Consider the following 72,089-nt stretch of genomic DNA (forward strand, 5'->3'; position numbering starts at 1 on the left):
GATTGTCATACATTTTGTTACATATCAATTTTAATTAGTACAAACAAACAGAGCACTTAAAAAGTGTTTTAATTAGACGGACTTAATCTAATAAGATGCTAACGTATCTCATCTCAGATCTAATGGGCCAGCTTAACTGTCCATTCCACTTGTGAAGCGAACTATACACGTACTAACTTGGATCTCGAGTTACGAAGCTTTCGAGATGGGCAACGAAGATATAAAACTTTTTATTTATTGACGTTTTCTAATACACGTCCAGTACCATTCATCATTCTAGTTCGATACGAGGCCCCACGATAAGATAGTTCATTGTTTGAAGTACGCCTAATGGATTATTGATAACACACGTGGGTGTCCTTAATCTCCGTACTGAGGGAAATTTTAAGACGTCAAATGAAATGTATTAAAGTAACCACTGAACGCGACTCGGTGTTAAGTTGGCTCTATTTATCGGTCACGTTTAGTTTTCGAGTTTTCTGATCGTACAGCAATCGAGTTAAGCGGCACAACAATCTTGAAACGCATACAAGAACATTAGTCAACGTAACGATAAAGTTTCTCTTAGATTAGTCCACTGACGGTTCAACGTATTTTTTTTCGTAAATAAATTTATAAGTTAAGGTCATAGTTTACGATTTGTCTCTTAAAAAAATATATATACATTTTAGATAAGAACAGAATAAATAATCATTGGAATTGATTATCATCCTTATCTGACTGAGAGTTCGGCAATTTATAGATTCAGCTGTAAACTTAATTCTTATTTGTATGAAAATAATACTAGTTACGTATTATGAATGGTTTGTCATAAAATATTTGATTTTCTGTTATGTCATCCCTCATCAGCTGTATTTATGAAACTAAAACATGACTTGAAATATTTAGGAATCACTGAATAGAATTCGGTGAGACGTTATCCAGATATTGAAAGAGCTTCATTCCGAAACCTTATCACTGGAATTGTCGAGGAACTTAAGTCATTCTATTTTATTTAAATTAGCGTACATAATCTATAATCCGTTTGGCGCTAAACAATTTTCATAGCCCAGAGACAATGACATAAATACCTCCATCAATTCCTTGAGACTAAATTTCAGACCGAATCAAATTTGCTGTTCACTTTAGGCAGAGGATAGTCATACATACAACCATAACATTAACCATTAATTTCACTTTGAAACAAAATTGGGTTAAAACTCAAAAGATACGATCCAATAAATTACATTTTAATTAAAAACTTGTTCGTAATAATACAGTCAGCTCGATTCAAAGACAAAGTTCAAGAGGAATCGATTGAGCGAATTTCCCTCGAGCAATTATTGAAACAATAAACGTAAAATTGGTGCAGTCTCTGAAACGCGCCGCGGTCACCGATCCTGACTTTCCGCCAATTACTTCTCTTCCCGTCCACGACCGAATTCGTATAATAGAAATTCATTAAGACCTATTCAAGCTATCACAATACGAGTACTTTTGACTTTTTAATTAATCGCAAGCGGCAAATCGAACTAAAAAACAGTGACGTTTGTGAAACTAAGTTTCAGTAGGTCCAACTGGAACGCGTCTTTGATGTTTTCATTTTATTAGTGGAACCGCAGACTATTCGTGTCTCGATTTACAGGAATTCATGTTTCATGATGACGACAAGGCTTGTAACACTTTGAAGTAGTGAAGAGAATAAATGTTTGATTATCCGTGTGTTTCTTAAATACAGTCGATCAATAATAGTTAACATAACTTGTTCAGAAATTTGAATGAGAAAGTTATAAGTGTTTTTATATTCAATCCAGACATGTTATATTGAACAGTGACGTCAATATGCGCATCTGCCATAAAAAAATATAGAAATATACGGAAAAGAGGAGCGGGAGATGCCTTCTTAACCCACTAAAAACTTCAAAGGCCTACACCTGTGAAATTTATGACCCGATTTGTAATATTTCTTCAAAACACGTCTTATACTTAATTATAATATCTGCTAAGCCTATTTAATTTTAACAAACACAACATCATTCATCGAACCAATTATGTGAAACTGGTTTTTGTGTTGAAAAGTCGATTATGTAAATATTTATTTGTTAATTATAACATAGCTTAATGTTAATGTGAAATATACGATTTAAAATACACAAAAATACAAATGACAAATGTAGTTTGCGAACCAGGAAACTACGACACCTAATTTTTGCGGAAAAAACTCAAGTTTCCAATTCGGTGCAGGAGTAACTAAATTTAAATCTAAAACGGTGCAGCCCAGATGTTCTTGAGTGAATAACTCACGGCCACTAAAATGAACCCTAAATCTTCGTTGGATAGTACCCGAGCCAAGAATTTGCTTCGGGATCGCGTGTGAGCGTCGTGAGAATTTAGCCTCTTACATCACGTGAAATAAGAGCTCAGCGCACGGTCTCAGACTTAATGAAACAATTTGTTCGTTACTGTTACCATTCATCTATTATCCGCTTTAAAACTATACAGATTACAACTTTAACGGTAGGCAGCGGCTTGGCTCTGCCCCTGGCATTGCTGAAGTCCATGGGCGACGGTAACCACTCACCATCAGGTGGGCCGTATGCTCGTCTGCCTACAAGGGCAATAAAAAAAAAAAAAACTACACCTACAGGTAGTACTCATAAAATCTAAGAAAAAATGATATTTCGATTGAGAATTTGAATTTGAATTTTAATTTGACAATCCCAAAAGACGGCGATGCCCAGACCAGATTCGCCTGAAGCGAGAACGGATCGTGAAAGCAGTGGACTATCTGTTGGAATATGAGAATCACTGTATTCCAGTGGAGAAGGACTTAAAAGAAATTAAATACAAGATTGGTCCTTTCGAGATACTAAAGATATTTCTATCCGAGTCCCGCCGATCCTTTCTTGTATAGTAAGAAGACGTATCGTGACCCTTTAGCGATTGGTACGGATTTTTATATTAGTGACATTTAGGCGAACTCACTACTCAGCTGAACTGAAGAAACTGAATACTAGAAAGCCAGTTTGAGTCATCAGATTGAAGTCTAGAATCTAAATATATCTAACCCATCAAATTGGATTGAATGATGCACAACTATATAATTTAGTAGAACTTACGGTTTTATTCCACAAATGGATAACATTGACTGCTCAATATAAGAAATAGGATTAGAGATGCAACTAACTTATGGATTCAGAAAAGTAATTGCACTTGTGGATTAGGATTTAATTTAAGTCTAATTTAAAATATTTCGTTAAAAACCAAATTTTTCGCCCAATCTTTTCAGGCAATTAACTATATAAAGTAATTCCGCTATAACATAATGGCAAATCGTTTTAACACCAGACTTCACATACACCGGCTCTTGCTCGAATTACGTACCCTCGCTATTCGATAAAGTAGATGTTAATTAAGCCTCTGAAAGCATTAGTAAAAAGCTGGAAGCCTTTGAAGCGAGCCCCGCTGCAATATGAGGCGCTGCTTAAAATTGATGAAGCGTACACCCAGCTAGGAAGCTGCGACGTGCAATTAAAAGTTATTGTAGTGAAATTTGCGGCACTTCACTGAAAGGCTGAATTTTCCGACTATTGATTTTTTGTTAGTCAATTTTCTTTTGTTAGTGATTTGAAAGGAATTTTTAGAGAGTGAGAGAGAGAGAGAGAATACACTTTGTTGCACACCAAAACACAATTTACATTCAAAAAAACAGTCAAAAAGCAAATACATTTGTACAATAGGCGGTCTTATCGCTAAAAGCGACCTCTTCCAGACAACCGTTTAATTTACAGAAATTCTGGAAAATATAAAAATATAGCAGGTATGTTGCGGTGTACCATAGAAATTTTAATTGAGATTTTACCTCTTCCTAACAATAGTGCTGTGCACGCCTATTAGTTAATAATTTCAATTGGCGAATATTTCAGTTATGTTACAAAACTTATCGTTTGGAACGTGTTGTTAATAAACGCATCAGTATAGCATAGTCTTAAAATGTGATGCAAAAAAAAAAAAGAAATAATTTTAAACAATACATAAATTACTAAAAACAATAAGGTCCCTAGAAAACACAATATCACAATGAACAATATCACACAACGGGATCCTAACATCTCAGAGGAAAGGCGGAAATATAACGCCGCTTCCAGGTCCTACAAGAAGGTTATTGCCAGGGCGAAATCGGAGTACGTTGCTAGAATTGGCGAGCGACTGAAGAGCTATCCCTCTGGGAGCCGTGCTTTTTGGTCGCTCGCCAAAGCTGTAGAAGGTAACTTTTGCAGGTCTAGTCTCCCACCACTACGCAAGTCCGATGACAGTCTGGCCCATAGTGCGAAAGAGAAGGCTGACCTTCTGGTCAAACTCTTCGCCTCGAACTCGACTGTGGACGACGGGGGTGCCACACCACCGAACATCCTCCGGTGTGATAGTTCCCTGCCGGAGATCTGCTTTACACAGTGTGCAGTCAGGCGGGAACTCCGACTCCTGGACGTCCATAAGTCGAGCGGGCCAGACGGCATCCCTGCAGTGGTTCTGAAAACGTGCGCCCCTGAGCTGACACCTGCGCTAACGCGTTTGTATCGCCTCTCTTATTGCACTAACAGGGTTCCGTCTTCATGGAAGACTGCCCACGTCCACCCTATCCCCAAGAAGGGTGACCGGTCGGACCCATCGAGCTATAGGCCTATCGCGATAACTTCCTTGCTTTCCAAGGTGATGGAGCGAATAATTAATATACAACTCCTGAAGTATCTGGAGGATCGCCAGCTGATCAGTGACCGACAGTACGGTTTCCGTCACGGTCGCTCAGCTGGCGATCTTCTTGTATACCTTACTCACAGGTGGGCTGAAGCCTTGGAGAGCAAGGGCGAGGCTCTTGCTGTGAGCCTTGATATCGCAAAGGCCTTCGACAGGGTCTGGCATAGGGCACTTCTGTCGAAGCTACCATCTTACGGAATCCCCGAGGGTCTCTGCAAGTGGATCGCTAGCTTTTTGGATGGGCGAAGCATCACGGTCGTTGTAGACGGTGACTGTTCTGATACCATGACCATTAACGCTGGCGTTCCACAAGGTTCGGTGCTCTCCCCCACGCTTTTCATCCTGTATATCAATGACATGCTGTCTATTGATGGCATGCATTGCTATGCGGATGACAGCACGGGGGATGCGCGATATATCGGCCATCAGAGTCTCTCTCGGAGCGTGGTGCAAGAGAGACGATCAAAACTTGTGTCTGAAGTGGAGAACTCTCTGGGGCGAGTCTCCAAATGGGGTGAATTGAACTTGGTTCAATTCAACCCGTTAAAGACACAAGTTTGCGCGTTCACTGCGAAGAAGGACCCCTTTGTCGTGGCGCCGCAATTCCAAGGAGTATCCCTGCAACCTTCCGAGAGTATTGGGATACTTGGGGTCGATATTTCGAGCGATGTCCAGTTTCGGAGTCATTTGGAAGGCAAAGCCAAGTTGGCGTCCAAAATGCTGGGAGTCCTCAACAGAGCGAAGCGGTACTTCACGCCTGGACAAAGGCTTTTGCTTTATAAAGCACAAGTCCGGCCTCGCGTGGAGTACTGCTCCCATCTCTGGGCCGGGGCTCCCAAATACCAGCTTCTTCCATTTGAATCCATACAGAGAAGGGCCGTTCGGATTGTCGATAATCCCGGTCTCACGGATCGTTTGGAACCTCTGGGTCTGCGGAGGGACTTCGGTTCCCTCTGTATTTTGTACCGTATGTTCCATGGGGAGTGCTCTGAGGAATTGTTCGAGATGATACCGGCATCTCGTTTTTACCATCGCACCGCCCGCTACCGGAGTAGAGTTCATCCATACTACCTGGAGCCACTGCGGTCATCCACAGTGCGTTTCCAGAGGTCTTTTTTGCCACGTACCATCCGGCTATGGAATGAGCTCCCCTCCACGGTGTTTCCCGAGCGCTATGACATGTCCTTCTTCAAACGAGGCTTGTGGAGAGTATTAAGCGGTAGGCAGCGGCTTGGCTCTGCCCCTGGCATTGCTGAAGTCCATGGGCGACGGTAACCACTCACCATCAGGTGGGCCGTATGCTCGTCTGCCTACAAGGGCAATAAAAAAAAAAAAAAAAAAAAGAACAGAAACAATATCAACTCAGTTATATTGTACTAAAAGATGTCGAAGCAGACGATGCTCAATGTTGCGTTCAAGGAAAACACGTGGAAGTGTCGTTCTGAAGGAAAAACGAGATGCGAACGTAGATACATATCTCTTAGGATAGATGACGTCGGCTCTCACACCGGCGGTGATAAATCGGTCGGAAGCCGCCGCGGTACATTGCCTTCTTTAACGACCTTTCTACGGAATCAGTTTACGGTTAAAGGTGATTTTCTTCGGGCGTACGTGTGTGTGTGTGTGTGTGTGTGTGTGCGGAAGCTATCAAAAATGTATGAAAAATATCTTTCTCGTACCGCTCTATGCCAAACACGAAATGTGACACCAATATTTGTAGTCGGATTATTTGGTTAAGAATATCTAAGGCATTTTTATAGACTTCGATGACTGTTTCTTTTAAAATCTGATACCAATGGTTTGATAGAAAAGCAGCTAGTTCATCTTATCACGAATCGAATTTTTAGTAGTTTAATTTTAAGGGCACTTCTACAATAAGGTATTCACAACTTTACTGCATATATTTTGTCATAGTATTTTATTTTTATAAAATTGATAGGAATATGAAAAATATCTATACTAATAATATTATAAAGAGGAAAGATTTGTTTGTTTGTTTGTATTGAATAGGCTCCGAAGTTACTGAACCGATTTGAAAAATTATTTCACTGTTTGGAAGCTGCACTATTCCCGAGTGACATAGGTTATATGCCGCAATAGGTGTTCTTTTATTAAAAAAAATAAAACAACATCAAGTATCGTTGAAATTTTTGTTAAAGACCCGAGCGGAGCCGGAGCGGGCCGCTAGTTAGTAAATAAAGAGACTAAAACAGTACCGTCCTACGATGTAAAATGTCATGAAAGTAAGTATGTACATATATTAAATCACAAAAAAATTACAATCGGAAACGTTTTAAATATATTAACAGCTCGAGGTCAAAACTCAGGTTGTAATGACGGCATATAAATAAATGATTATTATAAAAAGACTATAAAGATGTCAGGCAACATTATGTATTGAGATGCAACAATAGGCGTAGAACATGTGAAGGCGTTGGTACATGATGTTAGACCGTTACCTAGATTAATGTGCGTGCCATCGAATGTGAAGAAAGATCTTTGTGAGAACTCGCTTTGGAAATGGAGTGAAATTTGTGACACACTTACTATTAGTTCGTTTAGCAGTTTGGTCTTTGATATAATTTTTCAGTTTGGGATAATCTACATAATCAATGGAATGTGGTTAATAAAAACGGTTGAAAAATCTAGAATTAAAAGATAGTATTAAATGGGGCGGGCGTTGGTTTTCAAGGCACTAATTAGTGCAATGGAGAAGGATCTTAAAAATACATACTCTATGATTTAGAGAAAAATAACAATTGACAAGTACACAATTATCTAAGTATAAAGGCACAATTCCACTATATCGCTATTCTTAAAAATAGGTGCTTATTACATACATCTTTCTTTTCAGTATATTGAATATGAATTCTTCTAACTTTGGGCCCGTGTGTAGTTTCAGAGCGGTATGCTATCGTCCTTTTGTCTTTGACACTCCCTCACTATTTGATTTATAGATCCCCGCGTTGACTGCTTGTCTCTTGCGAGGCTTATTAATGAATTTATTTAAACGTTAATGAACAAGTTACGTTCGGGACAAGCAAAACCAATTTATCTAGATCCGAATGAAGAGTTATTCTCGGAAAAGTCTTGCTGTTGCGTCATTGTTTTAATAAACGAATTCGTGATGTAGCAACAATTGTAAGCCTTTTCTTGAAATAACATGACGATCAAGATTAGTTATTAAGTACATAAGTAATGGCTGTTTTTGTAAAATTCTGGAATTCAAATAATGAAGTTAGGCCCTTTTGTATCCTCAGTAATTTTCAAAATTAGTTTTAGATTTCCAATAAGTATGAATATTCGTTCAAGAATACCACTGGATGCGAGCGATATAGGATAAGTCATTGTGATGAATCTAGTTAGAGTCCTACATAAAGCTGTAAACAACAACGGCTAACGATTATGATGATTCAATAGGAAAAGAAGTGTGAAAAAAAATTTTTTTTTGTTCTCTCCTAAAAAAAATATTGTCAGAATTATTTTTTTATTTTTATTACAGCAATAAACGATCACAAATATTGGTGGTCACTAAAATATTTGGTCCGTGGCCAAAGAAGTTACTAATAAGAATAATTATAATAATAATATATTAATATCACAGTAAGCAGCAGCTTGGCTAGAAGGTCGGTGAATACTTACCACTAGGAAATCAAAGAAAAATTTGTAAGAAAATCGATTTTTTGTATCAAGTATATGCTCTCGAGTATTAATTACCTCTATTGTATCGTTCAAACCCACGATTAATTTTAATAATACATTTTTAAGATGATCTTCATGAAATAACTTCGTGATATATGAATAACATTATTTTATAAAATCTACAAGCACTTATTAATTTGCCTAATAACTTACATTAGAGAATATTGAAAGGTCGTATGGTTTGCCAATATCTACTTATTTCTGCCGCGAATAAATCAAGCGCTTTGATTGAAAAAGTCCAAAGCAGTATATTACAATTGAGTCATCATTATCGCAGTTTACGCTATGCCGTTCATATTGTGCTGTGATAACAGTCTAAAAACAGTATGCAATCAAAGTTTTTGTACTTCTAAAAATCTTTTTATGACTAGTCCCGGTTTTAGAAAAGCAAATACCAGACAAAAACCACCCAAAAACTGGGCATAACTAATTTAATCCGTGTCCAGTTTTGCAATGAAAACTAAACGTCCATCAGATCAAGGAACACAAAATAAGTTTACGACAAAAAAAAAAACAAAAATGCGACGCTCGTTTTGTTGTAATAACAAGACTGTTTTTAGGCACTTCTATTGTGACTTGTTTTTTGTATTGAACGGCGTTAAACTAGAGTGAATCATGAAAGCATTATAGGAATGCATTTTTGTTTGTTGTAAACAAAAAGCAAATTGTCAACAATCGAAGGAAGTGTTGTACGAAATTATGTAAAGTTCAGTGTGCAAATGTGAATTTCTCAATTTGACTTATGGTATTTGAAGACGGTCGAGCACACCACTTAGTGGTGAATATAGTTTTTCCAATCAACTAGGTGTGGTAATTAATACTTCGCCTTTCATTAGATTCTGTAAAATTTTAAATATTTGGTGAAATGGCAAGTAAATGTTTCGTAAGACATTAATTTACATAATTAATCAGTGGCTTCAAATTTAGTAATTTGCCATTTATTGTATATTCCTAAACTCCACTTTGATATCAGTAGCATACTTAAATAAATAATAAACATAACCTATTTTCACTAGGCCGCATTTTGGGTCCTTCCCGAATAAAAGCGTCCAATCGGTGTTATAAAACGAGTAACTTATCATGATTTATCTTGTCATGAACCTAACAAGGGGGCCTGTGTCTGGGAAAGTATCAAATTCATTTGTTCTACAAATACTTGTACATTTACGAATGCAGCTTATTTTCCATGCGATGCCCATTTACAACTATCTTTTATTCGGTTAATAGTCTTAATGGAATATTTAGGAGAATTATAATGTGACACACAATATTTAAGGTTTGATTTAGTTTGATTTGACGGACTTCTTTGCGATTTCCTTACTGTGCCAACATCCTCATTGACATGACATTTTAAAATAGATCTTTGATGTTTCCGCAACTAATCATTCCACTGTAGCCTTTAGACAGAAACGTGACGTAGAAAGTGAGTTAATAGATTGAAAAATATCTCGTCCGATCTTCGACTTTAAACCGAGAGCAATCTACAAAAAGAAACCGAGAGTCAATGAAGCCGTTTGTGGTCAAAACTGGGATAAACAATTTCATGTCGTCCGATGCGTAGTGAAAGTAGCATTACGATTTATACGATTTGATTTGAGATTGAAATCATTGCATAGTATAAAATCGATTGTTTTGTTATACGTTTCATTGTTAGCCGTTATAGTGCAATTAATGAAAAAGGTTCTAAAGTTTGACAGGTTAATAATGGTTTTTTTTATATATAGCTAAACAAGCTCGTCTGTGTTTTGAGTGCTGCTGATACAGATGTTCTGATATGACTTAATTAAATAGGTTCACATTGTTCTTTTTTTATGCCTTTAAAGGGAGACGGGCGCGCGATGCGCCTGACGGCAAGTGGTTACCGTCGCCAATGGACATCAGCAATGCCGGGACATCAGCAATGCAGTCAAACTACTACCTACAAAATCACTCCTAGATCGTTTTTATTTAAAACTCGCTGACCCGGCAGACTTCGTAGTGCCTCAATCGATAAATAAAAGACTTAAACTTTTGTATAAAATAAATTTAAAAGAAACAAAAGGAATCCTTCCGATATCAAAGGAAAAACAAAATTGTTATTTTTATTTAATTCCGTGGACTTCCACAAATAATTCAAGACCAAAATTAGTCAAATCGGTCCATCCGTTCTCGAGTTTTAGCGAGACTAACAAACAGTAATTCATTTTTATATATATAGATAATTATATCAATTTTTAATTATCAATTACACAGATAACATACCTACATAAATGTCAATCTTATCTCAAAAAACCTTCGCCTGTAGAATTAAGAATATGTAATTTAAAAAATCTAGATAATCAAAGGCCATAACATATTATTAGATATTGTGCAGAAGAGGATCTTGAACAACTTTTTAAAATTTATATTCATTTATTTATATTCACAATATTATACCTATATGTTTGTTAAATCTGAAAGATTTCGTGTTTTTGTTTTGGAATTGATTGTACGCCGCATGTCCTCGGGGCTCTGTTGCTTGCATCCAAGGTCTCTTTACGCCTCCATGATTTATAATGTGAACTCGAAAGAGGTTCCGCCATCCCGTTTAATATCTTTGATTTACGATAGAAACTACTCGCATAAGTGCCAGTTCCTACGATGATATGTGGCGGCAATGTTGCTTTTTTTACTCGTTTAGGTCTACTGACTATGCGGAGTGAACGAAATAGAATTTATTTAAAACAACTAATACAAATAGCTGAGAACAAATCACGCACGGTCATTCCACCCCAATTTAGGATTCCCTGTGTTATGGGCACCAGAGATAGACATACTTTTTTTATTTATTGCTTAGACGGGTGGACGAGCTCACAGCCCACCTGGTGTTAAGTCGTTACTCGAGCCCATAGACATCTACAACATAAATGCGCCACCCACCTTGAGATATAAGTTCTAAGCTCTCAAGTATAGTTACAATGGCTGCCCCACCCTTCAAACCGAAACGCGTTACATACGATACATACCATAGCTATGTACGTTTAAATATATACACGTGTGTATATACATAATGAACACCAAGATAAGCAAAAAAGAAACCTGTCCATAACACGAATGTTTGCCCGATGTGGGAATCGAACCCACGAACCTCGACGCAATAGCCAGGCGCGCTAACTACTGGACCATTGAGTCACCGATTTATGAAGTAGAGGTTCGCGGAAAGTCCTCAAAAGTCAGCACTGAAAGTGAACGTTTGTTAAGTACCTACGTGTGTATTTCCTTAGAATAATTACACATATTCTAAGTGTATTTCATCTTAGAAATTGGTACGTGCCTGCAGGATTTTAACACCGTTGCATTGCTTGATACGAATGCACTGGGTGTCTTATCCTTCAAGGCACGACGACTTATCTACGTTACAAGTTTCTGTCGTAAACTAATCTTATCCGGTTTCCAAGGTATGACAACCTATCCCCCAATCAAATGGAGATTTTATTTGCAACTAAAATCTTAATTTGGACATCCATAGTCAAGACGTTGTGTCCGTGCACTCCGACCCACGTGAGATTTGATGAGCCGTGATTCGTCCGCAGCAATAAAAGTTGAATTAAAAAGCTTTCTAAAATAAACTTCAAATGTTGGTTTATGACTTAAAACGCACTAGCACGCAAAACATTTTTATTTTGATAATATTTTTTTATGGATAATTATGTCAAGCGTATGCTAAATCGTTGCGTACCAAAATTTTAAAAAGTAAATTGCACAATAAAATGTAGCTATTATTTTAACATGCCTCTCACCGCCGAGCCAAGATTGACTGCTAACGTTGAAGCCAAATGCTGTAATTACACGGTTTCTAATTGTCGGCCGTTTTCAACGTATGACCGCGGATTTTTTTGCCCGTCGTATATAATAAATACGTAGTGGACATTAAGTTTATTACCCAGTTTTATTGTTGAACCTAAGATTGTGGATCCCACGATCGCTTAATTTGAACAAAAAAAAATGATGACCGAAGCTCCAGGAATTTAATACACTTATTTCTTCCTAAATTTATGCAATATTTCAAGGGCTTGGAATTCTACCTGCCACAAAGTGAGGGAGGGAGTGAATGAGTGCAATTGAGTTCAGGTTCAGTGTTCAATAATGCAAAGCAGCGGAATCTAAGTTACAATTTTTATGTGTTACTACACCTCAGTGAATTTTTTTTTTTTTCTACCTATGCTGATAGCCTTTAGAGGCTATTTCAGCTTCGCCCTAACGTTAGTAGGTGAGCTCGCAGGGCTCAACCGGAGAGTTGCTGACACTGACCCTAGCAAGAGCAGTGCTTCGCAGAATCTACCACCGGATCGGAAACGCGACCCACTGAGAAGATCCGGCGAGAAACTCAGTGGGCTGTGTCTATGGGTTAGTTCGCGCGTCGAGCCCTTCGTCGCAAGTGACGGGTTCGACGAGGACGGTGACCGGTGCTTGTGGTGCTTAAAAGCACCGTTAATGGATCAGGAGGATCCGTAATGACTTGCTTTGGGCGACGTCGACGGTTTACCATTCGGTCTACTGGGTCGGGTATGTAATTTCCAGCGGCTACGATGAGAGGGTTCTCATGTCGTGCCGCCTTCTCAAAATGGCGCAGCGATGCCGACTGCAGATACTTACTAACATTCGAATCGAGCTCCAGGTCATCGTGGAGATCCACGTTCCTAAGGAACCAAGGCGCTCCGACGGCTATCCTGCAGAATCGGGATTGAATAACCTGAAGGGATTTCAAGTGGGTGCGGACTACGTGAGCGAACACTACGCTTGCATACGTCATGACGGGGCGTATACAAGTTTTGTAGAGAGTCCTCAGTGAATAAAAAAGGAACAAATTTTTATATCTCGTACTTTCCGACTCTGAGTTTGCATCTCTTGATATTTCTTGACTGCTATGACATGTACTTCTTTATATTAACTGCTTAAGAGTCCTCAGTATCAATAAGCCTCCTAGCGAGCTGTTAGGTACGTTATTAACACGACCGCTTTCGGAGACAACTAATTATAAAGGCCTTAATTATTTAATTAAAACTACAAACATTCGTTGCTGTCGAATAAATATGTTGTGATTGGAATCAGCTGTGAAGTCATCATTTCACATAATCCTATTTTTAATTAATTGATGGAAAAGCGCAGTCTCGGTTAAGCGGCTGTCTGGGCAAAGTGGATTGATTACATACATAGCTACTGCTATTCCAGACATAGGTAGAACATACCAACTTGTCTTTTTTTTATTGCTTGGATGGGTTGCCGAGCTCACAGCCCACCTAGTGTTAAGAGGTTACTGGAGTCCAAAGACATCTACAACGTAAATGGGCATCCACCTTGAGATATAAGTTCTAAGGCTCAAGTATAGTTACAACGGCTGCCCCACCCTTCAAACCGAAACGCAAAATAGGCAGAGTGGTGGTACCTACCCATACGGACTCACAAGAGATCCTACCACCAGTAAGTCTGGACTTAGAATACACACTATCGCCAGTCCAAATCCTAATCCTACGTGCACTAGAGGTCATACTTAATGAGCTACGAGTACTATAAATAAAGATTTACATATATCGATTGACTGACTCGATGGTACAGTAGTGAGCATACGGCCCACCTGATGGTGAGTGGTTACAGTCGCTCATGGACGTCAGCAATGCCAGGGGCAGAGCCAAGCCGCTGCCTACCGTTTAATACTCTCCACAAGCCTCGTTTGAACAAGGACATGTCATAGCATGTCATAGATCCCTGGAAACCCACTGTGGACAAAGGCAATGGCTCCAGGTACTATGGATGAACTCTACTCCGGTGACGGGCGGTGCGATGGTAAAACCGAGATGATGGTATCATCTCAATCGATTCCTCAGAGCACTACCCATGGTACAAAATACAGAGGGAGCCGAAGTCCCTCCGCAGACCCAGAGGTTCCATTTGAGAGGTTGTGTGATGAACACGTTTGTTTGGTCTTTGTCTGGGTGATTACTATCTATATGTGTATATATTTAAATGTATACATATGTATGTTTGTCAGCCTCTGGTACCCATAACACATGGAATCCTAAATTGGACCCGGATGACCGTGCGTGATTTATTCCCTGTTATTTATTTATTATTTAATTATTGGTAAACTAAAAATAAAGTTACACTGCGAAAACCGGTAGTGAAACGTATTTACATATATAATATTTAATACTTAACTGATACAAACGTTTGAAATTACTCATGTTTTAAAACAATTACCAATATAATTACAGTAAAAGCGTGCAATAACGGTTGTTGGATTGTAATAATTGTTTTTCACGGGAGAATACTTGTTTCGCGCGGCTTTAAAAACAAACTATTAACAAAAATGACAAGTAAAAACCTGTTTTGATGTTTACACTATGTAATTATTCATATACGATTTTACGTTTTAGCCACTATCTTTAATTACTAGTGTATGGTTTGTGAACCCATTTGATTATCTGGGTTTCTAAGTCATTCATGATTTACGATGAAATGTTTTATTAATTCTTTTAGATAGGCAATTTATCTTACAAACTATTTGGTGTTTCGCCAATTAGAGGTTTTTTTTTTTTCTCTCACTGGTAGCCTATGGGGCTATTCCAGCTACGCCCGGACGGGTAGGTGAGCTCACGGGCTCAACCTGAGAGAATTTGCTAACACTAGCCCTAGCAAGTGTAGTGCTTCGCAGAATCTAAATAAAGTCAACTGGAATCCATGATTACTTCGTAGTGACGCGATATGTTTTGATGGTTGAACTTCTTCCTGAAAAATAAAGTACGTTTTTTTTTTTAATAAATTGGTACTTGCCCCCGAGCCTTAAGCACCTATTTTTTTTTCCTCCCTATGCTGATAGCCTTGAGACGCTATTTCAGCTTCTCCTTGACGTGTAGGTAAGCTCACGGGGCTCAAACCGGGATTATTGCTAACACTGGCCCTAGCAAGAGCAGTGCTTTGCAAAATCTACCACCGGATCGGAAACGCGACCCACTGAGAAGACCCGGCGAGAAACTTAGTGGGCTGTGTCTATGGGTTAATTTACTCTTCGAGCCATTCGGTTCGACGAGGACGGTGACCGGCGCTTGAGGTGATGTTGTATCTTCACTGAATATTAATATGCCGGGAGTCTTACCCATTAAACAACGAACGTTTACATGAAACTAATCGATTACGGTCACCGCTAACGCTTTATGCACAGGTCGTAGTTAGTTTGTGAACAATAATTGTACCTACATGTCAATTTCCTAGTTCATAATTCAAAATAAACATGAACATCGTGACTTGCAGACGGGAACCGGTGTTTGAGGGGGTAACGCAATAACTCATTTCACACGAGAGTCTTGAAGAAAGTCGCGAAGTTATTTCAAAGACAAATAGTTTTGATGTCACCATGATGAGTGGAAAGCTCACCACGTAAGGAGAACAGTAAAGCAACCTGTTATTGTTATGCCGGATTTACATTACGAAATTAGTGTCATGCATGTTGAGCTCAGTTTCACGAAAGTAGTTTCGATATATGCGAAAGTAATTTCGTTAAAAAATTAGTGTCGCGAAATCCACAGTATCGCAGTAACCATGTCGCCATCACCATCAAAGCTAAATTCTATGCTATATGCTATATTCAATGTAGCTAAAGAAATGCTTATATACCTATAAACTTAAAGAAAAGACTATCAAGAAAAAAAAGGTTGGTAGATTCGAGGATGGTCAACAAGAAGGCATTTAGGTGCAATGAAGTTAGTCTCTGAATTAGCAGATGAAGATCCTGAGAGTTATAAAAACTATTATCGAATGAGTGAATATAATTTTGCTTTTTTACTGTAGGTGTTTCGGGTCCCAGAGACACCGTTGTCGCTGATATTCATTAATAAGATCTATATTTTTATCTGTACTCCATCGTTGGTTTGCCATTTTCAACGTTTGAAGCGCGTCCGAACTAACAATACACACGTCCGCACAGCGCAGGCCCTTTCGCGACATTAGTTTCACGTCGCGTTTACACTATGAAATTAGTTGCATGACATTAATTTCACCAAAAAATCGCGCAGGGCACGAAACTAATTTCCATGCATGAAACTAATGCATGCATTACGAAAGTATTAAATTACACGTGAAACTGTTAGTAAAACTAATGTCACGAAATTAATTTCACGCCATTAATTTCGTAATGTAAACTAGGCATTACCGACGGTACAGTACTACAATTTTGGTAGATAAATAAAGTAATATGTACGCATAAATTGCTATCGTATTAAATCTATTTCATTTTCATGTCATAAGTACTGATTCCGATATTTACAAATCATGACGTAAAATCTGAATCTGCATACGGAGGCATGCATTATTAATGATCTTTCAAAAATAATTGCCTAGACATGGCTTATAGGCTTAAGAGGAAATTTAAATAGTCAACTGTGCTTACTGTTCTCAATAACTTTTTCGACAAACACATGTTCGAAATATTCAAAGACAAACATAATGAAAACACTGTTATAACACTGTACGTTCTGCTTCGAAGCCATCGACATTTTAACGGCTCATTTGAACCTTATCGCAATAACATAAGCGCCAGAACGCAGCAACAATCATAAGTGTACTCAAGTAAACGGTTAGAACGTGAATGGCCATCCAGAACTCAATTGAATTTATTTGTAAAAGAGAACAACAAATTTAAGCAGTGTTTATTTAAGAGTAAAAATTTGCTTCATCTGTCCATATACGAATATAAAAATTTGTGAAGGAAATTGAATTTGCAACGGGTTGAATGGATTTGTTTACACAAGTCCTAATGCGGATTCTGTCCTCGGATTGAATTAGACGTCAAAACTCCAAAAGGATGTTTATTCAGAAATAGCGGAACACCTAACACAACAAGACGATAAAGGCACTCGAAAATAAGTTCTATGACTTTATGTTAAGATCGAAAAGCAGTTCCTTTGTAAACGCAATGATGCAGAAAAGACGCATAATCTTTTCGTTTTCGTGACGGCTGTCAAGTTTGACAATTGTTTAGGAGTATTTTTATGAATAGTACCGTAAATGACAATCTTTTGTCCAATCTTTTGTTGCAGATAAACATCGTAAATTTTTACGTTGTTCGTTCCGTTCTTAAAGATGCCACACAAAACGAGCCTTTTGTTAGTTGTCGAACAGGTAATGAGAAAAAAATCGGAAGAAAAATTTGAATAGGTCTATAACTTACGTAATAATCTATATAAATATAAAAATGAATTGCTGTTCGTTAGTCTCGCTAAAACTCGAGAACGACTGGACGGACTGATTTGACTAATACTCTTCAATAGTTTTGAATTATTGGTGGATTATTGTGTGTCCAGAGATTGTTTAAACCAATTTAAAAAGAATAACAATTTTCTTTTCACTGTGATGTGTCCCCCGTCGGACGGATTCCTTTTATTTGTTTTAAGTTTATTTTATACCAAAGTTTAGGTCTTTTATTTATCGATTGAGGCACTACGAAGTCTGCTGGGTCTGCTAGTTCGTAATAAGTTGTATTCCGAGGTATCAATCCATGTAAAATATATTTAACTAATAAACATGGTGGTCTATTAGCATTTGCAAAAGTAAATTAATGTTCAAGAGAAATTAATTTTTTTATTGAGTACGAAAATAAACGATTAATCTTAGTTTACTATTTTCGAATGAAAAATCGCACATTTAAAAGTATGTATTAATAATTATTTTTAATTTCACAAGCATCTTCATCTATCCACTGCGCTTTCATAATAAGACTTCAGAGGTAACAGTAAAAGAATGACCATGCTTTTAAATACAGACATTGAACACATTCCCGAAGCAATATATTTAAAACTAGCTGACCCGGCAGACTTCGTAGTGGCTCAGTCGATAAATAAAAGACACATCAAGGGGACACATCAAAGGAAAAACAAAATTGTTTGTTTTTATATAATTCCGAGCTTTTTTATATTTTCTCAAACCTTTTAAACCTTCCCTGAACTTCCAGGAATAATTCAAGACCAAAATTAGCCAAATCGGTCCAGCCGTTCTCGAGTTTTCGCGAGACTAACGAACAGCAATTCATTTTTATATATATAGATAGATAGATTCCATACATCATTTTACGTTTGTCCATAAACCACAACAAACAACGTCAAATCTTAAAGACGTGAGGGCTCACCCACAAAACTCCCTGGATAACGTATCGCAAACAATCAAAGGGCAAGCAAACCTTTTACTAACACATTTCGTTTTATACGCTTTTAGGGCCAAAATAAAAGTGGAACACGGTACATGTAATCAATAAAACCTTTGGCAGTTCCCAGCTGAAATGGACCGAGTGTATTGGGCCCGGGACGGTTTCATAATAATTGAAGAGAATTTATTTCTATTGAATCGAAGGCAGCGAATAACGCTGAGTCGGTCTACAGTCTTTTACGTAATTTATTTTGGTGAGTGCTCGTGGCACATCTGTCTATGTAACAGTTGGTAACAAAATTCTAATCTGTGATAAATATTGATCTATAATATATTATAAATTTGATCATCTTTTACCGTTTTAGCATGCTTAGAGTTTTTTTAATTTTTTTTTATTGCTTAGATGGATGAACGAGCTCACAGGCCACCTGGTGTTAAGTGGTTACTGGAGCCCATAGACATCTACAACGTAAATGCGCCACCCATCTCGAGATATAAGTTCTAAGAGTTTTGACGAAAGAGGCCAGGCCAGTAGTGCCAGTGCTTTTTTGTTTTTTTTTTCCTACCTATCCTGATAGCCTTGAGAGACTATTTTAGCTTCACCCTAATGTGTGTAGGTGAGCTCACGGGGCTCAAATCGGAGTGTTGCTAACACTGACCCCAGCAAGAGCAGTGCTTCGCAGAATCTACCACCGGATCGGAAACGCGACCCACTGAGAAGATCCGGCGAGAAACTCAGTGGGTTGTGTCTTTGGGATACCAGTGCTAAAATGTGCCCATATCTATCTTACGAGATCTAAAACTTCAAAACGTTTTTTTTTCTTTCTTTTTCTTTTAAAACTTCGCACGAGATAAATCTTCCAAAACTTATATTGCAGTTTATTAATGCCTTCCGCCCAGATAACACAAGAGAAACATTTCAGAAAGAAAAAAAATCTAGCAATATATTTACCATCTTTTGGTTTCAGCCTAAGGCTTTCTGGACGGTAGGAATGAGTTATGACGGTAATCCGCTTGTGGCGAGCCTTAAGCGAAGGGTTGAGGTTACGCGGCCTACTAATACATATAAATCTTAAAATATATTAAATTGTCTATTTTTTTATCGATTAAAATATCACAATACAACTACGTTAATCTGAATCTTAGAATAGTTCACTTGTAGTTTTACCGTTTTCAACGATTCACAAAAAACAATAGCCTATTTTGAATACTTTGGCGCTTTGATTTTGGGTTTATTTTTGTTTTTTCACTGCCACAGACAGTTTTATCGGTAAACGAACAGTCAACGACTTTTCTGTTCAAGTCTGATGACGTCATTCGGTCACATCCCTCTCTCTTTCTTTAGTTATGTTAAACTCTTATTAAAGCCACAATGTAATATTTTTAAGTCTCCATATAAATACTATATCACGGGATGGATAGGTCAGTCATCATCTTATTGTGTAGCACTGACGATTTTGCTAGTAACGTAGAGAGATAGAGAGAATACACCTTATTGCACACCAAAACACAATTTACATTCAAAAAACAATCAAAAAAAAGCAGATACATTTGTACAATAGGCGGTCTTATTAACGTAATTTATTTTTTTACTAAGTTAAAGACTAGCTTTACCTAATACACAGAATAATAATGAATGAAGAAATTTTGATCACTATTACCACTGAATACTACCTCAGGCTTTTTCAATTTAACTATATCGTTGATGAGTGAAAAACCTCATAAGTCTATGACATCACACCCTTAATATTATTATTGTCGTCTAGCGTGTGGGGTCAAAGCCTCAACTGTATTATATAATTTTCCTTTTTTTTTCAAACCAGAACGCGTGACCTTTTCAGGGCATGAGGGTGTTATCTACCATCCAAGATACACATCTTATCATCAGGAGATACCAGTTGACGATCTGGGTATACTGGTTTATTCACAGAGCACTGCCGCCGACTTTCCTGGGAATTCCTTAGTCACCTTTTACAACAACCACGGGAAGAAATACGTTGGCGCTATTCTAGTACAACCATATTCTAGTCTCATATGTTATTTATAATAATTAGCACCGTGACTTCCCTTTCAGAGGCTGTAAAGTTAACGAATTAGGACGGTAAGTTAGAGGGAAACCGCGCGTTGGAAACTAAACTAATAAATTATTAACAATATCCTATGTGAGTTTCTAAGAAACTATGAGCACCGATGCACCCTAGACAAGGTTATTAACTATGTACCCTGTGTACGGATTTGCGAGTTTGGTAATATGTAAGTTTTGTTGGCTTATTACAAGAGAACAAACAGGTCCTGTTGGGAATTGTAATGAATGTAATGAAAAAACCAAATTCAATAATTAGAGCAATAACATTCTACCTTAAGTATCGAAAACGAAAGATAAGAAGACTACTAAAATATAATAGACCTTTGAACATCTCAGAATCAGTGAAACTACAATTTACATGATTCTTAGAAGCGATTCCTATAAATCGTACAATTAGCGGAATGAAGACCAATGTTTTTCTTGGCATTCAAGAATCTCTAGAAACGCGAACAACCATATAAATCAAAGAGACACACTTTAAACAAACCGGTCAAACGTAAACACTGCTTAGATTCCCCGCAACCATATTGAGGTGCATACCGACAATTTGTTAGAAAAGTCAGTGATTAATTCGGCTTCTTAGGTTATAGCAATCGAGATAATTTGAACGGAGACCGTGCGCGATAAATAAGATTCCATCAAGTTTGTCATTTTGAATTATTGCCAAGTTTCAGCTCCCCGGTCTTTGAAGTGAATCGGAGCTCAGTAATTTTGTCAATATTGATAAAGAGTTATATATTATTGAGTTATATTCCATCTTCATTTAAGCTAAAGCCGGTCTGATCAATATTTGGTAAAATAAACTTATGTTTAAGTTTAAGTCGCTTTGATATCCTAATGAGTTTCTTTAGGTAGACAGATGATTTAATGCTCCCTGGCTATTACTAAAATTTATAGGAACAATAGCATAAATGCGGGATTTACATCATGAAACTTTACCCAGTTTTTTTTTATTTACTAGTTATTTTTACGAGTTAAGGAACTTATGACTCACCAGGACTTAAATTGTTACGAGAACCCATGGATATCACAACGTAAATTCCACCATTTTCTTGGAGATGTATTAGAATAATGGGTATCTCACTCTCTAGACCAGAGCGCACAGCTGCTTCATTATAGACTATAGACAAGAGAAAGATGGTACCACTAACTCATTCGTACTCATGACGTGAGCCTCGCATGAGTGCAAAGGTATTATTCCTATATTAGTGATTTGAAGAGTTAGAATACCAAATTATTAATTACAATATGTGTTCTGACACTTTGACTCAGCTGCTAATTATGATGCAATCGACTGCATTCAAATCTACGAGCCGCTTAATAGTACGTCGCTAATACACTTAAGGAACACGAAAACAGCTTTAGTCGGGAGGAATCAAAGATAATCAAATTCTTCGTTCTTTCTGTAAATAAAATAGCACACGATACAATGAAATCATCGTTGAAGCGATTATATTATCTGAATACGCGCAACCGAAATTCGCATTCGGTTCCACGAAACCAACACATCAAAGATATCGGATCAGCTGATAAAATGGGACGGGATCCGTTCGTTGTTCTATTCGTAAAATACGGATAGAGAATCGAAACGACGCGACGCTCCCTTAAATCATGTCCAGCCGATGACATCTATAAATTCCCATTCTAATTATTTTAGAACGATATGCTGACAAATAAAACAACATCGCCTCGAGCGCTTGGGAATTGAACCATTCCAACTTTAATAAAGGCTGAAATTAGTTTATCGAAGACAGCGGCGTGATTAACAACTTTTTCACGATACCACAAATATATAAAATTTTATTAATTACAGCCAAAATTTCTTAGAATAATTTCTTAGATAAACGAAAAGTGGAATAAAGGCGAACGGATTTCGACTCCCGAAAATTGATGAACGATTCCTTTGTAATGTTAATTAAATTGGAAAAAATAAATACCGAATAAAAAGAAAGTTAAGGCGCAATTTCACCCGCAACGTTACGACAAACGTTTAATTTGTAAGGCATTGTATCCATCCGGCGGAGAGACCGGCGAAATTAATTACCGTTTGCTTATTTTTTAATTAAAATTAGATTTTATGAAACGGCCGTCTACGTAATCCGCAATATTTTATGAAAGATGGAAATTCTAGTGGCGCCATATTGTGAGAAAAGGCATCCAGTTCGGCAATATTTTGCATCTCTAAGTGGATTTATTTCACGGATAATTTGACCTACTTTCTTAGCTTTTTACGACATTTCCCCGTTTAATTCTGTTACATTACAACCTTAATTTTGTTCGGGATAAATCTCCTTTATTGTTTTCGGAAATGTTAATAAATATTCTTTATCCAATTTCATCTCATGGATCGTCTTATCGAAAAGGAATCTTATTTGAATCGTAGCTAATCAAAGCGGATATCTCAATCGGGCGAGTGGAGTGTTTTTTTTTTTCCATACAGCAATTTGTAAACATTGGAGTGATCTTTGGGGGTTTGAATTCAAAACACGCCGACACATTCGAAACCCAATCACTTAGTAGGTCATATCGGGTTTCTTGAATGAATTAACATATTTTCCCTTATCGTAGAATATGGGTCGGCTCCGTGCTTATCAAGGTTGTTTCAAAGAAAATGTATAAGGGTGAGTGGAGTCCGGTAACTATACATTTGGGACAAATGCTTACGCCTACGGGACGAAAGATTACGACTTATTCGTGAGTAAATCTCGCAAGCCCACGTAAATTCATGGACAAACAAATGTATTTCCGTACTTTGGGTTTGGGCGTCATAGTACAAAAGCCATGTTCACGAGTTATTGTTGTATGAAATATTTCTAAGAAGAATCCTTTGTGTTAGCCTTTTGCAAATATCAAGGTCAAAAATATATTCCGGGTATAAAACGTCCGATATAAAAATAATTCTTTCATTGAATGTTGACTGACTGACTGTTACTACTGTAAAAAATATCCATATTTACTAAGGAAAATATGTTGACAAGTTTAAATTAATTCAAAGTTGTGACATAAATAAAGATTTGAACTAATAAAAAATCAATATATAACTACATTGCGACTAAAAAAACTATCATAAAAGTCCGTTATAATTAATGTTATAATTAAATAAAATCAGTAGTTTATGAGATTATGTTGTTTAGATGTTTCAGATCACCACATTTTCGTGTATTATCGTATTTTCAACATCAACAAAAACTATACCAATGGAACTTTCTAAGTTTTACTTAACCTGAAACTCAAAAATCGATTTTGTGTACAATTTTTTTATCTTCAAAACCAGATGATCTTTTGGTCCACCTGACAGTAGGTTTTCACAACCGCGTAATGATGATATCAGCGTTACCAAAGACACAGCCATGTCAATGCCTACCACACAACACTGCTTTCGTCAAACGATATTGGAAGAAAGACACCTCACACGACAGCTTGAACCAGTGAATTAGCAATAAAACAACCTCATAAAAATTTCAGCCGGGATAATAGTCTGTTGATTATTGATGGAGCTATATGACTTTCTCAATCCACTGCTACTTCATCCATAAGTAGATTACTACTGGTTTGGCCTTACACTTTCATTGTGTTCTAGATTACCTTGAACCACTCCGTTTATCCAGAGTGCGTTTCGAGAGGACTTTTATGCCATGGACTATCCGGTTTTTGAAGTTATACTTCTTTAGGCGCGTTATGAAAAATTGATGAGAGTGAAATTTTACGATGCGCGCGCACCGTGACACAAAATTAACAGAATGAAGTTGCCCACTAAATCGCTCATTACAATACGACCGACGTAACTTGGCGAGTCTGAATATAGCCGCAGGTGAACTTTCCGAACCGTACCTAGAATTACCGTATTTATACGATGTCAAGAAAAGGGATGTCCAATATGCGTGTTTGAGGATGTTGTTTAATCGATTTTTTTTCAAATTAATTAAATTTGAAATAAAAAATAAATAAAAAAAAAATTAATAAAAATAAAGTATAACTTCTTACGCGCGTACATAAGTACAAGCACACTTTTTTTTTAAATGAACTCTCTTTAGTGTTTCCTGAATACTGCGACTAGTTTTTCTCTAAACGACATTTACGAAAGGTACTCCGCAGTAGGCAGCGACTTGGCTATACCCCTGGCGTTGCTGAATTCCACAACCAATCATCACTAGATAGGCCGTACGCCCGTTTACTTACAAAGGCAATAAAAAAAGAACTTATCGACACTTAAGTTAATGATTTCCGACACTTGATATCTAATATTACAAAGCTTTTTTTTATGATTGAAGGATTACTGGTGGTCCGGAGGCCTTTCCAGTTTCACCAGGACAGGTGGGCGTATCACAAAGCTGTGGAGGGGAGTTACACAACAGCCTTAATATTACTTTGTCGGGGGATTCTGTACCTACAAAGAAGAGCATGACCACCCATACTTATATACTTTTTACATATATATATATATATATATCATATGTAGATTTTAAATATAATAGAATGGGCCGATATCTTCATTATTTCTTGACATAGTGGGCGCATGATGGGTAGTCGCCGGGCCCTAGAAAATGCGATACTTTAAAGTAAATAGTTTCCATACAAAATAAATATTTCGACATCTTGTAACGGATGCTCCTAAACTTATATGTTGTTAAAGTTAATGCATTTGATTATTGTATAACTAAACACATTTCGCGTTTTTCATTGTGATCATATTTATAGCTTTGCGTAATTATTAGATATAGGGCGTGAGCAGGAAGTGTTGTCTACTTCGATCTCTTATCTTCGTTATAATATTATAATATGTGCAATCTATGGACTCTACTAACCATGTAACACCAGACGAGCCGTGAGATCTTTTACCCATCTATGTCATAAACATAAACAAATAATTGTTAAACAGCGAATCATTTCTAATAATGAAATAAACGATTGACTCCTAATCCGTGATTATTTTGTTAAAACAGATTTTTAAATTCAAGAATATAAAAAAAATTACTTCAGCATCAAAACACCACGATTCGAATCACTTCGTAATCAGTTTTTTTATCTTTCTCATAAAACTGGACCATTTCACAGCTTTTTGATTTATTCTAAAAGCTCCATTAGAGATTACTTATCTTTACGTCTGAATGAAATTTATCAAGGATACGAACTATGTGACCAAAATAAGACGACGTGGAAGTGTTATAAAGAAGAATGTGTACATCGCTATTAAGATTTAATAGCCTGTGGTTGCAGGGAATCAAATGGTCTTAAGACGAGTTGCCCCTACAGCTCTCCAAAATTAAACACACATTAACCCTTAGTGAATTGTGCGGTGTGACTACGAAATCGGCATTAATATTGGCGTGAGAGGATAGGTTAAAACGTTTTAAAGTCTTTTTAAAATTAAAACATTATTCTTATTATAATAGTTTAACCCGGATAATTTTAAGGTAATTTTTGAGGATTTAATGCAGGCTAATAAAGAAATTGTTTGACTCTCAACTGAATGTTGAGTAATGGAAGGATATAGAAAACTTTTGCAAACTTAGAAGTTATAGCCCTATTGTCCACCATACAGTTTTTATAATATTCTATAATACAAAAACCTATGAACTTGGTATGTACCTAACTAACAATTTCATCAATTGCTACCGGATGAGTATAAATGCATTTTAAAGTTACTGCCAGATTAGATTTGTTCGCCGGAAATTGAAATCGAATAACTCATATTTCGACTGAACTTTAGACTATCATTTCAATTTAATTAAGATGAACTGGCGGGCGAGTGTCAATAATTTTCTTACGAAAACTGAAGTGATTCTTATAATATGCAATTTCTAAACGGCTTTCTTTATTGTCTACTAATTTATTATCTTTATATAGGATTTGTTTACATAATACCACCCTCCCACCTTAATAAATAACAAAAAAAAATCATTTATTTTTTAACTAACATAAAAAACATTCAATTGGAATGTATTCATCGTCTCCTTAATGAGAAGATTATTGATATTTCTCAAAGACTTTGGGAGTCGAAATCGATTTCTGGATATCTTGGATATATCACACAGCCTACACAAACGTGACAAAATGTCTTGGAGTCATTGAATGTTGAACTTTGAACACATCATAATAAAAATTAATTAAGCTGGCCTCAGTTTTGATGTGCATTAAAAACAGTTTTTAATTCAGAAAATAAATCAAATTAGTTCGTGAAAATTCATAAAACTTCTTAAGTTTTAAATTTTATTTTTTTATTTTGTCATAATTGTTATTTCAGTATGTTTTAGTGGATAAGATTTCATAATTTTTTTTATTATAATTGCAGCTTTAAAAAAATACCCATTTCCAATTACCGATCCCTCTCAAAATTAGAATCTATGATGTCATTTCAAAAGCAATTTCCTCTAATTTTAATTAAAAATACTCGTACCTACGCTGTGTGTGAAAGTGTCGGTTCACAGTTTTAAAAGAAAACACTATTTTATTATGTATAAAATAGTGTTTTCTATTTATTTGTATTATAATTTAGTTGTAAGTTGTAAATTTTATTATATATAATAAAATAGTGGCCCCTTTTTACTTTAACGTCGTTTTAAAATGGCATAAGAAGTAAACAGAGGTTTATTTAATCAACCTTATTTAAAAAATATATAATTATTATAATATTATAAATTGTTTTAATTAACATTTTTGGCAACACTTTGATTATTTTAACGTATTTGATTGCCATTCATAATAGAATGTAATTTTTATAATATTTTTAAGGAAGACCGTTCTCTCTCACTTTTGACTTACCTACAAGTTTATAGCCAGATCAAGCATTGTCTTTTATGACAATATCAATTTAAGATTAATATCTTAAGTTAGGTTATCTACTGACAAAAAGTTCATCAGTGAGATTTTGTAGACTTGAATTTTTGCAGAAGCAAAAAAAAAATGAAGCCCCAATCGAAATTATAAAACCATCTTTCACCCGCAGACCTGAAGCGGAATTATTATTGTATAGTTGTCATAATCTGGTTGTGGCCGATGCAATTATCGTTTCACCCCCGAAATTTCATTGGCGATGATTGCGTCAATTGTCTAGTATGCGGGTAGGTGGCGACAGCTTGTTGGCATGTTGATTTATATAATTTTATATTTTATTGGCACGTTATCAGATTAATTTAAATGCAAATGATCTAATACTCCATAAACTCAGTAGTGCAGAAGTTAAAGCCAATGATTGTGGCGCCGAGGGTCGTGAATTCGTTTCCCACATCGGGCAAACATTCGTGTGATTAACAGGTTTGTTTGCTTCTTGTTTTGGCGTCTATTATCTATATATGTATATATTTAAACGTATATAAGTATGTATGTCAGTGTCTGGTACTCATAACACAGGGTCTCCTAATGTGTGGCCATATGACCGTGCGTTATTTGTTCCCAGTTATTTAGAACAAATCCATAACTTAGGATTTTCGATATTTTTTATTTGATATTTGAAGCGACGTTAAGCGTTTTTTCTGACGTCATCAAAACGGCCTTAAACATATTGGGAGTAGCGGTAGTTAAAATCTCATTATCGATTTTTGTACAAAATATAATTTTGGCTGTGGATTACTGTTGTACCTCTATTATTTTATGATTTAGGGCTTACCGGTGGCCCGGAGGCCTTTCCAGTTTCACAAGGACAGGTGGGCGAGCAAGGGCTCAGCCAGAAGAGGCGGGATTTGCTAACAGCTACCCGAGCGCCTCCAAGGGAGACCTAACAAGTCAAGAGTAGCTGCTTCGCGAATGAATCTATTACCAGATCGGAATCTCGACCCGCTGATAAGATCAAGCGAGAAACTTAACGGGCTGTACCTCTATTTTTATATGGGTCCTCGCAAGTACTAACTGTTTCAATTTGACGTCATAAAAAGAAGAGGTATTTCTATTGATGGATAATCCTTGTCTAATTGAACGTTTACAACATTTAGGTCTACGGAGCAATCAGTTTTATCTGTACTTTGCACTGTGACTGTTCTGGAAAATACTCCAAGGATTTGTTTGTGATTATTCCGACATCTTCTTTTAAGCACATCACTAAGAGCAATGCTTATCGCTACTGACTCAAATCACTATATTCTTTGACGAACTGTGAGCTTGTCAGTCTGTTTTTAAATATCCTCATTTTCAGAGATTTTATCTGACACTGACTAGCTACCCCTCTTTTGGGTGTTTCAAAAGAGCTTTTGAATCTCTCAAGTATGTGGCCTCGAGTCGGTTGTACGTCTGAAATTTCTGATCTTCTTAAATAATAATCACTCACTATCAGATCAGCCAAATGCCGGTTAAGCTTGCACGGTAACAACAATTAATATAGGCTACTTAATGGTGCCAAAAATCTGTTAAACATTCAATGGTCGTGATAATATATCATAAATATGTGTTTTGGGCGAAAATAGACAAAACAGCTTAAGATTCAAAAGAAAGGAAAACATTTAAGAACGTCTTGTGTCTAATATTATATTGACTGACATCGAGCATAGCAATTGTATCACAGATGGAGCAAATTTTTTAATCCCTAAAATGTAACGCCTGGTTGTCGCCATTCTGCCTTTTTTATTCAGCAGAGATATTTCTCAACAATATAACACAAAACATTATAATTTAAGACACGTTCCGAACAACAAAGTAACATAATTCGAAAATAATTGCACCGTTCTCCTTGTTCTAATGGATTAATGCTGAAATTGTCTCCTAGGCTTATCAAATGATGGGGGTCGGATTCTCAAAATGAAATGGCCCCGTCTTAATGCACATTATTAAAATGATTCTATCCTTGTTTTTCTACCTGGCACAAAGGGGTTCGAAAGAGAAAGAAAATAATTTGTAGAAAAACGTAATGCAGGGTTGGCGGCAACTGGATTTGCGTCACATCGCAGGTAGATCAATAAACTGGGAGTTTCATTAACTTGATGTTCCTCAGCACTTATAAAGACATTAAAAAACAAAGTATCGGCGCCTACTTTGTCTGTCACGGTTCCTATCTATGTTTTTTTTCTGCGATCCATTTTGTTTTTGTTATCTCGAACAAATTCTGTTGGTGCAACTGTTGGCAGCTTTCCAGGAAATGTACATCTGAAGTCTGAGCTGAATTGTTGCTTTTCATAATATTTAAAGAAAACAGCTTTACATAGTGTGGTATATTAACTGCCATTTGAATTCAGTGATAAACTACTGATATATTCATTTAACATCAAAATTTACAACATATAATGTGACGTGCTTTGCTTGCATTGTACTTTGTTAAACTTACAAATTACTTAGTAAAATATCTTGGAATTTAAAAGTTTTCATTATTGGTAACTACGAGAATAATAAAGTAATTTTATGTTCAATTTTCCACGAATTCATATAATATAACTAGTCAGGTCATAAGTATTGTCACACAGTAAAAACTTTTCTTTTAGAATGCTGGCCACAAAAAAGTTTATTGAATTCGAATTTCGAATTGTTCATGAAAATAAAAATGTATACTTTTAGAATTTTACTCATTTTTAAATATGGAGTGGACGCTTAAAGAAGACCGTGTTACAGTTATTGCGTTGCATCGTTGCGGCTACGCGCCAATTCAAATTTTTAACATACTGAAAAATTTGAATATAACCAAAAGATTCGTTTATCGTACCATCAAACGATACAATGAAGACTCTAGTGTAGATGACAGGTCAAGAAGTGGTCGCCCTCGGTCTGTTAGGACTCCAGCAGTGATAAAAGCTGTGAAGGCGCGAATTCAAAGAAATCCCAAACGTAAGCAGAAACTGTTGGCCCTTCAGATGGGGTTAAGCAGAACCACGTTGAAAATGGTGTTAAATGAAGACTTAGGGCTTCGGGCATATCGAAGAAAAACAGGACATCGTTTGAATGCTCGTCTAATGGACCTGAGACTGAAGGGATGCCGCGCTTTGTTGAAGCCGTACGCGGGAAAAAAATATCGGAAAATTCTTTTTTGGGATGAAAAATTTTTTACCATACAAGAGAGCTACAACAAACAAAATGATAAGGTGTACGCACACAGTAATGAAGAAGCGAGCAACCGTATTCCGCGTGTCCAACGAGGTCATTTTCCATCCTCGCTCATGGTATGGTTGGGAGTTTCTTATTGGGGCTTAACAGAGGTACATTTTTGTGAGAAAGGTGTAAAAATTAATGCAGTTGTGTATCAAAATACAGTCCCGACGAACCTCGTGGAAACTGTTTCTCATACTATGTTCAATAACAGGCACTGGGTATTCCAACAAGATTCGGCGCCAGCTCATAGAGCGAAGAGCACACAAGACTGGCTGGCGGCGCGTGAAATCGACTTCATTCGGCACGAAGACTGGCCCTCCTCCAGTCCAGATTTGAATCCGTTAGATTACAAGATATGGCAACACTTGGAGGAAAAGGCGTGCTCAAAGCCTCATCCCAATTTGGAGTCACTCAAGACATCCTTGATTAAGGCAGCCGCCGATATTGACATGGACCTCGTTCGTGCTGCGATAGACGACTGGCCGCGCAGATTGAAGGCCTGTATTCAAAATCACGGAGGTAATTTTGAATAAACTTTAGTGTCATAAGAATCTATGTTTTGTTAAGTTCATTTTGGTATATGAATGGTTACATAATGAATAAACTTGTTTCAATTATTTTACATTAAACATGTGACAGAATTTATGACCTGACTAGGTATTTAAAAAACTTTAAACGGTGTGTAAGGTTTTTAAAAAGCAACATCACAATTTTATATTTTGTGTCTTATCTTTGGCCATCCTGTGATCATTTATCCGTATTCTAACTTGAATTTCAATGGAACTAACATCTCAAACTCAAACTACAAAGTAAGCCACAAATGCTAATTCAAACCATCACTGATTAGCTCAACGTCTTAATTACACAAAATACGCAAAGGAAATAAGAAAATAACTAAACTACAAAACGATATACAATTATTACCTTGTTCAAATCATAAACTAGAATGAACGTATAAATCTAATTACAACAAACCCTTCGATGTAGCATATCAAGGCCTTATCAATCTTAGATTAGATGTACAATGTTCTCTAATGAGACAGTACGCACATAAACCTTTGTTAATGGATGCTGTGAATTGCCATGGTCGAAGACAATAAATACGATCAAACAAAACATGGTATGGAGGAAGCCGTAAGTCGACCAGATAAACGAGCTAGTCCGTGCATATAAACATTAGAAGGAGACCGAAAAAAATCATCTTCACTGTTATTTTGTAACGTAAGAGATGTATGCATAGGTATGTCTTGGTTTAACTTGATTTTTTATTTCAGGATATGAGCTAAGTTGTTGCATTATCTGAAGCTTACGTTAATAAGAACATATTCATATTAACTGTATGGATTATTGGTTTCTAAGGTTAGTTATTTAAATGTAATATCTCAAGTAAAGTAACAAGAGCTCTAGATTTCTAAAAAAAAAAGAACTGCATTGAAATCTTTCTTCTTCTCGTGGCCTAAAAAATAAGACGGCCGGTCAAACCCTTCAGGCAAGTACTTCGTCTAATAGTCGTAACTATATAACACATATAAAATATACCTACTTCACACATCGGAACGGCGACCCACTGAAGAAGATCCGGCGAGAAACTGGGTAGCTAACACCACACTGCCTATTTCTCGCTCTAAACAATAATACATTTCGGTTTGAAGGGTAGGACAGTATTTATACTATACAATTGAGATTTAAACGATAAAAATCAAACCCGCAAAATCGTAATTTGCGTAATTACTGATAGGACGTCTTGTAAGTCCGCACGGTTAGGTACCACCGCCCTGCCTATTTCTGCCGTGCGTTGCGGTTTGAAGGGTGGCGCAGCCGTTGTACTGTAAAAACTGAGACCTTAGAACTCATATCTCAAGGTGGGTGGTGGCATTTACGTTGTACATGTCTAAGGGCTCCGGTAACCACTTAACATCGGGTGGCCTGTAAGCTCGTCCAAACACGTAAGCTATAAAATATAATAAAAACGGCTGTCTCAATCATCGATTAGTAGAATCAGTAGAACCCATTATTGGTTCAATCAAAATATATGATGCACCAGTGCGAGTTAAAGGTACCTACTCAAATCATTATGTATCGCTATTCATACTTAACATACCGACATACATTAACATACGACATACATAATTGGTGGTAGGACCTCTTGTGAGTCCGCACGGGTAGGTACCACCACCCTGCCTATTTCTGCCGTGAAGCAATAATGCGTTTGGGTTTGAAGGGTAGGGCAGCCGTTGTAACGATGCTTGAGACGTTAAAACTTATATCTCAAGGTGGGTGGCGCATTTACGTTGTAGATGTCTATGGGATCCAGTGACCACTTAACACCAGGTGGACTGTGAGCTTGTCCACCCATCTAAGCAATAAAAAATAAAAATAAAACTTGAATCCTAGATCGAGATTTGTATTGATACGCCGAAAGCCTTCGCAACTTATAGTCTATTATTCTTCCCTGAACGCTGTCACAGAGCTGGAAATCGGTGGCTTTGTTTTCAGACAATGTACTTGCTTTGTAGCTGAAGAGGAATCTCCACGTCTGCAAAGACTTTGACATGATGAATGGGTCGAGCATTGAGTGTTCTTACGGCTATTTATAAGCGCTCTTTTGTTTTCTGTGTACATTTTAAATCACATTTAAGACTATGTTTGAATTAGTTGTTGGTTCAGAAAGAACATTTGTAATACATATGTCTATCTAGTGCGCATAATGAATTTGTATCCGAAGTATATATACTGAGGAAATTACATAAACAGTCTAAAGCGAAAAGGCCAAAGTGATTTTTCTAATTTGTCAGTCACTTTTTAGTGTGTGACAATAATTGACTGTTAATTCGAAAGTATATTTTTTTATAAAAACCCCATAACTTATCTCAAGTCCAACGAAAAAGCCCTTTTTCATAACAATATACAAAAATAGTGGTCAATAATTTTAAATGCCATAGATAACCGATGGTAGTACTTAGTACATTAATACTATGAGGAAAATTATACCGTCCACGGTAAATGATGTGGTCGAATATTTCATTTTTTTATAGTAATGACTTCATATACGGATGAACTCTTAGAGAAATAGGTACTACGTATACACAAAATACATCCTAACCCAGATATCACAATAGTAAACAAACCATGCATCTATAAATTTATATGTTATCATTTCGTATACCCAATCGTGCACACGACAGTTTCACTAATGAAAAAAAACAACTAAATTAACAAATTCATTGTTGACATTAAAAATAAACTAATGAAACGAGATTTCGGTAACGCTATCAACGATATTTTACATAATTTATCACTTTAAAAATTCAAATGCACAGAACAGGCTTCTTCGATGACTCAAAAGATATCTCGATGCTTCGACCAATAAACAAGGGTATTATCGGGTGTTGTGACAAACGCACCTCCCACCTTTCATTATTAGACCTCATAGTATTTTATTTATTCGCGTTCTATATGATAAATGTATGATCAAAATCTCTTCATAGAAGTCATTAGTTGATTGAAATAAAAACTACTCTAACGGTCAGTTCTAAGTACAAAATATTTTTATATACATCTTCATCTTCAGAGGAACTATAGCATAATCTATACTAATATATAAATCTACAGTGGTTTTTATGGATGTTCCGTTATAACTACTGAACCATGCATCCGATTGACTTGAAACTTGGTATCCATGTAGAAAATGCATGTACTTAATGGATAGGCTAATATTTATGTGAGTGTTGGACTCCCTACACCAGTTGCGGGGGCATTAATTATGAGAATATTTGTGGGGGTGAGAAATAATAATGTTAATTTTAAATGCCCAGCGAAGCGGACGGTTACAGTTAGTCTAATATAAAGTGATAACATTAAAACACACCTTTTTTTATTTTTTTTTATTGCTTAGATGGATGGACGAGCTCACAGCCCACCTGGTTTTAAGTGGTTACTGGAGCCCAAAGACATCTGCAGCGTAAATGCGCCACCCACCTCGAGATATAAGTTCTAAGATCTCAGTATAGTTACAACGGCTACCCCTCCCTTCGAACCGAAACGCATTACTGCTTCACGGCGGAAATAGGCGGGGTGGTGGTACCTACCCGTGCGGACTCCCAAGAGGTCCTACCACCAGTAATTACGCAAATTATAATTTTGCGGGTTTGATTTTTATTACACGATGTTATTCCTTCACCGTGGAAGTCAATCGTGAACATTTGTTGAGTACGTATTTCATTAGAAAAATTGGTACCCGCCTGCGGGATTCGAACACCGGTGCATCGCTACATACGAATGCACCGGACGTCTTATCCTTTAGGCCACAACGACTTCATACATTTACCCTAAGACCGTATTTTTATATTTCAAGATATAAAAAACATTTGACTGCTTCGGTGGGGCAGTAGTTAACGTGACAACAACAAAAATCGTGGATTCGATTTCGAGTTCAGGTAAACTTTCTTATGTGAACAGGTTATTTCTGCCTATTCCTGTCGTGAAGCAGTGATGCGTTTCGGTTTGAAGGATGGGGCAGCCGTTGTAACCGTACTGAGACCTTAGAACTTATTTCTCAAGTTGGGTGGCGCATTTACGTTATAGATGTCTATGGGCTCCAGTAACCACTTAACACCAGGTGGGCTGTGAGGTCGTCTACCCATCCAAGCAATAAAATTAATTAAAAAAAATAGGTTTGTTTGCTCGTATATATGGTATTGAGCATATATCTATTTGTCCCGAAATCCCGAAACTAAAATCGGCGGACATTATAAAAATGATTACCTGGTTGGAATGGATAATGTTTTCTGTAAGATCCACTAAGATACCAACTATAAATCTTTAAGCTCAATTATTTCTCTAAAATTTCACTTAGCTAAAATAACAATTACCTAAAGCTTTCAAATGTATTCAAAAAATCTTAATATATATGATCAAAAATTAATATTAAACTATTCATTTTTTCATAAACATTTTCAAAATCGGTTCGAGTAAATAATTTGAGTGCTATTAATTTTCAAGACATAACTTGCTGTATGATTACTTGACACATAATTTCATTTTAATGAAGGCCTTTAGATAATGTTAAGTCGGTTGCTAATGCACCATATGTTTCATGTCACTGTGTCACCTATTAGAGCTCCTTAAGAAGGAATATTATATATGCTATTGAATATTGCTACTTTAGAACAGTGGGATGAGAACCATTGATTATATACCATTAATTAGTAATTTTGTTTTACGAACCTAAAAATTTTGTAAAATTTGGATAGATCATTTTCACCTTTCAATATGAACATAGTTGGATAATTTAGAATTTATGTAAGGAGTCTTAGATTATATCCTAAATTACAATGGAATCTTATTCTTCTTTTCCTTGTCCTTATCCCACTACGTGGGCTCGGCGCAGCATGTCTTCTTTTTCTATTCAGGCCTATAATACGTCATCTTTACCCATACATTCTGCCCTTGCATATTCACTTTCACACAATCCATTCAAGTCTTTTGACGTGACAACGTCTGCACGTATGCAGAGCCCGGCTGCACGTACGAAAAAACATGACTCATTGAGGCGTTCCATTTAAGGCTTGAAGTGCAAGCGAGAGCGCGCAACGAGCGACAAAGAGGCACAATCGGCCTCCGCGTTCGGCAGCGTTCGACATCTGTCTCTCTCCTACTTGAGTGAGCGATGCATCCCCGTGGACAGCTGCTATACAATAATACATTTACATGTTTTGTCAAGTATGAAGTTCAGTGAAAAGTGAATGTGGTGTCAATTGTCCATACAAAATATCTATCAAACAAATAAAATTAAAAATTTCTTTTGAAAAATGAAACCATTCCATCAGTATTTTCTTATGACGTTGTCACGTTCAACTATCGTTAATAAACCGACACAGACAACCGATTTATTTTTTAGTATACCATGAAATATACAGACAAAATTGAAAATTTAATATTGAATTTATTACTATCGAGATTTCAACATATAATATAGTCTTTATGTTATCTATATCATAGGTTTCAACTAATTGCCCCTCCTTTGATGTTGCGTAATTCGAACAAAAGGTGATTGTCACTTTAATTAACCGCGGTGACGTCATGAATCGCGCCCACGCCCCTAGCACTACCAACTTACTTTAGTAAACAATGGGGCTTTTTTTTCATGAAACAGTAAATGTTGAGATTCCTCCAATTAATACGTAAAACCAATTTAGTCTTCAATGTATCGACGCTTTTAACAATATGCAATGTCTAATAGATTTTTACGAGAAAATCCAACAGTCGCATACTAATGCGTTCCACTTTATGACTTAGTAATCACAAAAAAAGACTGCCTATATGACTCTAAAGCTTTATGATATTGGTATCAAGTACAGATTTGTGGCTATTTAGAACAGAAGCAAAGACCTTACTTTCTACCAAGATAGTGGAGGCAGCGACTTGACTGAGTCCCTGGCATTGCTGATGTCCATGAGCAATGGTTTCTGTTTACAATCAAGTGCGCCGTATGCTCGTCTGCCCGCAAAAGTTATAAAAATGACAACGAAATTTGTTAGAAAGCAAACAAATTTTTCAAATCAAAAACACGCCATGCAAGCTGTAAAAATTGTGCACACAAAAATATTCGTCCTCGCTAAATATCTATTGTGCTGCTACAAATAAAGGAAAGAAGAAATGTAATTGAATCCTGATTCAAAAATTACATTAGTGGTCTCTCAAGAGCGGTTATTCACGCGTTTAACATATGCTTAATGTTAGAAGATCTCAGCTGATTGACGTACTGACTGACTCTTGAATTTAAGTAGCGTGCATGTGTTTGTTTATAACAACTATATGAGTAATTCATTACGTCTAATAAAATTTAATAAGCACTTACACAGATTACTGGGACTATCAGAAACGTCCAGAAGTTTGAGTGACATTTAATGGAATGCCATTTTAGTTTAGTTGTTTGCAATATAAATTAATTCTTATTTAATTACGTTTGTAATAACATGGAAGATAATTAATGCTACGGTGTCGTCGGTGCTTAAATAAATATAATATTTATTTGAAAAAAAAAGCGATGTTTATGTTCAAATACCAATATATCACCTAATTACTATATTATCCCATTTAAGATCCGGTATCATTAAATCAGTGTTTTTGTTGGTAGACGACCCATGACCACCTAAAGTAATGGGCCCATGGGCCCATGGACATCACCGACCATTAATAAATGCGGTCAAAGTCTCGATCGGCGGAGATATAAGTTCTAAGGTCTCAAGTATAGTTACAACGGCTGCCCTACCCTTCAAACCGAAACGCATTACTGCTTCACGGCAGAAATAGGCAGGGCGGTGGTACCTACCCGCGCGGACTCACAAGAGGTCCTACCACCAGTAAGAAACTTCATTACAATTACACTTCATACAAAATAATACTTCATTACACAAAACTAATATTAAAACAACACCACAATATATTTACCGTCGGTTTATTTATACGAAATATTCGATTCATCAAAAAAAAATGTTGTTTTTAACATCGGAGTAAACCCCGAAACGAAGCGAACAGCCTTTTCAATTTTTGACGCATCAAAATGTCAAACAAGATCAGTGATTCACACTAATCTAATCACACAGTTGGCTTCGGTGGCGCATTCCCACAGTCGCGAGCCACAATGGCCTATAGTACGCAGTGCCGCGTGGGTGGCCAACGCAGCACCTACAAAGCGATGCACTCAAACTGATAATATTCATCTTTATATTCACATTAATATAATGTCATTACGATGCGGAATTAGTTATGGAACTAGCAACTAATTTATCTATTGTGTGTGTTTATTAAGTTGGATCGATGGAATTTTGGAACGCTACGTGTCTCTCCTCTCTCTGCCCACTGAGTTTCTCGCCGGATCTTCTCAGTGGGTCGCGTTTCCGATTCGGTGGTAGATTCTGCGAAGCACTGCTCTTGCTAGGGTCAGTGTTAGCATCACTCCGGTTTGAGCCCCGTGAGCTCACGTACTAGTTAATGTTACACTGAAATAGCCTCTCAAGGCTCAAGGCAAGCTTAGGTAGGAAAAAAAATCCTCTCATTGGTAAATAAATATGTTTAGTAATTAGGATTCTCCGATAGTATGATTCAAAATTATTCGTGACAATTTAGCGTCCTGTGATATTCTCTTCTTAAAGAACCCGATGGTGTGCCTCACATTCTTGATGATATTGACTGGGGTAAGCATCTTCCTACGGTGTAGATACTACATATTTGTCTGCCTATCAAAGGAAAAATAATATTATATAGAAAGAATGGAGAACCGTCCAAACCGTCTCCTTTTTAACTGCATACAGGTATACACCATGGTGTATAAATTAAGCTCTCCATTTATACATAAATTTTAATTGATTCTTTACGGATATGTGTATCTAGAGTGAAGGCTAAATATATAAACACACATAAATCGAAACCAGACTCCCTTTAATCAATAGTTATCAAGCATTAGAGCGACTTTGAACGATATACATAATATGTATAATCTATACTATTTTTTTTTATTGCTTAGATGAGTGGACGAGCTCATAGCCCACCTGATGTTAAGTGGTTACTGGAGCCCATAGACATCTACGACGTAAATGCGCCACCCAAAAATCCATACTAATATATAAATCTACAGTGATTTTTACGGATGTTCCGGTTTAACTACTGAACCATGCAGCTGATTGATTTGAAATTTGGTATCTATGTAGAAAATACATGTAGTTAATGGATAGGCTAATATTTATATGAGTGTTGGACTCCCTAATAATAATGACAATAAATAATAATGTTAATTTGAAATGCCCAGCGAAGCGGGCAAGTACGGCTAGTAAATATTATGGACATAATATGATGTGTCCCGTAAATAATACAATAGGAACTTTTCAAAATGTGAAATGGTTTTAATAAAAGACTAAATAATGTTTTTTGCTCAAAACATATCAAACGTATTGGTAAATTGTGTAAAAAATTAATAAATAAAATATTACAAAAATAAATTATCGTGAAACGTTATATTTTCATTAGTACCACTACAAAATTTTCAAAAGCTAAAGTATATCCGGTATGGTCTAGTGGCTAGGATACCTGGCTCTCACCCAGGAGGCTCGGGTTCGATTCCCGGTACCGGAATTCTTTTTGACATTAAATTTTTAATTCTGAACTTCTTCTTATTCTTCCTATCCGTACACTCTTGACAGAGTGGTCGTGGCGTGGAGTGGCTTTCGGGGTTTCATACCACCGATATTATTCTCCGATTATTCTTTAGCCCAGCACTATTTTAAAGTGGCAAAGAATATATACTCATAGCATTGAAAAAGAAAGACATAAAATAATACACAGACAATAAAATAATATACATACAATAAAATACATCTATCACATAACATTTCTTCGCTCACTCTCCTCTTACACATATCATAGTTAAAACTTTCTTAACAACTTCATTGTCATTTCGTCTCATCACATGTCCATACCATCCCAAACGCGCACTTCTCAACTTCTCTGTTACAGGTGCCACTTTCAGACTTCCTTTAACATATTCTAACATATTCTCATTCCCATAATTGTATCTACAAAATTACTAACTATACTATATAATACGTAAAATGTAATGTACACAACAAAAAAAACATCTAGATACTTGTTTCCTGTCCCTTGTTACAATATTCAATCCTACCACAATAAAAAAAATACTTAGTTTAGCACGTTCTAAAATCTTATCTCGACCGGATGTATTAGGATCTCTCAAAGGCTCTTTATCCTCAACCCAGACCCATTAGCAAGTTTCACGGCGCACGTTCCTAACAGAGAACAATAACATCTAAAATTTATCTTTCATTTGACGCCACATATATTCAAAACCCTTCAATGCGTCTTATGCTAATTCCACGATTTCCTGTTAACGAACTCATAGTTTACAAATCAAATTCTTCGCGTTACAACGATTGTCTAACAACAGATTTCTTTAAAATAATTCTGGGAAGTCGAACGGAATGGCGCGAAATTTACATGTCAAATTTATAGCTGACAAAAGATAATGTCAAATATTTTTAATAAGTAGACAAGAGGACGGTTTTTATAGCTGTAAAGAATACATTCACTATATAGGTGAAGTAATAATAACTGAACTTGCCAATTGGACTTTACGTCGGGAACTACACCACCTTGTGAAGGAAGATCCGTACTTAGCAATGGAATGAAAGTTAACTCATATTATTTCTCAAAGCTCAAACCATTTCCGTGACAAATTCAATCAAAATCGATTTTATAATTTAAACGGGAAAACGTAAGGGATAGTAAGTGCTACTTGCATATTTATAATTTTAGTACAAGTAATTGACTCAGCAAGCAGCATTATAAGAGGACATGCAGGGCGCACCTCAATCACATAATGGCAAGAAAAAGAAGAAGTTTCACATTCAGAATTGAATCTATCATTTGGTATATACTGGTACCGGAAATACAAATATATAAATATAAATAGTAGATAGCATCATCAGACTGATCTTCTCAGTGGGTCGCGTTTCCGATCGGGTGGTAAACTCTGCGAAGCAATGCTCTTGTTAGGGCGACTGTTAGCAGATTCAACAGACTAGAGGACCGTGAGCTCACCTACTCGCTCGGTGAATCTAGTATGACCCCTCGAGGTCACTACGATAGGCATGGAAAAAAAAAACCCAGACTCTGAATAATACATGTCTTTAGCAAAAACAATGATTCCGACCGGAAATCGAATCAAAGCCCCGTAGCATATTAATCACTAATCACGAAGACGACTTTATTGCACATTGCATAGAGGTGAAACGGATTTAGAGTTCATATTTCATTTGATGTCCTTTTTTACTGTATAAACGGGGAATTGACGACCGACTTAGTGGTTTCTAGAAACTTTACGCTAAAGACATGAAGACAAATAGCATAACTATAAAACGAATGAGTTTTTCACCCCATAAACAGGCCTGGTATCCTTGCGGTCTCTCAAAATGCCCCACCATCAGTAGGTACGCAAATTACTTTTTTTAACAGGATAAAAATAATTAATAAGGAGTCGACCTGTTATTAAGCGGTTACGTATAGCTCGTATCGCGAATGGCAGCCACTATGACAGGAACACATGATTTCATTTTAATTGCTAAACACTAGAAATAAGAAAATCATAAAATATATTTAAATTATCGGTACCGTTTAGACGTAACGAATAGTTAAATAATACGACCGAAGATCACAATGAAACTACAATATCGCTTCTAAGTCCTTACAAAATTTATATCTAGGCACATATTTTATGTGGAAGCTATTTTTATTTGCCGTTTTCGGTTGGAATATCCATTGAAATGATTTAGTGATATTAAAATTCTACTGCAGTGCCGCTTTTCCCGTTTAATCCTTGATTAGTCATTAATAGGTTTTCGATTGTTAATCCTTGCGGCCATTAATCACGTTTCTGTATTAATTTATTCATTATGTCCGAGTTAGTTCTTCGAAATGTAAATGCGTGTTTCGATGTGTTCTTCTAGTTATTTTAATGGCTTTTTAAATTTGTTAGACTTGTAACTTGTTTTTGTTTAATTTATTTGGGATGTTGAATTGAATCATGATTTTGGACGATCTATTAGGTAGGTATTAAATAAAGAAATCGTATTTCTGTTGCCATAATTGTTGTCTTTTGTTTTAAAATGACTGGTGAATTTATTTCCGACTTAATGTTTTTACCACAGAACGAGCTTACGGCCCTTCTAGTGTTAAGTTGTTACCGGAGTCAAAAACATCACTACGTGAATTCTTTCTCCGATTTCAATATGATTTTAGCCTCATTTATATAATACAGTAAAGGCTGTCCAAGCCCTTAGGCTAGCAGTGCTATTAAACACTGCTGCTTTGCGGCAGAACCAGGTAGGGTAGTGGTGCCTACCCGTATAGATACATAAAGCGCCCTACCATCATGTAATTACGGAAATCACAATATTCCGGAGAAGTAATTCGCGAATATGTGTTCAGTACGTATTTCAATTGAAAAATTGGTACCTGGCTTCGTTAGTCACGAGGTTGAAATCACGAAGCAGCGTCGCTCAATACACTGGGTGTCTTATCATTTAGGCCACCCCGGTAACCGTACTCGTCGAACTCGACAAAGAGGTCGACGTGCAACCTAACCCATGCATCAGCTCGCTAAGTTTCTCGCCGGATCTTCTCAGCGGATCGCGATTCCGATCCGGTAGTAGATTCATTTGCGAAGCAGCTGCTCTTGAGTTGTTAGGTCTCCTTCGGAAGCGCTCGGGCAGCTGTTAGCAAATCCCTCACCTCCTGGCTGAGCCTTTGGTCGTCCACCTGTCCTAATGAAACTGAAAAAGGCTCCGGGCCACCAGTAATCCTTCAATCATAAAAAAAATTTAATCCAAGATGACTTGGTATTAAATTTACGGTCATCTTGAGAAGTCAGCGTCAGTTGCATTGTGCAGCGTACATACTAATTACATATTAGTTTATATATCACGAATTTTAAATTATGTTTTGTTTGTTATTTCTTCTTGATTACCTTTGTAGGCAGAAGGGCATACGGCCCACCTGATGGTAAGTGGTTACCGTCGCTCATGGACGTCAGCAATACTAGGGGCACAGCCAAGTCACTGCCTACCATAAAGGTTTTATTTCCCTCTGTATTTTCCTTTACTATAAAATTTCTGCTCTGCGTAAGTTTATCGGCCAAAAGTGTCTAGGGCCATTCATTTAATCAGTAATTTGGCCAGTTTTTCAATAAAAATTAAAGCAATATGACACGTAACTAAAAAAGACGCTTGAACCCGATTTATTTCATGTAAGCTAAAAAATATAAAGGTAAATATCATCGTTCCTCGATACAAATTATTGTGAAAAATTTGCAAACCACTCGGACATTTTGAATCTGGTGAAAAGACGTAAAGATCCAGTTATATAGATAGATACAAACTCAGCCAACTCTCACACACCCACAACTACAAATCCTGTTAAAAACCATTAAAATTAGAATTGTTTCAATAAAACTGTATATGTTCATTTAAATATTTAAAAGTCTGAAGACTAAATGATCTTACTTAGCATACGAGTGAATGTTGCTTAATTGACAGCACCAATTATTATGAATCTACTGAAGCAAGCTTGACTTAACATGCAGATGCGCGATAATGCTGATCGGATCCCGTCACTAGTTGTCGTATTTAATGGAGCAAACTCGTAATAATGTTGTCTGTGTTTTGCTACTTGTACATAATATTCTAAGTTATACAAGATCAGAAATCCATGAAATCAAATCAAATTGAACATTTAGCGAATTTTATTTATTTAAATTAAATAAAGGGAAATTTTAATCCCGTTCTCCCGGATCGTTTGGAGCCTCTAGGTCTGCGGAGGGACTTCGCTTCTCTCTGCATTTGTACCGTATGCTCCATGGGGAATGCTCTCAGGAATTGTTTGAAATGTTTCCATCATCTCATTTTTACTGTCGCACCGCCCGCCACCGGAGTAGAGTTCACCCATACTACCTGGAGCCACGTTTATCCACACTACGTTTCCAGAGATCTTTTTTGCCACGTACCATCCGGTTTTTTAATGAACTCCCCTCCACGGTGTTTCCCGAGCGCTATGACATGTCCTTCTTCAAACGAGGCTTGTGGAGAGAACTTTACGTCGTATATCGGGCTTATTTTTTTATACAGAAGTGTGGTGTTTAGTCTTAACCAGGATGTATACACAATATGCCTTAAACCAAAAAAAAAATTTATTTTCACAAGTTCCTTTCATTATCTAGGTCATTGGTGAATACCTAGGTAAATACGTAGGAGGTTCGGCCCTCTACCCGAAAAAAAAAAAAAAAAAAAGAAGGTAAATACTAACTTATTACTTACTTATTTAAACTTCAGCAATGTCGTATCGTTCGATACGAGGCCATCGATCGTTTTACCCATTAGGTCCCAACGAACCCTAAAACACACTAGGGATATTTCTTTGAAACCTACATTACATTACATCGTATTATCATAAAACAGTCGAAGTCGCCCTAAACACGTCATTTCGGATCTTCTCGATCCACTATCGGTGCACTTAGGTACCTCAAGCACCGGTCACCGTTCTCGTTGGGTTCGACGAACAAATTATCCCACAGACACAGCCCACTGAGTTTCTCGCCGGATCTTTTCAGTGGGTCGCGTTTCTGATCCTATGGTAGATTCTACGAAGCACTGTTCTTGCTAGGGCTAGAGCTAGCAACGTCCTCAGGTTAGTGACCCGTGAGCTCATCCACTCGCACGGTGACGCTGGCCCTCTAAGGTTACCAGATTAGGTAAGAAAAAAAACCTTAAAGTACTATGTATAAATGTCCTCTACCAAAGTAAAAAACAAATAGATAAAACGTATTTCAGTGTCTTTCTAAAATGCTATAAAATGTCACAATCATCTGAATATATTATTTAATGCCTGCATAATTCACACTTTGAAAATATTCATTTGAACTAAACAGCTAATGTCCGAAGAAAATTACAATTCAACGTGTTGTCGTATACTCCACGTGTACTATTCATCACTACGAGACCTTTTTTGGTCGAACAAAAGATCTGACGCTAAACACTTCCATTATTGCTAACAAAATAGACAAAGAAACATTGTGCGAAACAAAAGCGTCAAAGGAAAGATTGTCGCTATTAATTTCTACACTTCGGACATTTGTAACGGTGCGTTTTTGTCGTTATGTTAGATTCAGTCCCGTGGAGCGAAAAAATTAACTCACAGCGTGCGAACTTTTAGCGTTCTAAACAAAAGCTACAATGGTCTTCTCTCGTTTCGCTCTCAATATCCCTATAAGTTTTTTTTTTTAAATCGACTTCAATTAGTAACGCCATAATATCACCTGAGCCGAGAGGCGAGACCTCACACGACAAAGCCGCGTATTTTGGGTTCCTATTCACAAGTTATAATAAAATATTGTTGGCTTCAGACCCCACGGGAACGCTCCAGCAAGCAACGGCCGGTTTTATAGTCCAGTCCCGTGTAATAACTGTGAGATATGATGTTTTTGTAATTATTTACGACCATAACAATTCAAATATAAAATATACTATTACATTATTTATTAACACTAATCACACCAACACTTACTGATACCTATTTCTACTATAGCAGGTAGATAACGGTATTACACTAAAAAACAACACAAAATCAACAAAAAAATAGTATAATAACTAGATTAATTCGTAACAAAATATTAATGAAGTCAAATGTGCAATAAGATGATACATGCAATTGAAAAAGTTCAAAATGGGTCATTTGACCCGTTAGGATATGTTTAGTGTTAAATAACAAGATTAAAAACAACGATTTAAATATTTAGTACTTAAAGATTCTTTACAATGTCAAACCTGAGATAGGAATATATTAGATACTAGCTAACCCGGCAGACTTCGTAGTGAAATAAACATAATACAAAAAAAAGGAATCCGTCCGACGGGGGGCACATCAAAGGGAAAACAAAATTGTTATTTTTATTTAATTCCGAGCACTTTCACATTTATCTACCTTTTAAACTTTCTCTGGATTTCCTCAAATAATTTAAGACCAAAATAAGCCAAATCTGTCCAGCCGTTCTAGAGTTTTAGCGTGGCTAACGAACAGCAATTCATTTTTATATATATAGATTTAGTACTTTAAAACGTTAAACCTGAGATAGGAATATACCCAAGTATTCAAGCTAAAACGCGAATCTTAGTATCGTAGCAAGCTCTAAAGTGTATGAGGTGCCGCAATTTCGCACTACATAGCCCAAGTTCATGCGATCGTTACCGTTCATAATCGACTTGAACGAGCGCTTCGCACGAACTGTGCAAACTTAATTTTTCATGCTCAAACATAAGTCGGTAACAAATAATAAAGATATTTTTTTCCTACCTAAGCTGAGAGCCTTGAGAGGCTATATCAGCGTAACCTTAACTAGTAGGTGAGCTCACGGGGCTCAAACCTGACGACGTTGCTAACACGAACCCTAGCAAGAGCCGTGTTTCGCAGAATCTACCACCGAATCGCAAACGCGACCCACCGAGAAGATCCGGCGAGAAGCTCAGTAGGCTGTGTCTGAGGGTTAATTTACTCGTCGAGCCTTTCATCGCAAGCGACGGGTTCGACGAGAACGACGACCAGTGCTTGAGGTACCTAAAAGCACCGTTAGTGGATAGGGAGGATCCGAAATGACGTGTAAATAAAAGAAGAACTCATCGAAAAATATTGGACTATGTTCAAAGGCAGCTCGTAAAGTAGCACCGGGATAATCTCGAACGCCGCCGCGTAATAGATCCTACAGTTTACGACGTGCTAAACTCCCGGTACGTATGAAGTAATGTTCATAACAGTGAACTGTGTCAAGAAGAAGTTTCGGAGTTCTTGACACGTTTGCGCTCTCACCTCGGACTACGTACTTGACACTTTGAAATTTCGGCATTCTAGTCTTGAACAGCATTCAGAACTAACTTGGTATAAGGCACGTATAATAATGTGTAATTTTCATTCACCTCCTCGCTCTCCGGGTTCTAAAGGAAAAATCACGACAAACAGCTCTTTTCTTGATTTTTACATCCCGCTGGGTGTCGTTGTCGAAGGCGTCGGCACAAGACACACACAGAACCAGCACAAAGCGAAGGAAACGCTTAACGCACACATTCTGGAGATCAAAGAACGCGCAATCTGTGTGAAAAAAAATAACGTTTTGGTCCCAAAAGGGCGGACCCGGTTACGCGACCCAATTCACGCGAGCAAAGTCGTACGACCAAGAAATTGAATTGAACCTCGAACAACAAATTCGAACGCGTATCGAATTGTTTTACGTTTGACGAATTCGCTTTTCGAAAAATTTTTAAATTGAACACAATAGACTATAATGATGCATTTTTCTCTTTCTTTGTTCGCATCACATTTCGTTAAAGAATTTTACGAACGTTGGCGGCAAACTTTCCCTTTTAAATCTTATCGATCGTGTGGAGATAGGGCTAAGTTAAGCAAACGATATTGTTTTTGCAAGACTCGTGTCGTTGGATTCTTGGCGCAGCATCGAAAGCATTGTTTCAACATTCTTTGATTAATTCAACAGGACTCGTTTACAAGTAAATTATTCAAGTCCAATTTATTGCGAAGATTACGTAATTTTTTTTTTGTCCTAATCAAAACTGACTGTATATCATGACTAAATAAGATCAGTAACAAAAATCCTCACTACCCAATCGTTAATTATTATCGTTAGATATTCAAAGGAATCATTTGTAACAGTCTCGTTTAGAAAATCACATCTGCTAAACTTTATTAGCTAGCCTTTTGACAAAGGCCAAGTTGATGGAGGCGCGTATCAAATCGCGTGATTCAGTCCGCTCCTTAGCACAGCTGGTTCGAGCGAAGCAAATTATATTATTTATTGTTCGCCGATTCTTATGGGTTATTTATGAAAATCCAGACTCGTTTCGCCACGGTACCACGTACCTGGCGGCCTGCTTTCAGAATGTGTGTCACCTTGCCTAGAATTAGTTACGCGTTCCCAGCTGATGCGCGATCTTCAATCATTATTTCAAATAATACGTCTGCTTTTGCATTTCCGTGATTGATTATACCGTTAATCCCGCTGATAATGTCTTACTGACTTTCTCTGTTACTATGATTCTTTCACTTGATGTATATGTACATATATTTATCGACTTAAAAATAGTCAGCTTAATATATCCTAAGCTTAATATCAAAGTACTTAATGCTAGTCACTAAATAATAAATAATAGCTTAAAGAAACTAACAAAATACGTTTTATAGAAAATCCAACTAAAAAATACAAAATAAATTTTATTAAATTTGAATTAAAAATAGTGTACGGAAAATTTTATTGTAAAAAAAGCGTGGGGTGCATGGTATCAGTGGTTATAAATATTTTATAAACAGATATGAGTAGAAGGGTTATTTTCATAATATTCTGAAAAGCACCCCACGCTTTTTTTACAATAAAATCATTTTTTCTTAAAAAAAATTTCTTTTCTATTTTTTAGTCGCATTTTCTATAAAAGCGTATTTTGTTAGTTTTTTTAAACTATTATTTATTTTTCATTTCTTAGTTGTATTAAATTTTTTCAATTTTTTTTTAAATTTTTATTTTAATATTAAACTGTCATCGGTCCTTAATAAGTATACCAAATTTCGAGTTAATCCAACTTTTTGACGGGGGTCAAAATCGTGTTCAAAGATTCCGTTAGATACTAACATACATACGTCTGAAGCTAATAAAAGCGTATCCAAAAGATTTTTTTTTATCTAGCTTACTTATGTACTAATAAATTCCTAATTTCATCATAGAGAAATAAATTCGTGAAATGAGCTCTCTCTGCTACTTTATTACGTGGACCACCTCGCTCCGTTACATCGGCAGCGCACACCCCGAACTTTTTTTGCCTCACGGTAGCTGCACCGATTTGATTGCTTCGCTTTTTGCTCTCCTTTCCGAACAATCTGAAGTAATTGTTTGTTTTAAGTCCCGTAGATTGCGTCCGCTGAACGAATTTGTTACCGACATTTTGGTTTTACAAAATACGAGATCTCGAAACGTCTGAGCGGCTTTAGTACCAGACGTAATCCTATTTGGATGGTATTTTGTTAGTTCATTTGTGGTCTAACTGATGTTTTCAAATGTGAAATTAATTCAGAATTACGGAGCTGTCTCTGCTTTTTGCTCGAGACGCAGGTAACAGGAAACGGGTTGTCTGACAGTAATCCCACAAGCGTGTGTGTGTAATCAGCGCTAAGAATGCGTGAGTGCAGCGTTGACGTCGCCTGTTTTTTATGCATTTACCAGGATGGAGCCTATCAAGAATTTTCTGTCTAATCGTATTATCGTCTATCCCTTTTACGCCACTTATTATACTTGAGATGACAGATAAGTAATCCTGAACCAGTATTTTGCGCCATGTTAGCCTCATAAGTCGAACATTACTCTTTCATCAGATGTGAGATGTACTCAGAATGAATGTTTATGATTAACTTCTCTTAAGGTTTTCTATGATTCTTTCTCAGGCTACCAATAACCGGTTTGTTACCAACAATATCATGCATCTATATCTAATGTGTTTATCTTACATGAAGTACTCTCTAAGCACCTTTTTTATAATGCTTATTTACATAATGAAACCATTTCGTTGTTGATAATTTCATATTGTTTCCGCAAATCTAATTACAACATATGTACGCTTCTAATGAACATACCATAAAATTGCGTTAAAAATTTGTTACAGCGTTTACATTTAGATACAAATATTGTTTTGGCTTACTTCAAAAGGGACAGGGCTAGTAATTAATTACGGGACCCTTTGAAAAAGCATTAACAAATCAAATTTTGGTTGGCTCGCTCGCTAAACATTCTCAGGGCTTGATAATCCTCAAAAAGAACAGGTGATTAGAGGAAAATTCATAGGCTTTGTATCAGTTTCCACATCAATGACACTGTAATCCTTCGCAGATCCCGTTCACCATGAGTGAGGGCTGTCAAGGGGAGCTTATGGAAGTTTTCGGGAGGTTAACTGCCCCAACCTGGGCCTCTTGCATCGTCAACCCCAATATTAGACTTCGTTGCCAAAGTGACTTTAGCCACCCATGATACCTAACCCAGTAATGTTATGTTTACTCTTGGTAGGTCAATCGATTTGTTCTGAGCTTTATAATTATGCTATTATGATACACTACTTATGTACAGGAAAAAAGGTATGTACAAAAGCACTGTTTTATTTTTTTTGTTAATCACAAATACGTCAGTTAATAAGACAAAAATATAAGTAACTAAATTTTGATCGATTTTAAAATCAACCATATTTTTTATAATAACGGAACAATGTGAATACATGGAACATACTTAAGATCCCTTAATAATTTTCTGCAATATTCCTTATGTAAAAGGGAATAATTCATGGCATAAAAAATCCTTGTGAATTCCTTGTTTTGCTAACACGAACAATATAGTGTGTATAGTAATCCCAAATTAAAATTATCCCATACAAAATTGCCATTCCTTGAAATCTATTTTTAGTATTGTTCAAAGTCAACGCGTTGTTTTGTTCGATACAAATTAGAACCTCGGGCGCATAAAAAATGCACTATTAAATAAATAAAAACAATTTAACAAAATTAGAAGTTGTGAGTAATTACGAAAATTGGTTCCCGAAGTGTATTTGCTCTATAATTAAAATAATGATCCTGTTTTAGGTTGAGTTCGGATAAATTCTCATTTTTACCTGTGTTGATTTGTTAATGATTCATTCCTTAGATCAGAGATTTTTTTGTTTAAAAGCAAATATAAGTTTGAATTGAGAGCATGTTTGTGTACAAGAATTAAATATCAAAATTTTTGTCGTCATTCTCACCTAATTTTTTAACAAGAGAGAAACGAACAATATGTTTTGCTTTTGCATTAAAAACTGGGATTTAGAATGTGTTTTTAATGTGTATGATACATTTTGCCTTAAAACGGTGTTCGGTCATTCTAAACATTTTTTTCTATTGCTTGTATAGACGGATGAACTTACGGCCTTTTTTTTTTTTTTTTTTTACCACAGTAGAAAATCGCCGGATCCCCACCCGCACGGCAGGTGGGGTATGTGGAAGTCGAACCTCACTAAAAACTCCTGCCGCTCACAGCCGGCGCCCTACCCCGGACCGGGCGGAAACCCAGTCGGAGCTATTGAGACGGCGGGACAGGGCTTACGCAGAGCACATTACATCCATCCCGCCGTCCCCCAGACGCCGGACCGGCGGCCGCCAGCGACATGACCGCCGGTTCCCTCGGTCGACGGGCCAAGAGCCCAATTGATAGTGCCGCGCTACACCTTCCCCCGGAGCGGTCGGGGGAACGCGACCTACCACGCCGCCCCACGCCTAGGTTCCTCCCCGCACAAAGCGGGTGGAGCCCGAAGCTCTTAGGGGGTCGGGTTACGGACGGGACCCCGGTCCCGACCCCCTGCTCGGCGGCGGCGGGTTTCTGCATAGTGAGGGAACTTACGGCCTACCTGATGATGGGTAGTTATCAGCATTGTCAAGCGCAAATCCAAGCTGCTGCTTACTGCTGTAGCCTATCGTCAGACCTCGTTTGAAGTGGAATATACTACTGGTGGTAGGACCTCTTGTGAGTCCGCACGGGTAGGTAGCACCACCCCGCCTATTTCTGCCGTGAAGTTTCTGCGTTTCGGTTTGAAGGTTGGGGCAGCCGTTTACACGTCAATTTACTTCGTCTTTATTTACGTCATAATATTAGAAGATCTGTTTAATATTTAGCGATTTTGGTATTTAATGAGCAACACAAATATCATATCTGCGTTCAAAATTTCCCTGTATAACTGATAATGAACAGTTTAGAGTTTGTTAGCGAGAAATATGTAGATAAGGGTTCTATAGAAATAGGGGTGAATTAATTTTCTACATTGTTATGTTAAATTTTGATATTGTTACTTTATACTTCGAAGTTTTGATTCGATTGTTATGATAGTGAGTTTGGCTTAAACGTCATATAAATGATTATAGTCGTCAGTAAAGCGGATTATGTTAAGCCGTGCCTTTTTTATTTAGTTCTGAGAATTGTTAAGCTTCAAAAAGGTATTTCGGGGTATCATATTACTAGCCTGATTTGCCTATTTTTATTCACCTACTTTCAGTATTAGTAGTCTTCCTATAATTTTAATATAAAATGTTAACAAAAAATAGCCGGTGATTTTATGTTAGCATTGAAAGATATTGTCATTAATATTAACATCGTCCTTAAGCCAGCCAATAGAGGCTGATACACTTTCACTAAAACTAGTCAAAGATTTTATATCCAACTCAAAAAATTTATAATAATTTAAGATATTCAGAATAGTGGGAATAGTTCCAATGATGCTTAATGGAAATAATATCTGTTTCGGTAAAGCACTACTTATATGTATAATATATGTACTCAACGGGTTTTATTTACCTGTCCAATTTTTGTTCGACGTCAACAATAAAAAAGACAAGGATTATGTGTTGAATTATGACAATTGTAAATTTAATTTTAATAATATCCTCTTTGAAAGAGCCGCGGTCCCGTAACGCTGGGCTTTGACAAAGGACGGCTTTGTGGGCTAAATGTTCTTTGATTCTCGTGTAATTCGTTTTACGTTTGTTGCGTTCCGAAGCTGCGTATTATATTTACATTGTGTTATCGGGATTCGTTTTAAATATCTCTAACGTATAAACAAAGTGACAACACTCTTTGTGTGTGTAGAACCTTTTTTTGACAAACAACAAATTGGAAGTCCGTTACGTATGTTGGTTGTGTTTATTTAAAAAATTTGATGTTCTTTTTGACTCGCGGAAATCTCAAAACGTACCAATCCTTTTTATATGTTTTCAGTTTCTCTTAATTAGAGTACTGGGAATGGCTCAAATATAAGGTGTTTGCTTAAAATATGACTTTGGATATACTTTGACCAAATTCTCAAATTCTCTTTTTTTCTGTTCTGACAATTATTTATTCCATGAGTTTCTCGCCAGATCTTCTCAATGGGTCGCGCTTCCGATCAGGTGGTAGATTCTGCGAAGCACTGATTTTGGTAAGCGTTAGCACATTATCTCAGGTTAAACCCCGTGAGATATCCCTTTAGGCTATCTCAGAGAAAAGGTGGGGAGAAAAAAGAACAACTAGTGTAAATAATAGTTTTTTCTGTATTCAAGGTTCTGTCGTGAAGCAGTAATGCGTTTCAGTTTGAAAGGCGGGGCAGCCTTTGTAACTACATATACTGAGATCTTAGAACTGATATCTCAAGGTGGGTGGCGCATTTACGTTGTAGATGTCTATGGGCTCCAGTAACCACTTAACACCAGGTGGGCTGTGAGCTCGCCCACCCTTCAAAGCAATAAAAATAAATAAAAAAAGAAGGTAAACCACAACAAAACAATAGCAATCACAAAGAAGAAAGTAGATGGAATGAAACCTATCTTAAAAATTCCAAAAGCGTCTGCGTCCTCAAAACTTGAGATAACGACGTAATGACAGCGAGGGATTGGCATAAAACGCTTGTCCCAATACTCTTGGACTCATGTCGATTTAATTAAACCTGTATAATTTTGATCCGTCCAGTCTTGGGGCAGGTTACATGAAACTTTGAAATTCCCTGGATATGGCTAATCACTACATAGTATAAAACAAAGTCGCTTTCTCTGTCCCTATATCCCTATGTGTGCTTAAATCTTTAAAACTACTAACGGATTTTGATGCGGTTTTTTTTATTAGATAGAGTGATTAAAGAGGAAGGTTTATATGTATAATAACATCCATTAAATAGTGCAGAAATCAATAATAAATTACAGTTTCCGAAGCGAAGCGAGGGCGGGTTGCTAGTTAATGTTATTTCAAATTATTCATTTGTAAATGAATTTGTTAGTTCGGATAACGGTTGAAATGAAAGTAACTAATACTGTAAACTGATTTTCTAGACACGTTTAAGATTCACAGTAAAATTTAATTTATTATTGCGAATGTTACACTAAGTAAAATTTTCTGAGCGCTATGACATATCTGACGAGGCTTGGAACGTGGTCTCAGCATTTTTATTAAGTTTGGTATTGTTAATATTGGTTAGCAGTAATGTTACTTACTAGGCGGGCCGTAAGATTATCAGCTTTCAATAGTAATAAAAACCGTTATAAAATGTCCACCTTATTTAGCGAGAATAATCTTTGGAAGCGCGGTAACCAGAACAAATAGAGAAGTATTTAAATTACACAAAATAAAAATTAGCTCCTACGAAAAAACGTTTGCCGCATCCAATATTCATAGTCATAGATCGGCTAGATTGAAGGTTGCGTGGGTTCGCCCTCAAAGAAAAGGCCAGTTTTGTAGGCGTTCCAACTTTATCAAATTACAACCTGTGCTGTTCTGTGCGCCGACAAAGGGACCGATACGCGTTACCGTTTTCGGACCGACGAATTCGGATATTGCATCTCGCGTGAACTGAAAGGCAAATTAATTTACAACTACGACTTACCAACTATTATTTGAACGGGTTCCTAAGGAATAACGTTCCGAGTTCAATGACCCCGAATGTGTTCTAAGGTTCTCCTAGTGTCGGATAGATATGAGACATTCGAAACAGGAATACCAGAAACCTTTAAATGACCCCGGGGCTTAGTTAGACCTCATGATATTATCGAGACCATTGCTGAGGTTGGAGATTCGTTGAGTAAAAGTGTTGATTCTTAATGCATACATTTCACTAAAAAATTGCTGACAGTCGAATCAGAGTAAAGCGGCATGGTGACCATATTTTAACTTTTTTCCACGAATAAATATTATAATATTTATTGAAAGATTTTTCATTTTCGGTTCATGCAAAAATGACCTTTCAAATTATCATATTTTTTCCTTTTTATTGGCTGGTAGCCTAAGGGGCTATTGCATCTACGCCCGGACGGGAGTAGGTGAGCTCACGGGCTCAACCCGAGAGAATTTGTTCACACTTTTTTTTTTATTGCCTTTGTAGGCAGACGATCGTACAGTCCACCTGATGGTATGTGGTTACCGTCGCCCATGGTCTTCAGCAATTCCAGGAGCAGAGCCAAGCCGCTGCCTACCAAACAAGCAAGCAAGAGCAGTGCTTCACAGAATCTACCACCGGATCCGAATAGCGACCCACTGAGAAGATCCGGCGAGAAACTTAGTGGGCTTATCATAAAATCTGATATCTGATATATATAAAATTCTCGTGTCACAATGTTCGTTCCCATACTCCTCCGAAACCGCTTGACCGATTCTCATGAAATTTTTTATGCATATTCAGTAAGCCTGAGAATCGGCTACTGTCTATTTTTCATACCCCTAAGTGATTAGGGTTGTCCACCCCTAACATATTTTTTTTATTTGGACATTTTTTTTGTTATAATGAGGTATTATGTGGTTGAATGAGGTTTTGTTATTTTTATTACATATTCCCTCATCGTTCACAGCACTACATACCTCTTTCACTCATTTACCACATCCTTACACACTTACAATAAGTTAGTTTTTTTTCTACACTACAAATTCCCTAGAAATCTTATATATGGCAAAACAATGTTTGCCGGGTCAGCTAGTAAGACCTATAAAATTAATACACTCACGAACGATTGGTTTAACTGATTAATTTATTTATATTTCTCTTAGATACATATTTACAATTGTAGCGGCAGCTAACATAGTATAGAATCGGACAAAAAATGTGAATCACTCTAAACGATATTTAGAAAATAAACTTACATAATATAAGATCTCTTTTCAATCGGTCCCTCATTCCTGACGATCATGACTCCATCAGCTTCCGTCAACCAGATGTCTCCATCGATCCCGTTCTGTAGCTTGGTGGAGTGCGTCGCTGACAGGTATTTTCAGTTTCAGTAATGCAGTAATGCGTTTCGGTTCGAAGGGTGGGGCAGCCGTTGTAACTATACTTGAGACCTTAGAAGTTATATCTCAAGGTGGGTGGCGCATTTACGTTGTGGATGTCTATGGGCTCCAGTAACCACTTAACACCAGGTGGGCTATGAGCTCGTCCACCCATCTAAGCCATAAAAAAAAAAGTTCCTCCGCTATTTGGTCCGACCATACAAGTCCCGAACTTCATATGTATCTACTGTCAGCCTACCGACCAAAAGACTCACATTAGATGCGATACGTTCTCTTTATCGTTTTCTCCAAAACTGTGTATATTATCTTTCAATACTCTCCCCTCCAATAAGTCACTACCACACAGCCACTAAGCCACAGTGTAACTATACTGAGACCTTAGAACTCATATCAAGGTGGGTGGCGCACTACCGTTGTAGATGTCTATGGGCTCCAGTGACCACATAGCAACAGGTGGGCTGTGAGCTCGTCTAACCATCTAATCAATAAAAATAAAAAAGTAAATGTAACTAGACATCTTTGAGCCTCTTACATTAGATTGTAATAGAAAATCCACATTTCCATTGTCCAAAAGTTTTGTTTCTCGTGTCTTATAATCACACGTTTATTTAGCATGTAGTGCTTGCGAATTTTGATAAACTGCTATTTTCGTTAATAAAACAGTCAAGTCTAAACGTAATCTAAAATGAACATGATCTTGGAATGCAAATGAAGGTGAAACCTTTGAATGCTTAAAAATACAAGAATTTATTAGATTGAAATCAATACGAGAACCCACAATTTCTTGGACCGAGAATTAAAAAGATCGTACCTAATTTGGCCACTTATTAAAGCATAAAATTTCTAATTTCCTTATTAAAACAAATTTTATGTAAAAAAAAAAATCCTTTTGTACCTGTGCTCTCGACCCAAATAATCAACACAGGAAATTAAATTCACGATCTTATAGAGCAAAGTTCAGTTTTCTTTGAAACAGAATACCTGATTTCCTAATGGTGATATTAAAATGTTGACTTACGTTGCTTTCCTATGAAAATAAATTAAATGTTAAGCAATAACTACACTTCAGAATGAAAGCTATTGACATGTATGGCTTCTGTTGTCTAAACTATAAAATCCAAAATAAGCAAATAATAAATGAAACGTGTTTTGCATTTCATATTTTAATTGATTCTTAAACAGATATTCACCTTATAATTTTTATCACAATTACATCGCATATTTATGAAGTACTAGCTGACCCAGCAGACTTCGTAGTGCCTCAATCGATAAATAAGAGACTTTTGTATAAAATAAACTGAAAACAAACAGAAGGAATCCGTCCGACGGGGAATACATCAAAGGAAAAAACAAAATTGTTTGTTTTTATATAATTCCGAGCATTTTTTTATTTATCTAACCTTTTAAACCTTCTCTGGACTTCCACAAATAATTCAAGACCAAAATTAGCCAAATCAGTCCAGCCGTTCTCGAGTTTTAGCGAGACTAACGAACAGCAATTCATTTTTATATATAGAGATTTATCCTACTGTTTCGTTCTTAAATTACTAAAGGACTGCGTATTAAAATCTTCGACGCTAAGACAGCCTCGCTCTGTACAATCAGTAAGATGCATCCTTTAGAAATAGATTTTACAGCTGTGTGCTCACCAAACACACCGGAAGAACTGTGATAATGCACAAAACACACTGCGTGCATTTGCGCCGATGCACATAGCAGACCCTATCTCCTACTTTAAGAATCCGTTCTTAATCGAATTAACAAGATTAACAGACAGTTTTTACAGAGAGAGTATTGGAAGTCTTGGTACTTTTCAACATGAAGAGCACGGCGGCATTGAAATATCCCGCGAGTTAATTGCTCCTATATAACGAAGTGTCATAATATTTAAACAAAAATAAAATTTTCTTGAAAAATAAAATAATATTACAGTACAAAGCATAGTGGAAAGTGCAGAAGGCGAATTACAAAATTATCCACTTACCATAAAATATAAATAAAAATACCTGACTACAATTCGTCACGTATTTCTATGCGTATTTTATAGTAATTCTCAAAACTATTTCTGACCAAAACTAAAAATCATACGCATCCGGCTGCAAATGACACTTCTTTAAACGCCTATTCACAATAGCTAAATTCATTTACATCTCAAAAAGTATTTGGCGTTAAAATAGACAGCCGCACGCGCCAAGTACAGTCACTAACAAATGTTAAATTATTTATTGACCATAGTCTTGGGGGCCACTGGTTTTACGTGTAAAATGTTGCACCTATTTTCGTAATATCTCATTTAGTCAGGAATGATGTTTGCAGAGTAATATAACATCAATTTGTATGTCCGTGTGAATTGTGGACTTGTTATATTATGAGACCCTGGTTTTTTTTGATGATGCGCGTTAGTTGGTTGGTTTGAAAAAAAAGGCTATTTAACACAATGTAACCAAAAACCATTACTTCGCCGTGTGGTGCTTGGAATAGCATTGATTGCTTCTCGCCAATATCGTAAAAGGTGACATTGAAGAATCAGCAGTAACTAGCTGTCTCTAAACATTATACCGGTGTGTGTATTTCAAGATATTACGCATCCCCTCCGTATTTAGGTTTGAGGATCCTAGAAAACGTTGTGTAATCTGATCTACACGCATTTTCTGAAACAGATAGCAGAATATATAATAAAAGCCAACGACACACACTAGTTTTGACCAAGAGGGGTAATTGCAGAGCCACGAGTTAGCTGCTAGGAAAACCCGCTAAACGAGAGGCCCAGTCATCTTGGTACTGACACCCATCGGTCCAGGTCCCCGTGGGGACAGGACGGCGGGGCGAGTTGCCTTCGGAACTAAAAGCGTCCCCTTGCTTTTCGCATTTTTAATTTGAATCGTTAATTCTATCTCATCCAAGGCACGTGTTCACGAGCTAGAGATTTTAGGTGATTCAACTCCATAATGCCCGACCTTTACTGGTAATGCCACGTATTTCTAATTCCGCATGGGTGTTAAGCCTCATCACTAGAGAGGTAGGCTGTGACATTCACATCAAAGCTTTGCCCTTTATGGGCGCCATTTAACGCTGTTTGGACTGTAAGCTTCTCGTTTGCCCGCCTAAGTAAAAAAGGAATAAAAAACTGAATCTTTTCAATCATTGAAACGTTTGGTCTTCCAAAGCGCTTGAGCCTTTCTTGAAATGATATAAGCGTCTTATTTTACAGATGTAGTTTCAATCAAAGAACTTGAATCAAACACGAAGAACTTTATGTACATAATGATAGTTATGGTTTATTATCCCTTAATCGAAGTGTTTATACTATTTATTGACTAATAAAATAGACTAGCCCAAACAATCGCAGGATGTTGACACTATATGTTGAAATGTTGTGACAATAAATCCGTCCGTAAAAAATCGTCCATTTAAAATTAATAAAACCGTCAAATAGCAATTCATCTCACAGACAGACACAGAACTGTGAAGAAAACTTGCATAAATGTATTTTAATGAGGATTACAAAAAAGGTTTTTTTTTTTTGCTGACACCAAACAACGATATTTACACATAGTAGCAAATTGTTTTAACTTCAATAACTTAAATAATTCACTAAAAGACTTCGTAATTCGGAAATAGCGCTCATTACATTTTATCAGTAGGTCCACATGATACGTTATTAATTAAAAATTACGTCACAGTTTATCTTGGAAGAGTAACTTAACTTAAGCTGGAAGAAGAAGCATGCACCATATAGAGAGATGATCTGAACGAAGCGCCAATGAACTCGGCATCTCTGTTGGACGGTGCCCGTGCCGTAAATATGAATGCTTGGTAGAAAAACCCCAGTGTCCTATTAGTAGTATAGTTAGTACCCTGCCCGCACATTTGTCCAAATTTTATACATGCGAAAAGCGATCGTGAGTACATGTACGTATATCCGAAAACATATATGCCCCAGAATTACAAAAGCCACAAATACGTATCATCTTATTATGAAAAAATAAATTGGCCGGTTCGGTGGTGCAGTAGCTAGGCCGAGGTTCGTGGGTTTGATTTGATATGTAAGTATATATTTAAACGTATATAAATAATATGCATCTATCTCTTGTTCTCATAGTGCAGAGAGTACTTACTAATTTGGGGCCAGATGACCGTATGTACCTGAGACCTTAGAACTTATGTCTCAAGGTGGGTGGCGCATTTACGTTGTAGATGTCTATGGGCTCCAGTAACCACTTAACACCAGTTGGGCTGTGAGCTTGTCTACCCATCTAAGCAATAAAAAAAATAAAAAAAGTATGTGACTTGTCCCCGGTAGTTATTATTATACTTGTAAGCTCCGTTTAATTTTTTTTATCTGACTATCCCCACTGCACGCCGCTTAGACTAATTAAACTCATTAATTATCATGAGGTTAATAGTCGTCAATGGGCTTTAAGTAATTATGTAGATGCGGTTAGATGTGCGCGGGCGCAAGTGCTAAGGCATAGATTATTTAGCCACATCCAAGAAGTGAAAAAAATTCAAATAATTTTCTATATTCATTGCATAGATGGTCGAATGGGCTCACAACTTACTTGGTTTAAAGTGGAGCCCGTGGAAAACACGCGTGAATGCTGCCAACCGCCTTGAAACATGAGGTCAAATCCTTATTTGTATTCTCTTAGATTTAAACAAAATTAAATTAGAAAAAAAAATTTATTAATAAAATTCACATTCCCGCTGATCCTCTCCAAGCAGTATCCTTACTTACTTTCAAACATTCCATCAAATAACAAAATACGATGCGAAGAGGATTCCTAAACTTTCGATTATTCTAGAAATACATTTAGTTTTCGTGGCACTCAAATTACTATGTGTAAATTAAGAACAAATCCGATTAAATGTAACATTGTCCTGTAACGCAACCACGTAGAGAGCGGTTCCAAAATAAATTAGCGCACGTCTCGCGTGCCATACTCACAAAAACAGACTTACACACATTTTAATCATACCCTATAGATACTAAATTATAATAGAAATATTTTTTGACAGTTCTAATACTTCAGGAATGAATTCAAATTTTAATTACAAATTCTAAATTTAATTTTATAAATAGGTTTTGGAACAAATAGCCAATGTTTGAATGTTTGCCAAATATCCCCGTGTAATAATTGTACCTTTATTACTGTCAGCCATAGGCTGCCATTATCGCCACGCTTGGCGTACGGGTTGTCGATCGCAGTGTGCTGTTATGATACTCGAAGAACGTTGCTGCCGACTCTCTGGGGGAAGTCGAGGAGGAATTATGTGTATTATCTATGGAATTCGCTGGATGTAGGCTACCCAGAGCTGGTTATTGTGACGACGAACCTTAGGAGAAGCCTATGCCCAGCAGTAGACGTCTGTGGGGTGTTAAAAAGAAAAAAACCTTATTGTAGAATACGATCAAATGAGATAAAAAAAATATATATATGTCGGCACGCGTCAGGGATGGCTGAGCGGTAGTTTCCGTCATCACTCGTATTTGGTTGAACACAGTTTATAAAAAGTCAATAAAACCTTTTGAATAACAATTATTGAAACTCAATTCACACAACTTTCACAATGACAGGATAAACCGACAGTTTCGTTGCACATAACGACAGACCGACTGACTGACTGACTGAGACGGACGGAATGACTGTCTGACACGGAATGCCACGACTCTGTCCACGTACCGCCATTTTATACTGTGGCGTTACGGAGTCTACCCTTCATTTTGTGATATTTATCAAAACAACATTTCATCATTTAAAATAATAATCAAAACCACCGTCTTAATATTACTAAAAGTCGTTATCCACGACATATATTATCAATTAGGTACCCCCTCATTTATATTATAAAAACATCACAACAGGCCTAATCACCGGACGTACATAAATAGTTAAAATAGAAGCTTCGAAATTTAAAAAGTAATTTGCTGTGCCTAAAACATTTAACTTAGAAATGGTTAGAAACGTGGAGATTATATTTTCTAAATCGGTCCTGGATCAGCGAAGATAAATTAGAACTCCCAAGTTCTAGACCCAGGTGTCGGACCGAGATATTAAGCCGAATCGACCATTATGATTAAACTAAATTGGCCGTGTTGTCTGTGTTTGCAATCACCGGAGTAGTTTCAGTCCGAAGGGTTATTGATTCGACCGTTCTGTTAGGGGCTTACTCTGTTATAGTTTCTATGTATATTGTATCGGTAGGCAGCGGCTTCGCTCTGCCCCTGGCATGGCTGAAGTCCATGGGCGACGGTAACCACTCACTATCAGGTGGGCCGTATGCTCGTCTGCCTACAAGGGCAATAAAAATAAAGTTGATTATGAATGTATTCGAAAACACAAAAATGTTAAAATCTATTTGTGGTGTATTGACTTTGTAATTTTTAATTAATAAAACACGATTTATTCTGCCGCAGGGCGGACGGTTAACGTGGTATGGACATGTGATGCGTAGAGAGAAGATGCATGTGACCAGGAGATGTATGAAAATGATAGTGCAAGTTACAGGGGGAAGAGGTCGACCGAAGAAGACATGGATGTAGTGTGTGAATGATAATATGAGAGAGAGAGGAGTGAGTGGGACGGCTGATAGAAGAGAATCGAAGACAAAAATTAGCTGTGCTGACCCCACCTAGTGAGATAAGGTGAAGAAAAATATGAAAAGAAAAAATTGAAATTTCCCCGTAAAAGTAGTCGATCTCTATTTTACCCATAAACTATAAGATTCTCAGTATCTTCTTCGGCTTTCACTAGTCATTGACATAATTGCAGAATATTAAAATATCGACAGATAACACCTTAGTCTTAAATGAAAACCACAAAAAACGACAAAGCATTGGAAACGTCGGAAATAATAAAATGATAATAAAAAAAAGACGTGTGGCACTCGGGGACTGCCGCGGTAAAGCTATTGCAAAGCATTTTTTATCAACTTATGCAATTACAATTAGACAATAATAATTTAATATTAAAACAATAATAAAAATAAGACCACGCTATTTTTATAAACATTAATAAAAGCAAAACATTAACTGTCCCCTTCACACTCATAAGCTAGACCGCGTGAGAGAAAGATGGGCAGACTTTTCATGATGCTCATGCAGTGCGACGTCACGCCGCGCGCTTATTCACAAACACTACACCAGCGCAACGTGTGAATGTGTTGAACGCGAGCTACATAGTAGGCGTAGTGGGGGTGTCAGGTTATTTTCGTTACGGAATTTCTTGGTTCAGTCGCCGCGCTCAACGCCCGCGATAGAAGCTATGCAATAGCTTAAAAACATTGTTTTAATTATATAAGATTCTTAATTTAGATGGTGGTATCCGTTGCACTCGCATTAAATACTACAAAAGGCACAAGCACAACACATTATAGGAGTGTCTAATTTACCGCTCATTACCTACAGTCTCGGCAGGTGGTCGTATACGTTTGTTTTGACTCAAACCTCTTATGTCTCAGGAATTCTGCATCCAATCACTTTCGGTAATTAAACGTGTCACCTTACATCGATTTAATGTTACGGTGCGGACCACACATGTGCTCTCGATCATCGATATGGAATGTTTATTGACCTAGCCCTGCTATACCTATATTAATAATTACTAGAGGTCCCGCAGTAGTCGAAATTCGACTATAATAATTAATTGGAATTGTAAGTTTGTACACTATTATTATTGTATTTTATACTTCTATAATCAAAAATTTCGCCAAGGCTACCCTATAAAAAATATTTATAAAAACAAAAAATATTTAATCTATTTTCAATTTGACCACAGACGTCAAGTACAAAAATTTGACAATAAATAAATAGTATGCATGCGTGTGTGCGTCAATACATGGTATGTAGTGTGTGTAATGTTTTCTTTGTTGATTTAATGTATCTTTTATGCATTATTTTAAAAAAATATTAGCATTGTGCACTTCTTCTCTATATTCTGTATAAGTGTGGAAAATTTCATACTCCTCCGTCCGTTTCATACGCAATTTTCGTAAAAAGGGATACAAAGTTTTTGCTTCACGTATTAATATATAGATAATTACAAAGTTGGTATATTGTTACCGAGTTATACCAAAAATGGCTAAATAAATTTGGTTGAAATTTCATATAAAGATAGGATAATGCCTAGCAAATACCGGACACGGTAATACCGATAAAGTAAATACCATACCCGGATAATTCCTAGTAAAGCTCCGGTATCCAAATCCTAATTAAAACTGAGCCGAGAACGCATACATGTATCTTCTTACTCGTTATGAACAAAGAATCGACATGTAAAATCGTCTAAACCAGCTAAATTTGTATTTATATAAAAAATAATGAATTTTCACTGCAAAGTCTTTCTCTAAATTCCTCTAATAATCTTTGCTGTTTAGATATTTGTTAATCACACTATGAAAATTGATTTTAACTTATGTGTTTATAATATTCGAAAGCGAATTTCACCATTCACTTTACTGTGGTGAAATCTTCATATATCTTATCGAACGAACCGATTTCAATGAATAGGCAAAACGATATAAATTTAGTCGCATCCTTCGTTATGTGTACAACAAATTTAATAGACAGTAACACGCTCAATTTCCTATACAAATGACCAATATTATCCGTAACATAAGACAAGGTTCCGTTAGACTAATGTGACCATGATTCAGTATTTCTTAAGCCGCAGTAAAGAATATAAGTAACAAAGCGTCTTGTAATCATCGACTATATTCATCGACTAATTAACTTATTACTAAACTCATGCATATACATACCCCATGGATACCACATTGCCAGCTAAATAAAGCTAGAGCTTTTTTTTTATTGCCCTTGTAGGCAGACGAGCATACGGCCCACCTGATGGTGAGTGGTTACCGTCGCCCATGGACTTCAGCAATGACAGGGGCAGAGCCAAGCCGCTGCCTACCGCTTAATACTCTCCAAGAGCCTCGTTTGAAGAAGGACATGTCATAGCGCTCGGGAAACACCGTGGAGGCACACGTGATGCTAAGCGACAACTGGATCTCATGTATGTCTTAACGACGATGTCTACCTTAAGACATGGGATGAGATCAATCTTATTAGGCTTCGTCATATCCTAATTTTCATCATTTTATTATTTCGATTAGTGGAAGTCCTTTATTAATTTCAATAATTCTTGGAAGTTCATTGGATTCTCAAAGTAATAATAAAAAGTGGAAAAAATTTTTTTTCAATAAGACTGTAAGCATGGAGGAAATCATTATCACTACGCGAATAGTCGAAGGTGAAGGGTCCTTTCAAAAGACTGTAAAATAGATTTTATAGTCCGCACGGGTAGGTACCACCACCCTGTCTATTTCTGCCATGAAGCAGTAATGCGTTTCGGTTTGTAGGGTGGGGCAGCCGTTGTAACTATACTGAGACCTTAGAACTTATATCTCAAGGTGGGTGGGTGGGCGCATTTACGTTGTAGATGTCTATGGGTTTCAGTAACCACTTAACACCAGGTGGGCTGTGAGCTCGTCCACCACAAAAAATAAATAAAGAAATGTGGTCAGGCTTTACTAAAAAAAATTAAGTTTATTTTATTTATTTATTTTTTCTTTAAGGACTATCTTATTTATTTATCCGACATGGTGTCTCTACACGAGACCGGTGTAGTATGTGAAATGTTCTTGTAAATTACATGGCTCCACATGTTAGCTTTGGATAATAGGATACAATAGACTCACGACATTGCGGAAATCCCAATAATTACTTTCTAAAATGAATTTACTCACGGCTGCAATATAATCGGGTATAGAAGTGATTACTTTATGTGACTTCATTCATCATTAAGCGCTTGAAGCAATTAAAATTTAATTTGAGATTACTTTTCCCCGTGAAGTACCTTCTCATTCCGTAGTAGACTTAAATTTTTATATTATTGACTTTTATTATCACCCTTTGCGCACGTTAAAATCACATTGTTGATAGTAATACAACAATAACAATTACTGTTAAGAACTCTAAAATGTCAAGAATAAAATGACTCTAAAACAAACATCTATGTACATAAAACAATTATTTAAGTAAAAGAAAAGATTCCTTACCATTTTCAAGATATCAACATAGTTTATCGGCTACTGTGAATCATAATGTGGGTGTGTATAATTGAAGATATAGATAGATAATGTCACAGCTTAATCGATATGCAACTATAGCTCGTAATCCGATGTGAATTCCATTGTGATCAGAAACATTAGATAACAGTTTCTTCCAGATAAGCATAACATAAACACTGTGGCTGCATTGTTGAGGTCTAAAGTTTTTGTATCGTCTCAGTTTAGGTTGAGACCTTTTCTGTGCTTAAAAGGATAAATGTTCTTAACACTATTGAACGGATCCTTGTTCTTGTATCCAGTGTATCATCACAGATGCTGAGGATCGGTATTTTTCAATATTTTCTCCAAGAAAAGACGTCTTCCACAATGAAGGACCTTTATTAACAATTAAACCTGCAAAATAAAAAACTTGCATCATTCTGATGCTGATTAAATCGGCGCGTTTTGATTCCGGAAGGTTATTACTTTTACTACCCTTGCTTCTGCCGTAGAGCAGTCATGTATAACGATTTGTTGTTTGGAGATTTATAAAAGATAATGCGTGTTGTGAACAGTATGACAGTCATTAGTCCAATGCAATTCATACTTGTACATCAACTCAGTCAGTTCAGTATTCAGTTCGTATTGTTCATTTGCTTGAGTAACAAGTTAGCTCCAAGTTGGTCCAGAGCTCACCGGTCAAAGGAAATTGGTTTGAACAACAGTTAATATTTACAACTGTCTAGCACTCGTTGAATCCTAATCTCGATTACAACTCAAGATTTTATTGGTCAGTTAAAGTCTTTTTGAGGAGAAATCCCATTCACAGTTACTGCTTTGGCGACTTGGAGTTGAAGTTGGAACAAAATATCTTAAACATTGGAAATAAGGAAATAATGGATGTAGTAGAATTACAAATAAGTAAGTACCTTCATCGAATATGGTTCTACGATGAATAAAATGAGATGTCGTTTCAGATTTAATTTTATCAGAGAATTCCTCACGACACATATGGTACAAAACACGAAGAACGCTAGTGCGGGCAAATGCATGAAGACACTGCTACTACTGATTGACGATGATGAACTAGATCGAGTAGCTATCGAGAAAATCAGAGTTGCATCCGCTATTTTTTTTTGTTTATATAGCGTGAAGAAGTCATGCAAATGCCGTCATGTGATCTTGACATGTCAGGGCGGATTCTCAATCGTATTTTATAACGCCTTTGCAAACATTCAAACAGTAACTTCATTACGGTTGACTCGGGCACGACGACCTACCGCCCTACCACCTACCAACCACACCAGCGAGGACCTACCACAGTGTGGACTTACAACACCCCCTGTACACAGTCTACTAAATAACAGCGATATAAACAATCATCATGACATACCATCTTGCTTAGCGGTTTCAATACTTATGAGAGACTGTCAAATCCAGAGATCTTTGTAGCCACGTACCATCCGATTTTGGAATGAGCTCCCATCCACGATTTTTCCCGAGCGCTATAACGTGTCTTTCTTCAAACGAGGCTTGTGAAGAGTATTAAGCGGTAGGCAGCGGCCTAGCCCTTTCCCTGGCATTGCTGAAGTCTATGAGCAACGGTAACCACTCACCATTAGGTGGACCGCATGCTCGTCTGCCTACAAGGGCAACAAAAAAAATCTCCCAAACTTTAGAATAGCTTTTAAAAAAATCGTTGAAATTCAAATGCGTTCCGTTGAAAAAATTGGATCTGATATGAGATTTGACCTTACTGAAACTAAAAAATAAATGGCCAAATGAATTCGATACAAAATTAAATCTGATACGCTACTTGTTCTAGACCTGTAGTGATTTAATAGACGCTTTGATATTTATAGGCTTATTCGAGTTACAATTAATGTTAATCTCTGCATGAATAAGGTTTGTTCTGTATTCAGAAATAGGCATGTAAGTGATACTGCAGTTCATTAATACCAAGTGCGATATTTATTAGTAGCAGTCGTGCGAAGTATAATAGTTGTCTGGGGTGTATAAAAATACCTGTTACCAAGATATCATATTCGAGTAAAAGTAACAGGTTACAAACTCTCTTATCTTTGGTTTTAGTCGGCTTATCTTTACTGCATTGTGTTGCACGGACTTCAGAGATGTATTTATCTATAGGGGAATTTTGATAGCCGTTTTAAAACAATTAACACTCGTACCCAAGGGATATTGTGCTTGCTTCTCAGGTAAAAAGATGTAGATTTCATGTTGGCACGTGTATTTTATGTATTTATCAAATGTAATCCAACTTTAGGTTACATGAAGTATATTTGAGTGTCATGGCTGATGCCTTAACCGATATTATTAATAACGATAAAGATGAACATTTGTCTGTCACGGTTGCCAATTTTTGTCCAGGAATTGAACAAAATGATAAAATTATATTTTTATACTTTTACTATGTACTGCTTTTTATAATTTTATATTATTTGTTTAACATTAAGTCTGCTGCTTATTGCTTATGTTGTGGGTGTTGCGCACGCGTCTGTCTGTCTTCACGTTTTGTTCGGGTCACCCCGCACTCTGCTTCCGCGTGCCCCCTCCTTTGGGTATCGTCGCCGACAGTTAAAAATAATTTTCTCAGAGAAATTTTAATATTACGATGAAAATCTACTTTTCTATTTTATATAAACACATTTTTTATTTTTTTATTTATTTAAACTATCATTTGCTTTTAATAAAATCACTATCATTCACGAAACATTGCCTACATTTTCTTAATTCCATTGGATAAAATAATTTAAAAATGGATTTAGGGTCATCACACTCAAACTCCTTCGTTTTAGCTGAAAATTTTTGGGCCCGTTCTTTTTAACTTCAGTTTTGAATTTAACATTGTTTTTCGTATTTTTAACATTTATTGAATATCATAAAATTAAAGACCGTTTTTTAATAATTTTTTTATTGCTTATATAAGCAATATTGGTGGACCAGCTCACGGACCACCTGCTGTTAAGTGGTTACTGGAGCCCATAGACATCTTCAACGTAAATGCGCCACCCACCTTGAGATATAAGTTCTAAGATCTCAGTATAGTTACAACGGCTGCCCCACCCTTCAAACCGAAACGCATTACTGCTTCACAGCAGAATAGGCGGGGTGGTGGTACCTACCCGTGCGGACTCACAAGAGGTCCTACCACCAGTAGAAAGTGTTTTCGTTTGTTAATTCACAGGGCACGGGCGATGTCATATTGATTAATTTTAATCCGTTTATTCCTTTGCGCTAGATCACCAGGTTCGACCAATAACTAGAAAGCAGCACACAAACAAATATCTAGTAATATACATTATTGAACCCCTAAAAGTTTGTTTCCCGAGCGCTATGACATGTCCTTCTTCAAACGAGGCTTGTGGAGAGTATTAAGCGGTAGGCAGCGGCTTGGCTCTGCCCCTGGCATTGCTGAAGTCCATGGGCGACGGTAACCACTCACCATCAGGTGGGCCGTATGCTCGTCTGCCTACAAGGGCAATAAAATAAAAACAATAACAAAATTTGTTTGTCAAACTTCAACACATGTACCCAATAGATTATGAAACACTGGATGTGTCGTATAGCATTTAAAATTCTTCGAACAATTACGATAATTAATATTATTTACGAGTAGAGCTTATACTTAATGCCACAAGTCATGAAGCGGCTATTATTATTTATCTGTCCTTCGAAAATAACTTAGAAAATAACATTTTAAAGCGGTCATTAGGCTGCCATTACAAGCAACTTCTTAATAATTTATTTCTAGTATACAATGCAGGGATACATTCAGTTGGGATTTAGGGACCCAAATTGTTCTCTCGGAATTTTGAAACTACTTTCTTAATTTCTTAACAGAATTTTAGGAATGATGACGTAGGTATTGGTCTTTCGCGATTTATAAACATGACTTAAGCTACTTTGACGATGTAATCTCGCTTTTTTCTTCTTAACTAAGATGAGATACGGTAACTTAACACCGGTTGGGCCGTGAACTCATCCACCTAAACAAAAACTACAAGTTATATTGTATAATCTAATATCAGCTTGCTAATAAATCCTCTCATCGTTTCCCAAAAGGATCGTCGTGGCGAAAAAAATCGGCGAAACATACTCAACGGACTTTTTAATATTTCAATCACTCGAACCAATTGAGGCAAACATATAAAAGCATACTGTAAGTTATACTGTAAAAACTGAAACTTAGAACATTGACGTTTTTGATGTCCATGGGCTCCGGTGACCACTTAACATGGTGGACCATAAGCTCGTCCACCTATCTTAGCAATAAATACAGGGATAAGCCGTGAGCGCAAGCCTCATCGGCATGCCCAACACTACACATCCATAGCGCACCGTTACTGGCTTCAGCTCTGACTCCTGTGAGAGTTACATAACTAAATTAAGGAACGCATATCTATAATTAACGATTTATGAACGCAAGAGAACATTGTTTTAAAGTTTCTCGGCTGGTCTCGATAAATAACCGGCATCTTGTGAGGTAATATGATCCTCCGACGTCATATCGAATGTCGGGAAGAGAACAATCGGGCATTGTGAACGATTTCAAATCGAATTTTTCTATGAATATTAATGACGTAAGCGCATGCCTACGAGCCTAACACTGTTTCCTTTTCATAATAGAAGCGTACATGGAAGTGTAGCTTCCGAGGTATTTGAGTAATTTTCGACAATAGAGGCAAAAGGCCGAATAAGCATTAATACGCCTTTTCTTTAAACATTTCAACATATACCAAATACATTATAGAACTATATGACAATTTTACGATAATTTTATTAAAAACTATATAGCTGACCCGGCAGACTTCGTAGTGCCTTAATCGAGAAATAAAAGAACTAAACTTTTGTATAAATAAAATAAACTTAAAACAAACAAAAGGAATCCGTCCGACGGGGGACACATCAAAGGAAAAACAAAATTGTTATTTTTATTTTATTCCCAGCATTTTCATTCATTTATCTACCTTTTAAACCTTCTCTGGACTTCCACAAATAGTTCAAGACCAAAATTAGCCAAATCGGTCCAGCCGTTCTCGAGTTTTAGCGAGACTAACGAACAGCAGTTCATTTTTATATAATAGAAGATGTCAAGTCAAATTTTCTTTGTCGCGAGACCAGCGTATCAGAAATCCCTATTTATACAAAACTGTTTGTTTATTTACGCACGCACGTAACATGTTATAGTTCTTTGACGAAAAGCGCGTTAATAAATTATTCAATATAATTATAGTCACAAATCTGGACACGTAATAGTCACACGGAAATGAAATATGTTTTACATCGACGCTCACAACATTTTCACTATTACGCTACACAGTACAAAAGGATAACCTGAAAAATACACACATATAGATGTTACTTTTGGGTCTTTAAACAACTGTAGACACTAGCTTCTCGGTTTTTCCTCTGGCACCGCCAAACTTTTTTTTATTTTTTTATTGCTTAGATGGGTGGACGAGCTCACAGCCCACCTGGTATTAAGTGGTTACTGGAGCCCATAGACATCTACAACGTAAATGCGCCACCCACCTTGAGATATAAGTCTCAGTATAGTTACAACGGCTACCCCACCCTTCAAACCGAAACGAATTACTGCTTCACGGCAGAAATAGGCAGGGCGGTTATAGATGGCATTTGCGATTGTCGCTGGTGACCACTTTCTGATAGGATATCGAGTTGCCTGTACCCTGTCCTCCTGAAAAACGACCCAAAAAGCAACTTATTAACCTTTATCACTAATTATTTTAAGACTTGCACGCAAAATACTGTGTGACTAATAAACTACCGTGCTTTTTTCTTTTTTTTTAAAGCATAAAATTCCGAATCTTGCAAAATTTATCGAACTAATTTTACAATCGAAGGAAAACTGTTAAAGCTCGAACAACTCATTTAACGTTATATTTATTG

At 36.8% G+C, this 72,089-nt stretch overlaps 1 non-coding gene across 1 annotated transcript; it reads left to right on the top strand.

Moving 5' to 3' along the window:
- The first annotated feature begins 39,739 nt into the window (after positions 1-39,739).
- On the top strand, positions 39,740-39,811 carry TRNAE-CUC (transfer RNA glutamic acid (anticodon CUC)). The gene has a single exon. It is a non-coding gene; the product is annotated as a tRNA-Glu (tRNA).
- The last annotated feature ends 32,278 nt before the right edge of the window (positions 39,812-72,089 follow it).

The sequence above is a fragment of the Bombyx mori genome, chromosome 23 (genome assembly GCF_030269925.1).
Source record: "Bombyx mori chromosome 23, ASM3026992v2".
Classification (NCBI taxonomy): domain Eukaryota; kingdom Metazoa; phylum Arthropoda; class Insecta; order Lepidoptera; family Bombycidae; genus Bombyx; species Bombyx mori.